This window comes from Dendrobates tinctorius, unplaced genomic scaffold, assembly GCF_039654945.1.
Source record: "Dendrobates tinctorius isolate UK_male_01 unplaced genomic scaffold, ASM3965494v1 ptg000275l, whole genome shotgun sequence".
NCBI lineage: Eukaryota > Metazoa > Chordata > Amphibia > Anura > Dendrobatidae > Dendrobates > Dendrobates tinctorius.
The window spans coordinates 968624-1040712 of NW_027361942.1; the positions used below are offsets into that span (position 1 = coordinate 968624).

General features: G+C 51.3%; 1 protein-coding gene and 1 long non-coding RNA gene across 3 annotated transcripts; both read left to right on the top strand.

Moving 5' to 3' along the window:
- Nucleotides 1-3855: 3855 nt before the first annotated feature.
- TPP1 (tripeptidyl peptidase 1) lies at nucleotides 3856-55377 on the top strand. 2 transcript variants are annotated; one of them, XM_073559814.1, is made up of 13 exons: nucleotides 3856-3964; nucleotides 13836-13913; nucleotides 17922-18061; nucleotides 28361-28511; nucleotides 28905-29026; nucleotides 31184-31362; nucleotides 49031-49229; nucleotides 49316-49504; nucleotides 51115-51187; nucleotides 51266-51386; nucleotides 51466-51624; nucleotides 53953-54087; nucleotides 54413-55377. In XM_073559814.1, the coding sequence occupies exons 1-13, from the start codon at nucleotides 3954-3956 to the stop codon at nucleotides 54545-54547; spliced, it is 1692 nt and encodes a 563-aa protein (XP_073415915.1). In that variant the 5' UTR covers nucleotides 3856-3953; the 3' UTR covers nucleotides 54548-55377. The 2 variants fall into 2 exon arrangements, with proteins under 2 accessions (XP_073415915.1, XP_073415916.1); XM_073559815.1 differs by lacking the exons at nucleotides 17922-18061; nucleotides 28361-28511.
- Nucleotides 46080-48152, top strand: LOC141072550 (uncharacterized). Its single transcript, XR_012226699.1, has 3 exons — nucleotides 46080-46431; nucleotides 46532-47722; nucleotides 48087-48152. It is a non-coding gene; the product is annotated as an uncharacterized lncRNA (long non-coding RNA).
- Nucleotides 55378-72089: the final 16712 nt, after the last annotated feature.

The following is a 72089-nucleotide window of genomic DNA, read 5'->3' on the forward strand; positions in this document are numbered from 1 at the left end:
TCACTTATAGGGGGAGCTACCATATATAGGGGATCTACCATATATAGAGGATCCATCACTTATAGGGGATCTACCATATATAGGGGATCCATCACTTATAGGGGATCTACCATATACATGGGATCCATCACTTATAGGGGGACCTACCATATATAGGGGATCCATCACTTATAGGGGATCTACCATATACAGGGGATCCATCACTTAAAGGGGATCTACCATATATAGGGGATTCATCACTTATAGGGGGAGCTACCATATACAGGGGATCTACCATATATAGAGGATCCATCACTTATAGGGGATCTACCATATATAGGGGATCCATCACTTATAGGGGATGTACCATATACATGGGATCCATCACTTATAGGGGGACCTACCATATATAGGGGATCCATCACTTATAGGGGATCTACCATATACAGGGGATCCATCACTTAAAGGGGATCTACCATATATAGGGGATCCATCACTTATAGGGGATCTACCATATATAGGGGATCCATCACTTATAGGGGATCTACCATATACATGGGATCCATCACTTATAGGGGGAGCTACCATATATAGGGGATCCATCACTTATAGGGGATCTACCATATACAGGGGATCCATCACTTATAGGGGATCTACCATATATAGGGGATTCATCACTTATAGGGGGAGCTACCATAAATAGGGGATCTACCATATATAGGAGATCCATCACTTATAGGGGATCTACCATATATAGGGATCTACCATATATAGGGGATCCATCACTTATAGGGGATCTACCATATATAGGGGATCCATCACTTATAGGGGGACCTACCATATATAGGGGATCCATCACTTAAAGGGGATCTACCATATATAGGGGATTCATCACTTATAGGGGATCTACCATATACATGGGATCCATCACTTATAGGGGGAGCTACCATATATAGGGGATCTACCATATATAGGGGATCCATCACTTATAGGGGATCTACCATATACAGGGGATCCATCACTTAAAGGTGATCTACCATATATAGGGGATCCATCACTTATAGGGGATCTACCATATACATGGGATCCATCACTTATAGGGGGATCTACCATATACAGGGGATCCATCACTTATAGGGGATCTACCATATACATGGGATCCATCACTTATAGGGGGAGCTACCATATATAGGGGATCCATCACTTATAGGGGATCTACCATATATAGGGGATCCATCACTTAAAGGGGATCTACCATATATAGTGGATTCATCACTTATAGGGGATCTACCATATACATGGGATCCATCACTTATAGGGGGAGCTACCATATATAGGGGATCTACCATATATAGGGGATCCATCACTTATAGGGGATCTACCATATACAGGGGATCCATCACTTAAAGGGGATCTACCATATATAGGGGATTCATCACTTATAGGGGGAGCTACCATATACAGGGGATCTACCATATATAGAGGATCCATCACTTATAGGGGATCTACCATATATAGGGGATCCATCACTTATAGGGGATGTACCATATACATGGGATCCATCACTTATAGGGGGACCTACCATATATAGGGGATCCATCACTTATAGGGGATCTACCATATACAGGGGATCCATCACTTAAAGGGGATCTACCATATATAGGGGATCCATCACTTATAGGGGATCTACCATATATAGGGGATCCATCACTTATAGGGGATCTACCATATACATGGGATCCATCACTTATAGGGGGAGCTACCATATATAGGGGATCCATCACTTATAGGGGATCTACCATATACAGGGGATCCATCACTTATAGGGGATCTACCATATATAGGGGATTCATCACTTATAGGGGGAGCTACCATAAATAGGGGATCTACCATATATAGGAGATCCATCACTTATAGGGGATCTACCATATATAGGGATCTACCATATATAGGGGATCCATCACTTATAGGGGATCTACCATATATAGGGGATCCATCACTTATAGGGGGATCTACCATATATAGGGGATCCATCACTTAAAGGGGATCTACCATATATAGGGGATTCATCACTTATAGGGGATCTACCATATACATGGGATCCATCACTTATAGGGGAGCTACCATATATAGGGGATCTACCATATATAGAGGATCCATCACTTATAGGGGATCTACCATATATAGGGGATCCATCACTTATAGGGGATCTACCATATACAGGGGATCCATCACTTAAAGGTGATCTACCATATATAGGGGATCCATCACTTATAGGGGATCTACCATATACATGGGATCCATCACTTATAGGGGGATCTACCATATACAGGGGATCCATCACTTATAGGGGATCTACCATATACATGGGATCCATCACTTATAGGGGGAGCTACCATATATAGGGGATCCATCACTTATAGGGGATCTACCATATATAGGGGATCCATCACTTAAAGGGGATCTACCATATATAGTGGATTCATCACTTATAGGGGATCTACCATATACATGGGATCCATCACTTATAGGGGGAGCTACCATATATAGGGGATCTACCATATATAGAGGATCCATCACTTATAGGGGATCTACCATATATAGGGGATCCATCACTTATAGGGGATCTACCATATACAGGGGATCCATCACTTAAAGGTGATCTACCATATATAGGGGATCCATCACTTATAGGGGATCTACCATATACATGGGATCCATCACTTATAGGGGGATCTACCATATATAGGGGATCCATCACTTATAGGGGATCTACCATATACATGGGATCCATCACTTATAGGGGGAGCTACCATATATAGGGGATCCATCACTTATAGGGGATCTACCATATACAGGGGATCCATCACTTATAGGGGATCTACCATATATAGGGGATTCATCACTTATAGGGGGAGCTACCATAAATAGGGGATCTACCATATATAGGAGATCCATCACTTATAGGGGATCTACCATATATAGGGATCTACCATATATAGGGGATCCATCACTTATAGGGGATCTACCATATATAGGGGATCCATCACTTATAGGGGGACCTACCATATATAGGGGATCCATCACTTAAAGGGGATCTACCATATATAGGGGATTCATCACTTATAGGGGATCTACCATATACATGGGATCCATCACTTATAGGGGGAGCTACCATATATAGGGGATCCATCACTTATAGGGGATCTACCATATATAGGGGATCTACCATATATAGAGGATCTACCATATATAGAGGATCCATCACTTATAGGGGATCTACCATATATAGGGGATTCATCACTTATAGGGGATCTACCATATACATGGGATCCATCACTTATAGGGGGAGCTACCATATATAGGGGATCCATCACTTATAGGGGATCTACCATATATAGGGGATCTACCATATATAGAGGATCTACCATATATAGGGGATCCATCACTTATAGGGGATCTACCATATATAGGGGATCTACCATATATAGGGGATCTACCATATATAGAGGATCCATCACTTATAGGGGATCTACCATATATAGGGGATCCATCACTTATAGGGGATCTACCATATACAGGGGATCCATCACTTAAAGGTGATCTACCATATATAGGGGATCCATCACTTATAGGGGATCTACCATATACATGGGATCCATCACTTATAGGGGGATCTACCATATACATGGGATCCATCACTTATAGGGGGATCTACCATATACAGGGGATCCATCTTTACGTTTCGGGCAGCCGCTGCGGACTGGATGAGGCGCCGGTGACTCATCCCTGGCACGTTGGGGGTTAACATAAGCACGAGGAGAAGACACCACGTGGTCTCCGGCTATTAATATCCCGTCACATGCACGCTGGGAGCGGGGCCACATGTGACAGTCACATGATTCCACCCAGGAGGGAGGAGACAGCGCAGGACACGCCCCCGACACCAGGTGACACTCACTGAGCGCAGCGACATGGAGCGGAGGTGACAGCGGGGACCGGGGGAGAGAGGAGGAGGAGAGGGACCGGGGGAGAGGAGGAGGAGAGGGACCGGGGGAGAGGAGGAGGAGAGGGACCGGGGGAGAGGAGGAGGAGAGGGACCGGGGGAGAGGAGGAGGAGGAGAGGGACCGGGGGAGAGGAGGAGGAGAGGGACCGGGGGAGAGGAGGAGGAGGAGAGGGACCGGGGGAGAGGAGGAGGAGGAGAGGGACCGGGGGAGAGGAGGAGGAGGAGAGGGACCGGGGGAGAGAGGAGAGGGACCGGGGGAGAGGAGGAGGAGAGGGACCGGGGGAGAGGAGGAGGAGGAGAGGGACCGGGGGAGAGGAGGAGGAGGAGAGGGACCGGGGGAGAGGAGGAGGAGAGGGACCGGGGGAGAGGAGGAGGAGGAGAGGGACCGGGGGAGAGAGGAGAGGGACCGGGGGAGAGGAGGAGGAGGAGAGGGACCGGGGGAGAGAGGAGAGGACCGGGGGAGAGAGGAGGAGGAGAGGGACCGGGGGAGAGGAGGAGGAGGAGAGGGACCGGGGGAGAGGAGGAGGAGGAGAGGGACCGGGGGAGAGAGGAGAGGACCGGGGGAGAGAGGAGGAGGAGAGGGACCGGGGGAGAGGAGGAGGAGGAGAGGGACCGGGGGAGAGGAGGAGGAGGAGAGGGACCGGGGGAGAGGAGGAGGAGGAGAGGGACCGGGGGAGAGAGGAGAGGACCAGGGGAGAGAGGAGGAGGAGAGGGACCGGGGGAGAGAGGAGAGGACCGGGGGAGAGAGGAGGAGGAGAGGGACCGGGGGAGAGAGGAGAGGACCGGGGGAGAGAGGAGGAGGAGAGGGACCGGGGGAGAGGAGGAGGAGAGGGACCGGGGGAGAGGAGGAGGAGGAGAGGACCGGGGGAGAGAGGAGGGGGAGAGGGACCGGGGGAGAGAGGAGAGGGACCGGGGGAGAGAGGAGAGGACCGGGGGAGAGAGGAGGAGGAGAGGGACCGGGGGAGAGGAGGAGGAGAGGGACCGGGGGAGAGGAGGAGAGGGACCGGGGGAGAGGAGGAGGAGGAGAGGGACCGGGGGAGAGAGGAGAGGACCGGGGGAGAGAGGAGGAGGAGAGGGACCGGGGGAGAGGAGGAGGAGGAGAGGGACCGGGGGAGAGGAGGAGGAGGAGAGGGACCGGGGGAGAGAGGAGAGGACCGGGGGAGAGAGGAGGAGGAGAGGGACCGGGGGAGAGGAGGAGGAGGAGAGGGACCGGGGGAGAGGAGGAGGAGAGGGACCGGGGGAGAGGAGGAGGAGGAGAGGGACCGGGGGAGAGGAGGAGGAGAGGGACCGGGGGAGAGGAGGAGGAGGAGAGGGACCGGGGGAGAGAGGAGAGGACCGGGGGAGAGAGGAGGAGGAGAGGGACCGGGGGAGAGAGGAGGAGGAGAGGGACCGGGGGAGAGGAGGAGGAGGAGAGGGACCGGGGGAGAGGAGGAGGAGGAGAGGGACCGGGGGAGAGGAGGAGAGGGACCGGGGGAGAGGAGGAGGAGGAGAGGGACCGGGGGAGAGGAGGAGGAGGAGAGGGACCGGGGGAGAGGAGGAGGAGGAGAGGGACCGGGGGAGAGGAGGAGGAGGAGAGGGACCGGGGGAGAGGAGGAGGAGAGGGACCGGGGGAGAGAGGAGAGGACCAGGGGAGAGGAGGAGGAGAGGGACCGGGGGAGAGGAGGAGGAGGAGAGGGACCGGGGGAGAGAGGAGGGGGAGAGAGGAGAGGACCAGGGGAGAGAGGAGGAGGAGAGGGACCAGGGGAGAGGAGGAGGAGAGGGACCGGGGGAGAGAGGAGAGGGACCGGGGGAGAGAGGAGAGGACCGGGGGAGAGAGAAGAGGACCGGGGGAGAGAGGAGGAGGAGAGGACCGGGGGAGAGAGGAGGAGGAGAGGGACCGGGGGAGAGAGGAGAGGACCGGGGGAGAGAGGAGGAGGAGAGGACCGGGGGAGAGAGGAGGAGGAGAGGGACCGGGGGAGAGAGGAGGAGGAGAGGGACCAGGGGAGAGGAGGAGGAGAGGGACCGGGGGAGAGAGGAGAGGACCGGGGGAGAGAGGAGAGGACCGGGGGAGAGAGGAGGAGGAGAGGGACCAGGGGAGAGAGGAGGAGGAGAGGACCGGGGGAGAGAGGAGGAGGAGAGGACCGGGGGAGAGAGGAGGGGGAGAGAGGAGGAGGAGGAGAGGGACCGGGGGAGAGAGGAGAGGACCAGGGGAGAGAGGAGGAGGAGAGGGGGAGCGGGAGAGAGGAGGAGGAGGAGAGGACCGGGGGAGAGAGGAGGGGGGGAGAGAGGAGGAGGAGGAGAGGGACCGGGGGAGAGAGGAGAGGACCGGGGGAGAGAGGAGGAGGAGGAGGAGGAGAGGGACCGGGGGGGGGAGAGGAGGAGGAGAGGGACCGGGGGGGAGAGAGGAGGAGGAGAGGGACCGGGGGAGAGGAGGAGGAGGAGAGGGACCGGGGGAGAGGAGGAGGAGGAGGAGAGGGACCGGGGGAGAGGAGGAGGAGGAGGAGAGGGACCGGGGGAGAGAGGAGAGGACCGGGGGAGAGAGGAGGAGGAGAGGGACCGGGGGAGAGGAGGAGGAGGAGAGGGACCGGGGGAGAGGAGGAGGAGAGGGACCGGGGGAGAGGAGGAGGAGGAGAGGGACCGGGGGAGAGAGGAGAGGACCGGGGGAGAGAGGAGGAGGAGAGGGACCGGGGGAGAGGAGGAGGAGGAGAGGGACCGGGGGAGAGGAGGAGAGGGACCGGGGGAGAGGAGGAGAGGGACCGGGGGAGAGGAGGAGGAGGAGAGGGACCGGGGGAGAGGAGGAGGAGAGGGACCGGGGGAGAGGAGGAGGAGAGGGACCGGGGGAGAGAGGAGAGGACCAGGGGAGAGGAGGAGGAGAGGGACCGGGGGAGAGGAGGAGGAGGAGAGGGACCGGGGGAGAGAGGAGGGGGAGAGAGGAGAGGACCAGGGGAGAGAGGAGGAGGAGAGGGACCAGGGGAGAGGAGGAGGAGAGGGACCGGGGGAGAGAGGAGAGGGACCGGGGGAGAGAGGAGAGGACCGGGGGAGAGAGAAGAGGACCGGGGGAGAGAGGAGGAGGAGAGGACCGGGGGAGAGAGGAGGAGGAGAGGGACCGGGGGAGAGAGGAGAGGACAGGGGGAGAGAGGAGGAGGAGAGGACCGGGGGAGAGAGGAGGAGGAGAGGGACCAGGGGAGAGAGGAGGAGGAGAGGGACCAGGGGAGAGAGGAGGAGGAGAGGGACCAGGGGAGAGGAGGAGGAGAGGGACCGGGGGAGAGAGGAGAGGACCGGGGGAGAGAGGAGAGGACCGGGGGAGAGAGGAGAGGACCGGGGGAGAGAGGAGAGGACCGGGGGAGAGAGGAGGAGGAGAGGGACCAGGGGAGAGAGGAGGAGGAGAGGGACCAGGGGAGAGAGGAGGAGGAGAGGGACCAGGGGAGAGAGGAGGAGGAGAGGACCGGGGGAGAGAGGAGGAGGAGAGGACCGGGGGAGAGAGGAGGGGGAGAGAGGAGGAGGAGGAGAGGGACCGGGGGAGAGAGGAGAGGACCAGGGGAGAGAGGAGGAGGAGAGGGGGAGCGGGAGAGAGGAGGAGGAGGAGAGGACCGGGGGAGAGAGGAGGGGGAGAGAGGAGGAGGAGGAGAGGGACCGGGGGAGAGAGGAGAGGACCGGGGGAGAGAGGAGGAGGAGGAGGAGGAGGAGAGGGACCGGGGGGGAGAGAGGAGGAGGAGAGGGACCGGGGGGGAGAGAGGAGGAGGAGAGGGACCGGGGGGGAGAGAGGAGGAGGAGAGGGACCGGGGGGAGAGAGGAGGAGAGGGGGACAGGGGGAGAGAGGACACTGGGGGAGAGAGGAGGAGGAGGAGGAGAGGGACCGGGGGAGAGAGGAGGAGGAGAGGACCGGGGGAGAGAGGAGAGGACCAGGGGAGAGAGGAGGAGGAGAGGGACCGGGGGAGAGAGGAGAGGACCGGGGGAGAGAGGAGGAGGAGAGGGACCGGGGGAGAGAGGAGAGGGACCGGGGGAGAGAGGAGAGGACCGGGGGAGAGAGGAGGGGACCGGGGGAGAGAGGAGGAGGAGAGGGACCGGGGGGGAGAGGAGAGGACCGGGGGAGGAGGAGAGAGGACACTGGGGGAGAGAGGAGGAGGAGGAGAGGGACCGGGGGAGAGAGGAGGAGGAGAGGGACCGGGGGAGAGAGGAGGAGGAGAGGGACCGGGGGAGAGAGGAGGAGGAGAGGACAGGGGGAGAGAGGAGGAGGAGGAGAGGACCGGGGGAGAGAGGAGGAGGAGGAGAGGGACCGGGGGAGAGAGGAGAGGACCAGGGGAGAGAGGAGGAGGAGAGGGGGAGCGGGAGAGAGGAGGAGGAGAGGACCGGGGGGGAGAGGACCGGGGGAGAGAGGAGGGGGAGAGAGGAGGAGGAGGAGAGGGACCGGGGGGAGAGAGGAGAGAGGAGGGGGAGAGAGGAGGAGGAGGAGAGGGACCGGGGGGAGAGAGGAGAGGACCGGGGGAGAGAGGAGAAGGAGAGGACCGGGGGAGAGAGGAGGAGGAGAGGGACCAGGGGAGAGAGGAGGAGGAGAGGGACCAGGGGAGAGGAGGAGGAGAGGGACCGGGGGAGAGAGGAGAGGGACCGGGGGAGAGAGGAGGAGGAGAGGGACCGGGGGAGAGAGGAGGAGGAGAGGACAGGGGGAGAGAGGAGGAGGAGGAGAGGACCGGGGGAGAGAGGAGGAGGAGGAGAGGGACCGGGGGAGAGAGGAGAGGACCAGGGGAGAGAGGAGGAGGAGAGGGGGAGCGGGAGAGAGGAGGAGGAGAGGACCGGGGGGGAGAGGACCGGGGGAGAGAGGAGGGGGAGAGAGGAGGAGGAGGAGAGGGACCGGGGGGAGAGAGGAGAGGACAGGGGGAGAGAGGAGGAGGAGAGGACCGGGGGAGAGAGGAGGAGGAGAGGGACCAGGGGAGAGAGGAGGAGGAGAGGGACCAGGGGAGAGAGGAGGAGGAGAGGGACCAGGGGAGAGGAGGAGGAGAGGGACCAGGGGAGAGGAGGAGGAGAGGGACCGGGGGAGAGAGGAGAGGGACCGGGGGAGAGAGGAGAGGGACCGGGGGAGAGAGGAGAGGACCGGGGGAGAGAGGAGAGGACCGGGGGAGAGAGAAGAGGACCGGGGGAGAGAGGAGGAGGAGAGGACCGGGGGAGAGAGGAGGAGGAGGAGAGGGACCGGGGGAGAGGAGGAGGAGGAGAGGGACCGGGGGAGAGAGGAGAGGACCGGGGGAGAGAGGAGAGGACCGGGGGAGAGAGGAGGAGGAGAGGACCGGGGGAGAGAGGAGGGGGAGAGAGGAGGAGGAGGAGGAGAGGGACCGGGGGAGAGGACCAGGGGAGAGAGGAGGAGGAGAGGGGGAGCGGGAGAGAGGAGGAGGAGGAGAGGACCGGGGGAGAGAGGAGGGGGAGAGAGGAGGAGGAGGAGAGGGACCGGGGGAGAGAGGAGAGGACCGGGGGAGAGAGGAGGAGGAGGAGGAGAGGGACCGGGGGGGAGAGAGGAGGAGGAGAGGGACCGGGGGGGAGAGAGGAGGAGGAGAGGGACCGGGGGGGAGAGAGGAGGAGGAGAGGGACCGGGGGGAGAGAGGAGGAGAGGGGGACAGGGGGAGAGAGGACACTGGGGGAGAGAGGAGGAGGAGGAGGAGAGGGACCGGGGGAGAGAGGAGGAGGAGAGGACCGGGGGAGAGAGGAGAGGACCAGGGGAGAGAGGAGGAGGAGAGGGACCGGGGGAGAGAGGAGAGGACCGGGGGAGAGAGGAGGAGGAGAGGGACCGGGGGAGAGAGGAGAGGACCGGGGGAGAGAGGAGGGGACCGGGGGAGAGAGGAGGGGACCGGGGGAGAGAGGAGGAGGAGAGGGACCGGGGGGGAGAGGAGAGGACCGGGGGAGGAGGAGAGAGGACACTGGGGGAGAGAGGAGGAGGAGGAGAGGGACCGGGGGAGAGAGGAGGAGGAGAGGGACCGGGGGAGAGAGGAGGAGGAGAGGACAGGGGGAGAGAGGAGGAGGAGAGGACCGGGGGAGAGAGGAGGAGGAGGAGAGGGACCGGGGGAGAGAGGAGAGGACCAGGGGAGAGAGGAGGAGGAGAGGGGGAGCGGGAGAGAGGAGGAGGAGAGGACCGGGGGGGAGAGGACCGGGGGAGAGAGGAGGGGGAGAGAGGAGGAGGAGGAGAGGGACCGGGGGGAGAGAGGAGAGGACCGGGGGAGGGAGGAGGAGGAGGAGAGGGACCGGGGGGGAGAGAGGAGGAGGAGAGGGACCGGGGGGAGAGAGGAGAGGACCGGGGGAGGAGGAGAGAGGACACTGGGGGAGAGAGGAGGAGGAGGAGAGGGACCGGGGGAGAGAGGAGGAGGAGAGGACCGGGGGAGAGAGGAGAGGACCAGGGGAGAGAGGAGGAGGAGAGGGACCGGGGGAGAGAGGAGGAGGAGAGGGACCGGGGGAGAGAGGAGAGGACCGGGGGAGAGAGGAGGAGGAGAGGGACCGGGGGAGAGAGGAGAGGACCAGGGGAGAGAGGAGGAGGAGAGGGACCGGGGGAGAGAGGAGGAGGAGAGGGACCGGGGGAGAGAGGAGAGGACCGGGGGAGAGAGGAGGAGGAGAGGGACCGGGGGAGAGAGGAGAGGACCGGGGGAGAGAGGAGGAGGAGAGGGACCGGGGGAGAGAGGAGAGGACCGGGGGAGAGAGTAGGAGGAGAGGGACCGGGGGAGAGAGGAGGAGGAGAGGACCGGGGGAGAGAGGAGGGGGAGAGAGGAGGGGGAGAGAGGAGGAGGAGGAGAGGGACCGGGGGAGGGGGAGGGGGGGGGGAGAGGAGGGGGAGGGGGGGGGGAGAGGAGGAGGAGGGGGAGGAGGAGGGGAAGGGGGAGGGGGGGAGAGGAGGGGGGGAGGGGAGGGGGGGAGAGGAGGGGGGGAGGGGAGGGGAAGAGGGGGAGGGGGGGAGGGGAGGGGAAGAGGGGGAGGGGGGGAGAGGAGGGGAAGAGGGGGAGGGGGGAGAGGAGGGGGAGGGGGAGAGGAGGAGGAGAGGGACCGGGGGGGAGGGGGAGAGGAGGAGGAGGGGGACCGGGGGAGAGAGGAGGGGGGGGAGGAGGAGGGGAAGGGGGAGAGGAGGGGGAGAGGAGGAGGAGAGGGACCGGGGGGGAGAGGAGGAGGAGGAGAGGGACCGGGGGAGAGAGGAGAGGAGGAGAGGGACCGGGGGAGAGAGGAGAGGACCGGGGGAGAGAGGAGGGGGAGGGGGAGAGAGGAGGGGGAGGGGGAGAGGGGAGGGGGAGAGAGGAGGGGGAGGGGGAGAGAGGAGGGGGAGGGGGGGAGAGGAGGGGGAGGGGGAGAGAGGAGGAGGAGAGGGACCGGGGGAGAGAGGAGGGGGAGGAGGGGGAGGGGGAGGAGGGGGAGGGGGAGAGAGGAGGAGGAGAGGGACCGGGGGAGAGAGGAGGAGGAGAGGGACCGGGGGAGAGAGGAGGGGGAGAGAGGAGGGGGAGAGGGAGGAGGAGGGGGAGAGAGGAGGGGGAGAGGAGGGGGAGAGGGAGGAGGAGGGGGAGAGAGGAGGGGGAGAGAGGAGGGGGAGAGAGGAGGGGGAGAGGGAGGAGGAGGGGGAGAGAGGAGGGGGAGAGGGAGGAGGAGGGGGAGTGGGAGGGGGGGATAGAGGAGAGGGACCGGGGGAGAGAGGAGGAGGAGAGGGACCTGGGGAGAGAGGAGGGGACAGGGGGAGAGAGGAGGAGGAGAGGGACCTGGGGAGAGAGGAGGGGACCGGGGGAGAGAGGAGGAGGAGAGGGACCTGGGGAGAGAGGAGGAGGAGAGGGACCGGGGGAGAGAGGAGAGGACCGGGGGAGAGGGGAGAGAGGAGAGGACCGGGGGAGAGAGGAGGAGGAGAGGGACCTGGGGAGAGAGGAGGAGGAGAGGGACCGGGGGAGAGAGGAGAGGACCGGGGGAGAGGGGAGAGAGGAGATGACCGGGGGAGAGAGGAGGAGGAGGGGGAGAGGGAGGGGGAGAGGAGGGGGAGAGGGAGAGGAGGGGGAGAGGGAGAGGAGGGGGAGAGGGATCGGGGGAGAGAGGAGAGGGACCGGGGGAGAGAGGAGGAGGAGAGGGACCTGGGGAGAGAGGAGGGGACAGGGGGAGAGAGGAGGAGGAGAGGGACCTGGGGAGAGAGGAGGGGACCGGGGGAGAGAGGAGGAGGAGAGGGACCTGGGGAGAGAGGAGGAGGAGAGGGACCGGGGGAGAGAGGAGAGGACCGGGGGAGAGAGGAGGAGGAGGAGAGGGACCGGGGGAGAGAGGAGGAGGAGGAGAGGGACCGGGGGAGAGAGGAGAGGACCGGGGGAGAGAGGAGGAGGAGGAGGAGGATAGGGACCGGGGGAGAGAGGAGGAGGAGAGGGACTGGGGGAGAGAGGAGGGGATCGGGGGAGAGAGGAGGAGGAGGAGAGGGACCGGGGGAGAGAGGAGAGGACCGGGGGAGAGAGGAGGAGGAGAGGGACCGGGGGAGAGAGGAGGAGGAGAGGGACCGGGAGAGAGAGGAGGAGGAGAGGGACCGGGGGAGAGAGGAGGAGGAGAGGGACCGGGGGAGAGAGGAGGAGGAGGAGAGGGACCGGGGGAGAGAGGAGGAGAGGGGGACAGGGGGAGAGAGGAGGAGAGGGGGACAGGGGGAGAGAGGAGGAGGAAAGGGGACGCCAGGGGAGAGAGGAGGAGAGGGGGACAGGGGGAGAGAGGAGGAGGAGAGGGGACGGCGGGGGGAGAGAGGAGGAGGAGAGGGGACGGCGGGGGAGAGAGGGGGACAGGGGGAGAGAGGAGGAGGAGAGGGGACGCCGGGGGAGAGAGGAGGAGAGGGGACGGCGGGGGAGAGAGAGGGAGAGAGGAGGAGAGGGGGACAGGGGGAGAGAGGAGGGGGGACAGGGGGAGAGAGGAGGAGAGGGGGACAGGGGGAGAGAGGAGGGGGACAGGGGGAGAGAGGAGGAGAGGGGGACCGGGGGAAAGTGGAGGAGGAGGAGAGGGGGGAGAGGGGGACCGGGGGAGAGTGGAGGAGGAGGAGAGGGGGACAGGGGGGGAGAGGGGGACCGGGGGAGAGTGGAGGAGGAGGAGAGGGGGACAGGGGGGGAGAGGGGGACCGGGGGAGAGTGGAGGAGGAGGAGAGGGGGAGAGGGGGACCGGGGGAGAGTGGAGGAGGAGGGGGAGAGGGGGACCGGGGGAGAGTGGAGGAGGAGGAGGAGAGGGGGACCTGGGGAGAGTGGAGGAGGAGGAGAGGGGGACCGGGGGAGAGTGGAGGAGGAGAGGGGGACCGGGGGAGAGTGGAGGAGGAGGAGGAGAGGGGGACCGGGGGAGAGTGGAGGAGGAGGAGGAGAGGGGGACCGGGGGAAAGTGGAGGAGGAGGAGAGGGGGACCGGGGGAGAGTGGAGGAGGAGGAGAGTGGAGGAGGAGGAGGGGGACCGGGGGAGAGTGGAGGAGGGGGACCGGCAGGAGAGAGGGGGAGGAGAGGGGACCGGCGGGAGAGAGGACACCGGGGGAGAGAGGAGGGGGACAGGCGGGAGAGAGGGGGAGGAGAGGGGACCGGCGGGAGAGAGGACACCGGGGGAGAGAGGAGGGGGACAGGGGGAGAGAGGAGGGGAGGGGGACAGGGATAGATAGGAGGAGAGGGGGACCGGGGGTAGAGTGGAGGAGGAGGAGGAGAGGGGGACTGGGGGAGAGAGGAGGAGGAGGGGGACCTGGAGAGAGAGGAGGAGGAGGGAGGACACCGGGGTAGACAGGAGGAGGAGAGCGGGGATCGAGAGGGAGGAAGGAGGAGAGCGGGGGAGGGAGTGGATGATGTGTCCCCCGGGAGGAGGAGGATGTCTGACCCCGGTATCAGTGTCCCGGGCTGTCGGGGGGAGCGGTGTTGACTCCTGTGTTTCTCTTCTGCAGGTTCTTCTTCGTTCTTCTCTGCATCCAACTGAAGATCAGCGACTGTAGAGTCTACCCCGAACCAGAGCAGAGTGTGAGGTCAGTGCCCCCCACAGGGTCCGACACTGGGGGTCCACAGCCAGGAGATACACGTCCTGTACACCTGGCTATCCTCCAGATATCAGCACATAATAGTATATTATATACACTGCTCAAAAACATAAAGAGAACACTAAAATCCCACATCCTCGATATCGCTGAATGAAATATTCCAGTTGCAGATTTTTCTTCATTGCATCGTGGAATGTGTTCAGAACAATAAAACATAACAATTATCAATGTGAATCAAAATGAATATCCCATGGAGGTCTGGATTTGGAATGATACTTAAAATCAAAGTGGAAAATCAAATTACAGGCTGATCCAACTTCAGTGGAGATGCCTCAAGACATGGAAATGATGCTCAGTAGTGTGTGTGGCCTCCACGTGCCTGTTTGACCTCCCTACAACACCTGGGCATGCTCCTGATGAGTCTCCTGAGGGATCTCCTCCTAGACCTGGACTAAAGCATCCGCCAACTCCTGGACAGTCTGTGGTGCAACGTGACGTTGGTGGATGGAGCGAGACATGATGTCCCAGATGTGCTCAATCGGATTCAGGTCTGGGGAACGGGCGGGCCAGTCCATAGCTTCAGTGCCTTCATCTCGCAGGAACTGCTGACACACTCCAGCCACATGAGGTCTGGCATTGTCCTGCATTAGGAGGAACCCAAGGCCAACAGCACCAGCATATGGTCTCACAAGGGGTCTGAAGATCTCATCTCGGTACCTAATGGCAGTCAGGCTACCTCTGGCGAGCACATGGAGGGCTGTGCGGCCCTCCAAAGGAATGCCATCCCACACCATTACTGACCCACTGCCAAACCGGTCATGCTGAAGGATGTTGCAGGCAGCAGATCGCTCTCCACGGCGTCTCCAGACTCTGTCACGTCTGTCACATGTGCTCAGTGTGAACCTGCTTTCATCTGTGAAGAGCACAGGGCACCAGTGGCGAATCTGCCTATCCTGGTGTTCTGTGGCAAATGACAAGCGCCCTGCACGGTGTTGGGCTGTGAGCACAACTCCCATCTGTGGACATCGGGCCCTCAGACCATCCTCATGGAGTCGGTTTCTAACCGTTTGTGCAGACCCATGCACATTTGTGGCCTGCAGGAGGTCATTTTGCAGGGCTCTGGCAGTGCTCCTCCTGTTCCTCCTTGCACAAAGGCTGAGGTAGCGGTCCTGCTGCTGGGTTGTTGCCCTCCTACGGCTCCCTTCACATCTCCTGGTGTCCTGGCCCAGCCCCTGGTAGCGCCTCCAGCCTCTGGACACTATGCTGACAGACAGCAAACCTTCTTGCCACAGCTCACATTGATGTGCCATCCTGGATGAGCTGCGCTACCTGAGCCACTTGTGTGGGTTGTAGAGTCCGTCTCATGCTACCTGGAGTGTGAAAGCACAGCCAACATTCAAAAGTGACCGAAACATCAGCCAGAAAGCATTGGTACTGAGATGTGGTCTGTGGTCCCCACCTTCAGAACCACTCCTTTATTGAGTATGTCTTGATATTTGCCAATAATTTCCATTTGTTATTTATTCCATTTGCACAGCAGCATATGAAATTGATTGTCAATCAGTGTTGCCTCCTAAGGGGACGGTTTCATTTCACAGAAGTTTGATCTACTTGGAGTTATGTTCTGTTGTTTGAGTGTTCCCTTTATTCTTGTGAGCAGTGTAAATACACATCCAGGACTATCCTGCAGGAGATACACCTCCTCCACACCTGGTTTTGCTCTTTCCTTTGATCATTTGTCATTCTCTTCGATTGGTCGGTGGACCCTCATCTCGAGCACTTTTTGCTCCTCCATTAATAGTACAGCTTGTCTCCTTCCTTCTCATCTTGTAATCCCAGCACAGACTGTCATTTGCAACCTGGAAATGAGTGTAGAGCGCTTTGTGTGGCGGTGGAAAGATGCCAGCCCCTGTCAGATGGTGTGGGGATGCCCCTGTCGGGTGGGTGTATGTTGCCCTCTGCCGGCCCCTGTCGGGTTTTGAGGGTATGTCTCCCTCCGCCGGCCCCTGTCGGGTTTTGAGGATGTCTCCCTCCGCCGGCCCCTGTCGGGTTTTGAGGATATGTCTCCCTCCGCCGGCCCCTGTCGGGTTTTGAGGATATGTCTCCCTCCGCCGGCCCCTGTCGGGTTTTTGGGGTATTTCTCACTCCGCCGGCCCCTGTCTGGTGGGTGTATGCTGCCCTCCGCCGGCCCCTGTCGGGTTTTGAGGGTATGTCTCCCTCCGCCGGCCCCTGTCGGGTTTTGAGGATGTCTCCCTCCGTCGGCCCCTGTCGGGTTTTGAGGATATGTCTCCCTCTGCCGGCCCCTGTCGGGTTTTGAGGATATGTCTCCCTCCGCCGGCCCCTGTCGGGTTTTTGGGGTATTTCTCACTCCGCCGGCCCCTGTCGGGTTTTGAGGGTATGCCTCCCTCCGTCGGCCCCTGTCGGGTTTTGAGGATATGTCTCCCTCCGTCGGCCCCTGTCGGGTTTTGAGGGTATGCCTCCCTCCGTCGGCCCCTGTCGGGTTTTGAGGGTATGCCTCCCTCCGTCGGCCCCTGTCGGGTTTTGAGGGTATGCCTCCCTCCGTCGGCCCCTGTCGGGTTTTGAGGGTATGCCTCCCTCCGTCGGCCCCTGTCGGGTTTTGAGGGTATGCCTCCCTCCGTCGGCCCCTGTCGGGTTTTGAGGGTATGCCTCCCTCCGTCGGCCCCTGTCGGGTTTTGAGGGTATGCCTCCCTCCGTCGGCCCCTGTCGGGTTTTGAGGGTATGCCTCCCTCCGTCGGCCCCTGTCAGGTTTTGAGGGTATGCCTCCCTCCGTCGGCCCCTGTCGGGTTTTGAGGATATGTTTCCCTCCACCGGCTCCTGTCGGGTTTTGGGGGTATTTCTCACTCTGCCGGCCCCTGTTGGGTGGGTGTATGCTGCCCTCCGTCGGCCCCTGTCGGGTTGCGGGGGTATGCCGCCCTCCGTCGGCCCCTGTCAGGTTTTGAGGGTATGCCTCCCTCCGTCGGCCCCTGTCGGGTTTTGAGGATATGTCTCCCTCCACTGGCTCCTGTCGGGTTTTGGGGGTATTTCTCACTCTGCCGGCCCCTGTTGGGTGGGTGTATGCTGCCCTCCGTCGGCCCCTGTCGGGTGGGTGTATGCCTCCCTCCGTCGGCCCCTGTCGGGTTGCGGGGGTATGCCTCCCTCCGTCGGCCCCTGTCGGGTTTTGAGGGTACTTCTCACTCCGCCGGCCGCTGTTGGGTTTTGGGGATATTTCTCCCTCTGACGGCCCCTGTCGGGTTTTGAGGGTATTTCTCACTCCGCCAGCCCCTGTCGGGTTTTGGGGGTATTTCTCCCTCCGCCGGCCCCTGTCGGGTTTTGAGGGTATTTCTCCCTCCGCCGGCCCCTGTCGGGTTTTGAGGGTACTTCTCACTCCGCCGGCCCCTGTCGGGTTTTGAGGGTACTTCTCACTCCGCCGGCCCCTGTCGGGTTTTGAGGGTACTTCTCACTCCGCCGGCCCCTGTCGGGTTTTGAGGGTACTTCTCACTCCGCCGGCCCCTGTCGGGTTTTGAGGGTACTTCTCACTCCGCCGGCCCCTGTCGGGTTTTGAGGGTACTTCTCACTCCGCCGGCCCCTGTCGGGTTTTGAGGGTATTTCTCCCTCCGTCGGCCCCTGTCGGGTTTTGAGGATATGTCTCCCTCCGCCGGCCCCTGTCGGGTTTTGAGGATATGTCTCCCTCCGCCGGCCCCTGTCGGGTTTTGAGGATACGTCTCCCTCCGCCGGCCCCTGTCGGGTTTTGAGGATACGTCTCCCTCCGCCGGCCCCTGTCGGGTGGGTGTATGCTGCACTCCGTCGGCCCATGTCGGGTTTTGAGGGTACTTCTCACTCCTTCGGCCGCTGTTGGGTTTTGGGGATATTTCTCACTCCCCTGTCGGGTGGCGGGTTGCCGGCCTCCCTCCTCCAGAAGGTTCTGCCGTACTGCTTGGATAATGGTTGTTCTATCTGCCTGTGGGCTGAGTGTGATAATCTGCGTCTTCTCTCCAGTGTTCCCCAGGGTTGGCTTCCTGCAGGGCGTCTTTCCGACAATGACTCGGTCGTGCTGACTTTCGCTCTGAAGCAGCAGAATGTGGAGAAGTTGGAAGCGCTGGTGAGACGCGTGTCTGACCCCAACGCCCCAGATTATGGTAAATATTTCATTTCTGTATTACTGTCATCACGTAAGATCGGCCTCGGTGTGTCCCAGAGACCAATCGTGGAAGGCGAAGTATGTCCATGAGGAGCAATGTGGCTCCATCGTTAATGCAGCGGGGGAGCACGGTGTACGTGTGGGTATGTGTGACTGTACTCGCGGCCATTACACTGAGATTACAGCACCAAGAAGGAGATGTCGCCAATCTGCAGGTGATGGAATCGGCAAAATCACAACCGCTGGATTCCCCAGTCCGGAATCTGAGCCTCGTGCAGAAATCCCGGCACCTCCGGCCTCGGCTGCTGTCACTGAGGTCAGTATTGGTCGTCTGAGGAAGGATTGGCCGCTCAGTGTACAAATCGTCAGGATCCTCTTCCGGCAGATCCTGTGTAATCACCAAGCAGTGACGTCCCCGATGGAGACGTTGCCGGCAGCTGCTGTGTGATCACCGACCAATGACGTCCCCGATGGAGACAAGTCCGGAGACGCTGCCGGCAGCTCCTGTGTGATCACCGACCAATGACGTCCCCGATGGAGACAAATCCGGAGATGCTGCCAACAGCTCCTGTGTAATCACCGACCAGTGACGTCCCCGATGGAGACAAGTCCAGAGATGCTGCCAACAGCTCCTGTGTGCTCACCGACCAATGACGTCCCCGATGGAGACAAGTCCAGAGATGCTGCCAACAGCTCCTGTGTAATCACCGACTAGTGACGTCCCCGATGGAGACAAATCCGGAGACGCTGCCGGCAGCTCCTGTGTAATCACCGACCAGTGACGTCCCCGATGTGCTATATGGAGATAAGTCTGGAGACGCCGCGGGAGCAGGTTTTGGCCATGCCGGCGCTCACAGTAGTGTGAGGAACATGCAGTCTGGAGGGGCGTTGTATATTTGTCTCCATCCTGTGGTGTCCGTAATTCCATGACTTACACTTTTTGGTGTCACAGTGTGTGTGTGGGCGGCTTCCTCTGCGCTGCGGCCAGTTTCTGGACCTCACCTTTTGCCTCTTCTGTGATTTGCTCTTTCAGTCGGACGCTTCTATGGTTACTGAGAGACCATTCTAAAGATTCCATGACGTTTCTGTGACTCCTCAGTATGTAATTCTTCCATATGTGAGGATCACTAATAAAGGCGTTGCACAAGAGACGGGTGAATCCAGAAGTTTCCATCCACTATTTAGAAAGACACATCTGCAGGTTTTTCCCAATATCTGACATGAAATCAGAATAAATCTTTCCCGGTTTAGGTCAATCAGGATTACCATAATTATTAATATTTGCCAAATGCCAGAATAATGACAGAGCGAGAATGTTTTAAGGCATTTTTTATTACTTACTGCAAAGTCAAAAGTTTCTATCCACTAAGATTATTATGCCTTTAAACGGTTCTGAACGGCCCATATGATGATGTCGGGTTTGGAAGCTTCTGGGTTTTGGCAACATCTGAGTTACTGAGACATACCTGTGGATGTATTTTAATGCACACCTGAAACACACTGCTTCTTTGTGTAGCATCATGGGAAAGTCTCAGCCAAGATATCAGGAAGATAATTGTGGACTTTCAAGTCTGGCTCATCCTTGGGTACAATTACAAGATACCTGAAGGTGCCTCGTTCATCTGTACAAACAATTATACACAAGTACAAACAAGATGGGAATGCCCAGCCATCACACCGCTCAGGAAGGAGACAGGTTCTGTGTCCCAGAGATGAACGTGCTTTGGTTGAAAATGTGCATATCAACCCAAAGACAAAAGTAAAAGACCTTGTGAAGATGATGGCGGAAGCTGGTAAGATTGTGTCAATAGCCACAGTGAAGCGAGTACTGTATCAACATGGGCTGAAAGGCCACTCTGCCAGGAAGAAGCCATTGCTCCAACAGAAACATAAAAAAGCCAGATTAATGTTTGCAAATTCACACAGGAGCAAAGACCTTAGTTTTTGGAGACATGTCCTGTGGTCTGAGGAAACTAATATTGAACTTTTTGGGCATAATGATCATCGTTACGTTTGGAGGAAAAAGGGAGAAACTTGGATGCCTAAGAACACCATCCCCACTGTGAAGCACTGTGGAGGCAGCATCATGTTGTGGAGTTGTTTTGCTGCAGGAGGGACTGGTGCACTTCACAAAATAGATGGCATCATGTGGCAATACTGAAGAGACATATCAAGACAATCAACCAGGAAGTTTCATCTTGGGCTGAAATAGGTCTTCCAAATGGACAATGACCCGAAGCATACTGCAAAAATGGTAGCAACGTGGCTTCAGGATAACATAGTCAATGTTTTGGAGCCGCCATCAGAAAGCTCTGATCTCAATCCTATTGAAAATTTATGGGCAAAGCTGAAAAGGTCGGTGCGAGCATTGCGATATACAAACCTGGATCAGTTATACCAGTATTGTCAGGAGGAATGGGCCCAAATTCTGACCAAGTATTGTGAAAAGCTTGTGGAAGGAGATCCCAAACCTCTAACCCAAGTCATTCAGGTTAAGGGCAATGGTAACAAATGCTAATGAAATGGATGGAAACTTCTGACTTTGCAGCAAAACTTTCTCATTATTCTGGCATTTAGCAAATATTAATAACTAGCTGAAGAGCCCGGCGTTGCCTGGGCATGGTAACTGTGGTTAGTTATAACAAATGATGATGATTATCCTCCATCCCATAGTTCCATGCCCATATACCCATATACCCATCACACATCCTCCATCCCATAGTCCAGTGCCCATATACCCATCACACATCCTCCATCCCATAGTCCAGTGCCCATATACCCGTCATACATATCCTCCATCCCATAGTCCAGTGCCCATATACCCGTCATACATATCCTCCATCCCATAGTCCTCTGCCCATATACCCATCATACATATCCTCCATCCCATAGTCCTCTGCCCATATACCCATCATACATATCCTCCATCCCATAGTCCAGTGCCCATATACCCATCACACATCCTCCATCCCATAGTCCCGTGCACATATACCCATCACACATCCACCATCCCATAGTCCCATGCACATATACCCATCATACATATCCTCCATCCCATAGTCCAGTGCCCATATACCCATCACACATCCTCCATCCCATAGTCCAGTGCCCATATACCCATCACACATCCTCCATCCCATAGTCCAGTGCCCATATACCCGTCATACATATCCTCCATCCCATAGTCCAGTGCCCATATACCCATCATACATATCCTCCATCCCATAGTCCAGTGCCCATATACCCGTCATACATATCCTCCATCCCATAGTCCAGTGCCCATATACCCATCACACATCCTCCATCCCATAGTCCCGTGCACATATACCCATCACACATCCACCATCCCATAGTCCCATGCACATATACCCATCATACATATCCTCCATCCCATAGTCCAGTGCCCATATACCCGTCATACATATCCTCCATCCCATAGTCCTCTGCCCATATACCCATCATACATATCCTCCATCCCATAGTCCAGTGCCCATATACCCATCACACATCCTCCATCCCATAGTCCCGTGCACATATACCCATCACACATCCACCATCCCATAGTCCTGTGCCCATATGCCCATCACACATATCCTCCATCCCATAGGCCCATACCCATCAAACATCCTCCATCCCATAGTCCCATGCACATATACCCATCATACATCCTCCATCCCATAGTCCAGTGCCCATATACCCATCATACATCCTCCATCCCATAGTCCTCTGCCCATATACCCATCATACATCCTCCATCCCATAGTCCCGTGCCCATATGCCCATCACACATCCTCCATCCCATAGTCCCGTGCCCATATACCCATCACACATCCTCCATCCCATAGTCCAGTGCCCATATACCCATCACACATCCTCCATCCCATAGTCCCGTGCCCATATACCCATCACACATCCTCCATCCCATAGTCCAGTGCCCATATACCCATCACACATCCTCCATTCCATAGTCCCGTGCCCATATACCCATCACACATCCTCCATCCCATAGTCCCGTGCCCATATACCCATCATACACATCCTCCATCCCATAGTCCCGTGCCCATATACCCATCATACATATCCTCCATCCCATAGTCCCGTGCCCATATATCCATCATACACATCCTCCATCCCATAGTCCAGTGCCCATATACCCATCATACATATCCTCCATCCCATAGTCCCATGCCCATATATCCATCATACATATTCTCCATCCCATAGTCCCGTGCCCATATACCCATCATACATATCCTCCATCCCATAGTCCCGTGCCCATATATCCATCATACACATCCTCCATCCCATAGTCCCGTGCCCATATACCCATCATACATATCCTCCATCCCATAGTCCCGTGCCCATATATCCATCATACACATCCTCCATCCCATAGTCCAGTGCCCATATACCCATCATACATATCCTCCATCCCATAGTCCCATGCCCATATATCCATCATACATATTCTCCATCCCATAGTCCCGTGCCCATATACCCATCATACATATCCTCCATCCCATAGTCCCGTGCCCATATATCCATCATACACATCCTCCATCCCATAGTCCAGTGCCCATATACCCATCATACATATCCTCCATCCCATAGTCCCGTGCCCATATAACCATCACACATCCTCCATCCCATAGTCCCGTGCCCATATACCCATCATACATATCCACCATCCCATAGTCTCATGCCCATATACCCATCATACATATCCTCCATCCCATAGTCCCGTGCCCATATACCCATCATACATATCCTCCATCCCATAGACCCGTGCCCATATACCCATCATACATATCCTCCATCCTATAGTCCCGTGCTCATATACCCATCATACATATCCTCCATCCCATAGTCCCGTGCCCATATACCCATCATACATATCCTCCATCCCATAGACCCGTGCCCATATACCCATCATACATATCCTCCATCCCATAGTCCCGTGCCCATATACCCATCATACATATCCTCCATCCCATAGTCCCATGCCCATATACCCATCATACATATCCTCCATCCCATAGTCCCGTGCCCATATACCCATCATACATATCCTCCATCCCATAGACCCGTGCCCATATACCCATCATACATATCCTCCATCCTATAGTCCCGTGCTCATATACCCATCATACATATCCTCCATCCCATAGTCCCGTGCCCATATACCCATCATACATATCCTCCATCCCATAGACCCGTGCCCATATACCCATCATACATATCCTCCATCCTATAGTCCCGTGCCCATATACCCATCATACATATTCTCCATCCCATAGTCCCGTGCCCATATACCCATCACACTCTCCATCCCATAGTCCCGTGCCCATATACCCGTCATACATATCCTCCATCCCATAGTCCCGTGCCCATATACCCATCATACATATTCTCCATCCCATAGTCCCGTGCCCATATACCCATCACACTCTCCATCCCATAGTCCCGTGCCCATATACCCGTCATACATATCCTCCATCCCATAGACCCGTGCCCATATACCCATCATACATATCCTCCATCCTATAGTCCCGTGCTCATATACCCATCATACATATTCTCCATCCCATAGTCCCGTGCCCATATACCCATCACACTCTCCATCCCATAGTCCCGTGCCCATATACCCGTCATACATATCCTCCATCCCATAGTCCCGTGCCCATATACCCATCATACATATCCTCCATCCCATAGTCGAGTGCCCATATACCCATCATACTTATCCTCCATCCCATAGTCCAGTGCCCATATACCCATCACACACCCTCCATCCCATAGTCCAGTGCCCATATACCCATCATACATATCCTCCATCCCATAGTCCCGTGCCCATATACCCATCAGACATCCTCCATCCCATAGTCCAGTGCCCATATACCCATCATACATATCCTCCATCCCATAGTCGAGTGCCCATATACCCATCATACATATCCGCCATCTCATAGTCCAGTGCCCATATACCCATCATACATATCCTCCATCCCATAGTCCCGTGCCCATATACCCATCATACATATCCTCCATCCCATAGTCCCGTGCCCATATACCCATCATACATATCCTCCATCCCATAGTCGAGTGCCCATATACCAATCATACATATCCGCCATCTCATAGTCCCGTGCCCATATACCCATCATACATATCCTCCATCCCATAGTCCCGTGCCCATATACCCATCATACATATCCTCCATCCCATAGTCCAGTGCCCATATACCCATCATACATATCCGCCATCTCATAGTCCAGTGCCCATATACCCATCATACATATCCTCCATCCCATAGTCCCGTGCCCATATACCCATCATACATATCCTCCATCCCATAGTCCAGTGCCCATATACCCATCACACACCCTCCATCCCATAGTCCAGTGCCCATATACCCATCATACATATCCTCCATCCCATAGTCCCGTGCCCATATACCCATCACACATCCTCCATCCCATAGTCCCGTGCCCATATACCCATCATACATATCCTCCATCCCATAGTCGAGTGCCCATATACCCATCATACATATCCGCCATCTCATAGTCCAGTGCCCATATACCCATCATACATATCCTCCATCCCATAGTCCCGTGCCCATATACCCATCATACATATCCTCCATCCCATAGTCGAGTGCCCATATACCCATCATACATATCCTCCATCCCATAGTCCCGTGCCCATATACCCATCATACATATCCTCCATCCCATAATCCAGTGCCCATATACCCATCACACCCTCCATCCCATAGTCCCGTGCCCATATACCCGTCATACATATCCTCCATCCCATAGTCCCGTGCCCATATACCCATCATACATATCCTCCATCCCATAGTCCAGTGCCCATATACCCATCATACATATTCGCCATCCCATAGTCCCGTGCCCATATACCCGTCATACATATCCTCCATCCCATAGTCCCGTGCCCATATACCCATCATACATATCCTCCATCCCATAGTCCCGTGCCCATATACCCATCATACATATCCTCCATCCCATAGTCCCGTGCCCATATACCCATCATACATATCCTCCATCCCATAGTCCCGTGCCCATATACCCATCATACATATTCGCCATCCCATAGTCCCGTGCCCATATACCCATCATACATATCCTCCATCCCATAGTCCAGTCCCCATATACCCATCATACATATCCTCCATCCCATAGTCCAGTGCCCATATACCCATCATACATATCCTCTATCCCATAGTCCCGTGCCCATATACCCATCATACATATCCTCCATCCCATAGTCCAGTGCCCATATACCCATCATACATATCCTCCATCCCATAGTCCCGTGCCCATATACCCATCATACATATCCTCCATCCCATAGTCCAGTGCCCATATACCCATCATACATATCCTCCATCCCATAGTCCAGTGCCCATATACCCATCATACATATCCTCCATCCTATAGTCCAGTGCCCATATACCCATCATACATATCCTCGATCCCATAGTCCCGTGCCCATATACCCATCATACATATTCTCCATCCCATAGTCCCGTGCCCATATACCCATCATACATATCCTCCATCCCATAGTCCCGTGCCCATATACCCATCATACATATTCTCCATCCCATAGTCCAGTGCCCATATACCCATCATACATATCCTCCATCCCATAGTCCAGTGCCCATATACCCATCACACATCCTCCATCCCATAGTCCTGAGCTGGGTGGCGCTGAGCAGGGAGTTCCTGGAGATGTGCTGTTATGTGACCTGGCAGTGCGGCCGCTGATGATGCCATTTTCTACGCCGGTAACAATAGAGCGCGGCAGTAATAGAGGAGGGGGGATTCATTTCTGTCATGTGCTCTCTGCTCCTTTCTGGGGGGCAGACAGTGGCTGGAGCTTATGTTCCCGGGGATGCTAGATTTCTCCCACCATGTCAGTGTCTGCTGAGGTGTTGTTGAATTGGGAAAACTGTTGCTCATAGCAGCCAATCACAGCTCAGCTTTCATCTTTTAAACAGCTTTGGTGAAATGAAAGCTGCTTAGTGTTTGGTTGCTATGGGCAACACCGGCAGTGTAGCCTGTTGGAAATACCACAGAACAAGGAGTTTGCGGTAAAAAATTTACTGAAAGATATTTAAGGACACGATCCATTATAAGAGCAGACGGCTATTACAAGGGCCTGATACAAAGTGCGGGGTGTTCCTGGAAACTTGTAATAGCCGTCTGCTCTTATAATGGATCGTGTCCTTAAATATCTTTCAGTAAATTTTTTACCGCAAACTCCTTGTTCTGTGGTGTTTTCAGCTGCATTGGGAGGAGGTAGCGGTGTCTGGGCGGTCTTTACTGTAATGCCAGCTGTGCAGCGGGGTCGTCCGACACCGAGTGTCGCCTGCTGTGGTCAGGAAGATCAAGTCTATACAGCAGATAGTATACGGGGCTCTGCGTGTGGAGTGGGTGGGGCTCTGCGTGTGGAGTGGGTGGGGCTCTGCGTGTGGAGTGGGTGGGGCTCTGCGTGTGGAGTGGGTGGGGCTATGTGGAGTGGGTGGGGCTCTGCGTGTGGAGTGGGTGGGGCTATGTGGAGTGGGTGGGGCTCTGCGTGTGGAGTGGGTGGGGCTATGTGGAGTGGGTGGGGGCTTGATACGCGCACAATTATGGTAATTGTCCTATAATGGGAAGGTTTATTCTGATTTCTTATCTGCATGTTTTTCTCACTCTCTGACGTCTCTTTACTGTATATAATGGATGGAAACTTCTGGTTTCACCTGTATATCCCTAAAAACAGTACGTATCTGCACACAGAAGAAATTGCCGGGCTTCCAGGATCTGACTGGTAATGTTAGTGACCATTTCTCCATCCCGGAGAAGAACACGGACTTCTGGCATCAGCAGAGAGAGGAACTGGCCAGGAGCCATGAAACATACTCGGAAAACCGGATCTGCCCTCGGCCTTTACCTACCTAAACGTCAGAGGGTGGCCCCGCTATAGATAAGACGCAAAATGGCGCCCCCACTCACTGGTGGCCATCCCTATTATACCCAACCGACAGACGGTCAGGAATGTGTAGGTGTCTAATCCCACTCTAGATCCGATATACTGAAGTGATGGGAAGGGACAGTTACCTCTTTTCTTACCCAGTTTTCGCGGTGGCTCATGGCTGGTTCCTCTATCTGCCGGTCCCAGGACCTATGTGAGAAGTCCGTGTCCTTCTCCGGGATGGAGGAATTGTCAATAATATTACCAGTCAGATCCTGGAACCCCAGGGGTTTCCACTTTCTACTTTGTGTATGGGGGCATATAGCAAATAAGGATTGTTTTTATTGGATATATCCTCTGTGATGCTCCCGCCCCTTGGCCTCCAGGCTCCCGCCCCTTGGCCTCCAGGCTCCCGCCCCTTGGCCTCCAGGCTCCCGCCCCTTGGCCTCCAGGCTCCCACGCCTTGGCCTCCAGGCTCCCGCCCCTTGGCCTCCAGGCTCCCGCCCCTTGGCCTCCAGGCTCCCGCCTCTTGAGCTCCAGGCTCCCGCCCCTTGGCCTCCAGGCTCCCGCCCCTTGGCCTCCAGGCTCCCACGCCTTGGCCTCCAGGCTCCCGCCCCTTGGCCTCCAGGCTCCCACCCCTTGGCCTCCAGGCTCCCGCCCCTTGGCCTCCAGGCTCCCGCCCCTTGGCCTCCAGGCTCCCACGCCTTGGCCTCCAGGCTCCCGCCCCTTGGCCTCCAGGCTCCCGCCTCTTGAGCTCCAGGCTCCCACCCCTTGGCCTCCAGGCTCCTGGGCAGATCCTGACTGATGGCTGCCGTTTTTGTATCAGAGCTCACAGTTATCCCAGTTTCTGGGTTTTGTCACTTTTTGAGGACCGATTGCAGGGTCTCAATTAGAGTTAGATCTGGGTAGTTTGCTGCCGTGGACCCGAACTGTTAATGATTTCATTCCCGATCACTTAGTTCTCACTTTACCCTGGTGACCTGGTCTCCATCGGGGGGGGGGGGAAGCATCATCCCCACATTGTTCTGGATGATGTAAGAAGTTGTTCTTGGAAAAGGATTGGATGCCGCTGTTCCTGGCCCTGGTCTTTTTGTTTCCCAGGCCACCTCCATTTTTTGGGCTCTGTGCAGTCTCCATCATGACTGTTACCGGGGGCAGATAGTCACCGTGGGGCCGCAGCCTGAGTGGGTTCCATCTTCTGCTGGAGCCCCTAGGCTCATCTCATTCCCCCAGGCCCCACTGCGGGATGGAGGGTCGTAGGTTGGTCTGCTGACCGGTTGCCCGGTGATGTCTTCTCTGGTGTCTCATGCAGGTCGGTTCCTGTCCCTGGAGGAGCTCCGGGCCCTCGTGCAGCCATCTGATGACACCCTGAGGACAGTGAGGAACTGGCTGCAGAAACATGGGGTCCTGAGTTGTGATACTGTCGTGACTGGAGACTTCTTACAGTGCCAGATGTACACCAGGTCAGCCGCGTGCCGGGGTCACCAGCCTATGGGCAGGACATCACAGAAGAAGCCCAGGGGTCAATCCGTCCAGTGGTTGTCAGTGGTGGACAGTAGGCGACCGGGGTGGGATGAGCCAATCACAGGAAAGGGGAGGAGCCAGAGCAGGTCAGCTGCTCGCAGACATGCATGGCCGTGATCGGCAGAATGGGGAGGGACGTGTGGGGCTTTTTGCTGTGACCTTTCTCTGTGCCCCCCACGTACAGCACAGGATTTGTGTGCTGGAGTTAGAGGGGAAATTCTGAGACTGTTACTATGCTTCTGAATATGGTGTAATCTGTCCCCGAATGGCGCTTCCCCTGGCTGTGGCCTGCCGCACCGCGAGGATCCTCCTAATCCCCCCTCATGTTACAGGACGGCAGAGGAGCTGCTGCCCGGAGCCCACTTCGTTCGCTACGTGAAGGGAGATGAACACGTCATCAGATCTAGTTCCCCGTACTCCCTGGATCCAGACATCACACTGCACATCAACTTTGGTGAGCTGCAAATGAGAATGAGGGTAGGCTGTCGCCAGCCACAGCGCAGGAGCATCGCAGGGCTAGACCGTCGCCAGCCGCATCGTGGGGCTATGCTGTCAACAGCCGCAGTGCAGGAGCATCGCAGGGGTGGGCTGTCATCAGCCGCTGTGCAGGAGCATCGCAGGGGTGGGCTGTCCGGTAGCCGCTGTGCAGGAGCATCGCAGGGGTGGGCTGTCCGGTAGCCGCAGTGCAGGAGCATCGCAGGGGTGGGCTGTCGGTAGCCGCTGTGCAGGAGCATCGCAGGGGGTAGGCTCTCGGTAGCCGCAGTGCAGGAGCATCGCAGGGGTGGGCTGTCGGTAGCCGCAGTGCAGGAGCATCGCAGGGGTGGGCTGTCATCTGCCGCTGTGCAGGAGCATCGCAGGGGTGGGCTGTCCGGTAGCCGCAGTGCAGGAGCATCGCAGGGGTGGGCTGTCATCTGCCGCTGTGCAGGAGCATCGCAGGGGTGGGCTGTCCGGTAGCCGCAGTGCAGGAGCATCGCAGGGGTGGGCTGTCGGTAGCCGCAGTGCAGGAGCATCGCAGGGGTGGGCTGTCATCTGCCGCTGTGCAGGAGCATTGCAGGGGTGGGCTGTCCGGTAGCCGCAGTGCAGGAGCATCGCAGGGGTGGGCTGTCATCTGCCGCTGTGCAGGAGCATCGCAGGGGTGGGCTGTCCGGTAGCCGCAGTGCAGGAGCATCGCAGGGGTGGGCTGTCATCAGCCGCTGTGCAGGGGCATCGCAGGGGTGGGCTGTCCGGTAGCCGCAGTGCAGGAGCATCGCAGGGGTGGGCTGTCATCAGCCGCTGTGCAGGGGCATCGCAGGGGTGGGCTCTCGGTAGCCGCAGTGCAGGATCATCGCAGGGGTGGGCTGTCATCAGCCGCTGTGCAGGAGCATCGCAGGGGTGGGCTGTCGGTAGCCGCAGTGCAGGAGCATCGCAGGGGTGGGCTGTCATCAGCCGCTGTGCAGGAGCATCGCAGGGGTGGGCTGTCGGTAGCCGCAGTGCAGGAGCATCGCAGGGGTGGGCTGTCGGTAGCCGCAGTGCAGGAGCATCGCAGGGGTGGGCTGTCCGGTAGCCGCAGTGCAGGAGCATCGCAAGGGTGGGCTGTCGGTAGCCGCTGTGCAGGAGCATCGCAGGGGTGGGCTGTCATCAGCCGCTGTGCAGGAGCATCGCAGGGGTGGGCTGTCAGCCGCAGTGCAGGAGCATCGCAGGGGTGGGCTGTCCGGTAGCCGCAGTGCAGGAGCATCGCAGGGGTGGGCTGTCATCAGCCGCTGTGCAGGAGCATCGCAGGGGTGGGCTGTCCGGTAGCCGCAGTGCAGGAGCATCGCAGGGGTGGGCTGTCATCAGCCGCTGTGCAGGAGCATCGCAGGGGTGGGCTGTCGGTAGCCGCAGTGCAGGAGCATCGCAGGGGTGGGCTGTCGGTAGCCGCAGTGCAGGAGCATCGCAGGGGTGGGCTGTCGGTAGCCGCTGTGCAGGAGCATCGCAGGGGGGGGCTGTCGGTAGCCGCAGTGCAGGAGCATCGTAGGGGTGGGCTGTCGGTAGCCGCAGTGCAGGAGCATCGCAGGGGTGGGCTGTCCGGTAGCCGCAGTGCAGGAGCATCGCAGGGGTGGGCTCTCGGTAGCCGCAGTGCAGGAGCATCGCAGGGGTGGGCTGTCGGTAGCCGCAGTGCAGGAGCATCGCAGGGGTGGGCTGTCCGGTAGCCGCTGTGCAGGAGCATCGCAGGGGTGGGCTGTCGGTAGCCGCTGTGCAGGAGCATCGCAGGGGTGGGCTGTCGGTAGCCGCAGTGCAGGAGCATCGCAGGGGTGGGCTGTCGGTAGCCGCTGTGCAGGAGCATCGCAGGGGTGGGCTGTCGGTAGCCGCAGTGCAGGAGCATCGCAGGGGTGGGCTGTCGGTAGCCGCTGTGCAGGAGCATCGCAGGGGTGGGCTGTCGGTAGCCGCAGTGCAGGAGCATCGCAGGGGTAGACTTTCTCCAGACAAGGCACAAGAGCAGTGCAGGGGTAGACTGTCACCAGCCAAGGCGCAGGGGTAGGCCGTCACCCGCTTCAGTGCAGGAGTGGGGGTATGCAGATTTCTGCACACTACATCCACGTGCTTGCCAATATCCCCATCTTTCTCACACCCCGGGGTCTCTTTCTCTCTTCAGTTGGAGGACTGCATCGGTTTCCAAAAGAACGGAAAGTACTGAGACGTGGAAAAGGGGCAGAAGATAACGTGGCTGCGGAGTTCCACCTGGGCGTCACCCCGTCCATCCTACGACAAAGATACAATCTGTCCGCCAGTGATGTGGGGACACATCCAAATAACAGCCAGGCCTGTGCTCAGGTAGAGACCCCACCCCCCGGACTCCCCGCCACAGGTCCAGCTATAGCCGTCAGTCTGCAGCGCTCCCACCGTGTGCATCAATCATTCTGTATACCCCACTGCTCCCGATAGGACCAGATATATACACCCCCTCCGCTCCCAGGAGAAGGGGCCAGATATATACACCCCCTCTGCTCCCGGGAGAGAGGGCCGCACGGTCTGGATATTTACCCCTCCGCTCCCGGGAGAGAGGGCCACACAGTCTGGGTATTTACCCCTCCGCTCCCGGGAGAGAGAGCCACACGGTCTGGATATTTACCCCTCCGCTCCCGGGAGAGAGAGGGCCGCACAGTCTGGGTATTTACCCCTCCGCTCCCGGGAGAGAGGGCCGCACAGTCTGGATATTTACCCCTGTGCTCCCAGGAGAGAGGGCCACACAGTCTGGGTATTTACCCCTCCGCTCCCGGGAGAGAGAGCCACACGGTCTGGATATTTACCCCTCCGCTCCCGGGAGAGAGGGCCGCACAGTCTGGATATTTACCCCTGTGCTCCCGGGAGAGAGGGCCGCACAGTCTGGGTATTTACCCCTCCGCTCCCGGGAGAGAGAGCCACACGGTCTGGATATTTACCCCTCCGCTCCCGGGAGAGAGGGCCGCACGGTCTGGATATTTACCCCTCCGCTCCCGGGAGAGAGGGCCGCACAGTCTGGATATTTACCCCTGTGCTCCCGGGAGAGAGGGCCGCACAGTCTGGGTATTTACCCCTCCGCTCCCGGGAGAGAGAGCCACACGGTCTGGATATTTACCCCTCCGCTCCCGGGAGAGAGGGCCGCACAGTCTGGGTATTTACCCCTCTGCTCCCGGGAGAGAGAGCCACACGGTCTGGATATTTACCCCTCCGCTCCCGGGAGAGAGGGCCGCACGGTCTGGATATTTACCCCTCCGCTCCCGGGAGAGAGGGCCGCACGGTCTGGGTATTTACCCCTCTGCTCCCGGGAGAGAGGGCCGCACAGTCTGGGTATTTACCCCTCCGCTCCCGGGAGAGAGAGCCACACGGTCTGGATATTTACCCCTCCGCTCCCGGGAGAGAGGGCCGCACAGTCTGGGTATTTACCCCTCTGCTCCCAGGAGAGAGAGCCACACGGTCTGGATATTTACCCCTCCGCTCCCGGGAGAGAGGGCCGCACGGTCTGGATATTTACCCCTCCGCTCCCGGGAGAGAGGGCCGCACAGTCTGGGTATTTACCCCTCCGCTCCCAGGAGAGAGAGGGCCGCACAGTCTGGGTATTTACCCCTCCGCTCCCGGGAGAGAGGGCCGCACGGTCTGGATATTTACCCCATCGCTCCCGGGAGAGAGGGCCGCACAGTCCGGGTATTTACCCCTCCGCTCCCGGGAGAGAGAGGGCCGCACAGTCTGGGTATTTACCCCTTCGCTCCCGGGAGAGAGGGCTGCACGGTCTGGGTATTTACCCCTCCCCTCCTGGGAGAGCAGGCCGGATATATACCCCTGTGCTCCCAGGAGAGAGAGGGCCGCACAGTCTGGATATTTACCCCTCCGCTCCCGGGAGAGAGGGCCGCACAGCTGGGTATTTACCCCTCCGCTCCCAGGAGAGAGAGGGCTGCACAGTCTGGATATTTACCCCTCCGCTCCCAGGAGAGAGAGGGCCGCACAGTCTGGATATTTACCCCTCCCCTCCCGGGAGAGAGGGCTGCACGGTCTGGGTATTTACCCCTCCCCTCCCGGGAGAGCAGGCCGGATATATACCCCTGTGCTCCCAGGAGAGAGGGCCGCACGGTCTGGATATTTACCCCTCCACTCCCAGGAGAGAGAGGGCCGCACAGTCTGGGTATTTACCCCTCCGCTCCCGGGAGAGCAGGCCGGATATATACCCCTGTGCTCCCAGGAGAGAGGGCCGCACGGTCTGGATATTTACCCCTCCACTCCCAGGAGAGAGAGGGCCGCACAGTCTGGGTATTTACCCCTCCGCTCCCGGGAGAGCAGGCCGGATATATACCCCTGTGCTCCCAGGAGAGAGGGCCGCACGGTCTGGATATTTACCCCTCCACTCCCAGGAGAGAGAGGGCCGCACAGTCTGGGTATTTACCCCTCCCCTCCCGGGAGAGCAGGCCGGATATATACCCCTGTGCTCCCAGGAGAGAGGGCCGCACGGTCTGGATATTTACCCCTCCGCTCATGGGAGAGAGGGCCGCACGGTCTGGATATTTACCCCTCCGCTCATGGGAGAGAGGGCCGCACGGTCTGGATATTTACCCCTCCGCTCATGGGAGAGAGGGCCGCACGGTCTGGATATTTACCCCTCTGCTCCCGGGAGACAGGGCTGCACGGGCCGGATATTTACCCCTCCGCTCCCGGGAGACAGGGCCGCACAGCTGGATATTTACCCTTCCGCTCCCTTGAGAGAAGGCCACATGGGCCAGATATATACCCCTCTGGGAAGATCTAAGGAGGTGGCTTGTAATAATCATCTAGGCCGGTTAACAATGTTATTACTTTTATTCCTTAGGTCCATGGTCTTACAGTAATTCTGGGTGGATGGTCACAATGAGAACCCCAGTCTACAAGATCCCAACTGGGGTCTGTATTTCCGCTGCCCTCGCCCCAGGCAATACCCACTGTCTCCCAACTTTTGGTTGGCCACAGCTATTGTTTCTCCTTCCAGTATAATCTCTAGTCAAAGTCCATGCTCCATACCATGACCGTATAGTACAGTCCCAACCAGGATTCTCCAAATGTCTTTTTGGGTTCAGTGAGAGGGGCAGAGGAGCAGACCTGTACTCAGCCAGATGGAGCCATGGGTCCTTGGGCTGTCCCTGAAGAGGGTCTCTCTACAGCGGGAGCCAGAGACTTTTTATATCCACAGATACCAGTCAGGTTATTCTTCCACAGGATTGGAGGAGGGTGTGTGGGAAGGGTTTCTCATTGTTCGATAGCTTAGATAATTTCTAAACTGTTCAGGTTAGTAAACAGCAGGGGGCTGGTGCAATACGTAATCAGCAGGCATTCACAAATTAACATAGAACAAGAGTCAACCTACAGTCTCATGAAACAATGGCCTAATTGAGGCCTCTGAGTCACTAACGAGTAATGGAATGATTGCTTTTACCTTTATCTTATGTATACATGAGCTCCAGCCTGCATGCCTTCCTCTGCCTACTGTCACTGAATGGAAACATTGATTCCTGAAGCTGAACACTTTCCAGGTGAAATTAATGCAGTTAGACTGATGAGCAAGCAAATTTCAAATAAAACATAACCGGAGCTCCGTGGTGTAAGAAATCTGCATCCTTTAGAACCATGGACTCCATACTACGTGCATTGGTTCCATAGAATCGTAGAGTTGGCAGGGACCTCCTGGGCCATCTGGTCCAACCCCCTGCTCAAAGCAGGATTCGCTAAATCATCCCAGACAGATGTCTGTCCAGCCTCTGTTTGAAGACTTCCATTGAAGGAGAACTCACCACTTCTCGTGGCAGCCTGTTCCACTCATTGATCACTCTAACTGTCAAAAAGTTTTTTCTAATATCTAATCTGTGTCTCTTCCCATTCAGTTTCATCCCATTGCTTCTAGTCTTTTCTTGTGCAAATGAGAATAAAGTTGATCCTTCTACAATGTGACAGCCCTTTAGATATTTGTAGACAGCTATTAAGTCTCCTCTCAGTCTTCTCTTCTGCAAACTAAACATTCCCAAATCCTGCAACCTTTCCTCATAAGACAGGGTTTGCAGACCGGTCACCATTCTGGTGCTCTTTTCTGAACTTGCTCCAGTTTGTTGATGTCTTTTTTAAAATGTGGTGCCCAAAACTGGACACAATATTCCAGATGAGGTCTGACCAAAGAGGAGTAGAGGGAAATAATGACTTCACGTGATCTAGACTGTATGCTTCTGTTAATATATCCTAGAATTGCATTCACCTTTTTTGCTGCTGCATCACACTGTTGACTCATATTCAGTCTGTGATCTATTAGTATACCCAAGTCTTTTTCACATGTGCTGTCACTTAGCCCTATTCCTCCCATTCTGTAAATGCTTTTTTCATTTTTATTGCCCAGATGTAGTACTTTGCATTTTTCCCTGTTAAAAACCATTCTGTTAGTTGCTGCCCACTTCTCCAGTTTATTTAAATCTTTTTGAATCCTCTCTCTCTCTTCTCTAGTATTAGCTATCCCTCCTAGCTTTGTGTCATCAGCAAATTTAATCAGTTTACCCTCAATTCCTTCATCTAAATCGTTGATAAAGATGTTGAACAATACAGGGCCCAGGACAGAGCCCTGTGGTACCCCACTTGAGACATTCTTCCAACTGGATGTGCAGCCATTTACGACCACTCTTTGTGTCCGATCACTAAGCCAGTTATGAATCCACCTAACAGTTGCCTTGTCCATTCCATACTTAGTCATTTTTTCAATAAGGATTGTATGAGATACTTTGTCAAATGCTTTGCTGAAGTCAAGATATACTATACAGCATTTCCTTGATCCACCCAATCAGTGATTCCATCATAGAAGGAAATTAAGTTAGTCTGACATGACTTATTAGTTACAAACCCATGCTGACTCTGTTTAATCACTTCATTCTTATCCAGATACTGACATACATGTTGTTTAATAATTTGTTCAAAGATCTTTCCTGGTATAGAAGTCAGACTCACCGGCCTATAGTTGCCTGGGTCCACCTTCTTCCCCTTTTTGAAGATAGGAGCAACATTTGCTCTTCTCCAGTCTTCTGGGACTTCTCCTGTTCTCCAAGAATTTTCAAAGATTATGGAGAGGGGTTCAAAAATTTCTTCTGCTATCTCCTTCAGTACTCTGGGGTGTAATTCATCTGGACCTGGAGACTTGAATTCATTTAGGTTAGCTAAGTGTTTGTTTCCTCACTATCTTTCTGTTTATAGATATCCTGGATTCTTCTATTCCCTTAATAGGACAATGAAGAACAGTTGATGTTACATTTCCTTTCTGAGAGAAAACAGATGCAAAATAGGAATTTAAAAGTTCGGCCTTCTCAACATCCTGTCTTACCGTTTCATCATTTTCACCCTGTAAAAATCCTATAGCATCTTTGACTTTTCTTTTACTTTTGACATATCCCCAAAATCCTTTATTATTGCTTTTGACATCTCTTGCAAGCCTCAACTCATTGTCAGCTTTAGCTAATCTGATTTGTGCCCTGCAGGTTCTGCAGACAGCATTATATTCTTCTTTAGATATGCCTCCCTCTTTCCATTTTATAAACATTTTTTTCTTCCTTTTTAGCATGTGCTTAAGTTCTGTGTTCATCCATTTCCTTAAATGCTTCCTATTCTTCCCTTTTTTCGGAATTGTTAACAATTGTGCTTTGAGAATTTCATTTTTCAAGATTTCCCATCCTTCCTGGACATTTTTGTCTTTAAGGATATCCAGCCATTGGATCCCTCCAATTCTCTTTCTGAATCCCTTAAAATCTGCCTTTCTGAAATCTAACCTCTTTTCAGCTGCAACGGCCAAAACCCAGTGATCGTTGAGCTCGCGGAGACTTCACTTATCCCAGAAGGCACTGGGAATATGCAAATGATCTCCTCAAGACTCTTCCCCTGGTTTTCCGATCTCCTCTTTTCAGCTGCAACGGCCAAAACCCTGTGCCCCCTCCCTGATGTCATTTACCTCCCCCAGGTCACATTCTTCATAGTAACAGTCATTTCGTTTTGTGCATTACTCACCACTGGCAGGGGAGTAGTCGGCATGTTGAGATTGCTCTGCTCCCTCTCGGCTGACGTGGTGTTAACCGATCCTTGGCTTTGTGTTACGACATTGGCCCAGTGGCACACCAGCCCTGCTCCTAGGTTGTCTCCCAGCAACAAATGTACTGGTAGGTGTCGCACTATCCTACATCCACCATTCCATGACTGTGACCCCAGTTTAAATGTAGTCGGGCCCTCTGAATGTTCAGAGATTCTCCTCCGGCTACATTGACTAACATGTCGGGAACAATACACTGATCCGGTCTTAGATGTTCTTTGATCAATGTAACAGAGGTTCCGGAGTCACGGAGCCACGCAGCCTCCACGCCCTATACCCAGACCGGCTGCAGATGCTGGTTCATGGTCGCTGAGGTGTCCCATCTAGTCTGGAAAACACTTGTCTTTGTACCACATATGCCTCTTCCTTTTCCGGTCGGGGTAGTAGGGTCATTTTTCCCTCAGGATTCCAGCCTCATCGTAGCCCAGTGTTGACTGTTTGGGGATGTGGATGATGTGGGCTAGGAAGTTCTCGGCATTCCCTGGCAAAGTGTTCCATGCGCCCGCAGTTATGGCAGCTTAACCCCGCCCTACATGGGCCGCACTGGGGGGATTGGGAATCCCCCCCTCTTTGTGAAGTCTGAAATCCCCTCCGTTACTCCTCTTCCCAGTCCATAGGTCTCTCCGGCCTCCATGTAAGCTCCTGTTCGCGACTCGCTGGGGCTGAACTTTCACGTAGCCCTGGTCGATTAGTAGACCTATCATCCGCCAGTCTTGCAGCCTCATCCAGGCTGAGTGGTTTTCTATCCGCCACACATTCTTTTAAGTCACATGGGAACTTGGACTAAAAATGTTCCAGCATGAAAATATCTAAGACATGTTCTGCTTCCCGAGCCCCCAGTCCTTCACCGAGTGCATGCTGTATGTAATATGTTAGCAAACTCCCGATGCGTGTGTGCACCCGGCTTGTCAGACTCCCGAAACTTCCTCCGATGGGTTTCAGGTGTGACAGCATACCTTTCTAGTAATGCCCTGCGAATGGTGGAGTAACATCTCTGATCTTCAGAAGACAAGTTATTAAAAGCTTATTTTGCTTTTCCGGTCAGGCCAACGCTCAAAAATCTGGGCCAGTCCCTGACTAACACCTCATGCAGCAGGCAGAGGTTCTCAAATAACTGGAAATATTCATCAATATCCGAGGTGTCCTCATTGAACTGTGGTCTATCCCGGTACCTTAAAGATGGGAGCCCATCTCTCCTGTAATCCACTGTTCTCTGCACTGGGGCTGGTGGAGGTACTGTTACATACATACCCAGATACAGTCATATGTAAAAGTTTGGGCACCCCTATTAATGTTAACCTTTTTTCTTTCTAACAATTTTGGTTTTTGCAACAGCTATTTCAGTTTCATTTATCTAATAACTGATGGACTCAGTTATATTTCTGGATTCAAATGAGGTTTATTGTACTAACAGAAAATGTGCAATCTGCATTTAAACAAAATTTGACCGGTGCAAAAGTATGGGCACCCTTATCATTTTCTTGATTTGAACACTCCTAACTACTTTTTACTGACTTCCTGAAGCACTAAATTGGTTTTGTAACCTCATTGAGCTTTGAACTTCATAGCCAGGTGTATCAAATCATGAGAAAAGGTATTTAAGGTGGCCACTTGCAAGTAGTTCTCCTATTTGATTCTCCGATGAAGAGTGGCATCATGGGCTCCTCAAAACAACTCTCAAATGATCTGAAAATAGCTTTTCAGGGGAAGGATACAGAACTGGGAGCGCAGGTGGTCTTCTCTTCCATCCTCCCAGTGGATGGCCATGGAACAAGGAGGTGGAATAAGATTCTGCAGGTGAACAACTGGCTACGTCGATGGTGCCGTCAGCAACGATTTGGATTTCTGGATCACGGAGTGAATTACTTATACGATGGACTACTTGCTAGAGATGGGGTGCACCTTACGAAGACTGGAAAACATGTATTTGGAAGTCGCCTTGCTACACTTGTAAGGAGAGCTTTAAACTAGAACAACATGGGAAGGGAAGCAAAAGACCAGAAAAAGCCATACACCTGACAAATGCTACTGAGAACTCTGCTATTAGAAGTGGAAAGGAAGAACAAAGACGAAAGAATCTAATTAATAAAAATATTGGAGAAAGAGAAACCAATCACAAACTAAAATGTTTCTATACTAATGCACAAAGCATGGGCAACAAACAAGGAGAATTGGAACTACTAACACAGGAAAAGAAATATGATGTAATTGGAATCACTGAAACTTGGTGGGACAATACACATGATTGGAATACAAGACTAGAAGGATACAACTTATTTGCAAGAAACAGACTTGATAAACGAGGAGGGGGTGTCGCATTGTATGTTCGAAACGCGTATATCTGCACAGAGATTGAAGCTTCAGAGACTGGGAGTTCTGTGGAAACTGTTTGGGTAAGAATACAAGGACAGAACAATGGAAAGGACACCATTGTAGGCATTTACTACAGGCCGCCTGTGCAAGCTGAAGATATGGATGAACTCTTTATGCATCAGATGGCCAAGTTCTCCAAAAAATATGACATAGTTGTCATGGGAGATTTCAACTCTCCAGACATTTGTTGGGAATCTCTCTCAGGCAAAACTAACAGGTCAAGGAAATTCTTATCCTCTCTTGCTGACAACTTTATCTTCCAAAAGGTAAGGGAGAAAACAAGGGGAACTGCTACCTTGGATCTAATCCTTATAAACAGGGAGGAAATGGTTGAGGAGGTAAAAGTGGCTGGGACCCTAGAAGGTAGAGACCATGCTATTTTAGAATTTTGGATAACTAGAGGCGGAAGACCTGTGAAGACTCAGACGTCAAGGTTAGATTTCAGAAAGGCAGATTTTAAGGGATTCAGAAAGAGAATTGGAGGGATCCAATGGCTGGATATCCTTAAAGACAAAAATGTCCAGGAAGGATGGGAAATCTTGAAAAATGAAATTCTCAAAGCACAGTTGTTAACAATTCCGAAAAGAGGGAAGAATAGGAAGCATTTAAGGAAACCAGGATGGGTGAACACAGAACTTAAGCACATGCTAAAAAGGAAGAAAAAAATGTTTATAAAATGGAAAGAGGGAGGCATATCTAAAGAAGAATATAATGCTGTCTGCAGAATCTGCAGGGCACAAATCAGATTAGCTAAAGCTGAAAATGAATTGAGGCTTGCAAGAGATGTCAAAAGCAATAATAAAGGATTTTGGGGATATGTCAAAAGTAAAAGAAAAGTCAAAGATGCTATAGGATTTTTACAGGATGAAAATGATGAAATGGTAAGACAGGATGTTGAGAAGGCTGAACTTTTAAATTCCTATTTTGCATCTGTTTTCTCTCAGAAAGGAAATGTAACACCAACTGTTATTCACTGTCCTATTAAGGGAATAGAAGAATCCAGGATATCTATAAACAGAAAGATAGTGAGGAAACACTTAGCTAACCTAAATGAATTCAAGTCTCCAGGTCCAGATGAATTACACCCCAGAGTACTGAAGGAGATAGCAGAAGAAATTTCTGAACCACTCTCCATAATCTTTGAAAATTCTTGGAGAACAGGAGAAGTGCCAGAAGACTGGAGAAGAGCAAATGTTGTTCCTATCTTCAAAAAGGGGAAGAAGGTGGACCCAGGCAACTATATGCCGGTGAGTCTGACTTCTATACCAGGAAAGATCTTTGAACAAATTATTAAACAACATGTATGTCAATACCTGGATAAGAATGAAGTGATCAAACAGAGTCAGCATGGGTTTGTAACTAATAAGTCATGTCAGACTAACTTAATTTCCTTCTATGACGGTATCACTGATTGGGTGGATCAAGGAAATGCTGTAGATATAGTATATCTTGACTTCAGCAAAGCATTTGACAAAGTCTCTCATACAATCCTTATTGAAAAAATGACTAAGTATGGAATGGACAAGGCAACTGTTAGGTGGATTCATAGCTGGCTTAGTGATCGGACCCAAAGAGTGGTCGTAAATGGCTGCACATCCAGTAGGAAGAATGTCTCAAGTGGGGTACCACAGGGCTCTGTCCTGGGCCCTGTATTGTTCAACATCTTTATCAACGATTTAGATGAAGGAATTGAGGGTAAACTGATTAAATTTGCTGATGACACAAAGCTAGGAGGGATAGCTAACACTAGAGAAGAGAGAGAGAGGATTCAAAAAGATTTAAATAAACTGGAGAAGTGGGCAGTAACTAACAGAATGGTTTTTAACAGGGAGAAATGCAAAGTACTACATCTGGGCAATAAAAATGAAAAAAGCATATATAGAATGGGAGGAATAGGGCTAAGTGACAGCACATGTGAAAAAGACTTGGGTATACTAATAGATCACAGACTGAATATGAGTCAACAGTGTGATGCAGCAGCAAAAAAGGCAAATGCAGTTCTAGGATGTATTAACAGAAGCATACAGTCTAGATCACGTGAAGTCATTATTTCCCTCTACTCCTCTTTGGTCAGACCTCATCTGGAATATTGTGTCCAGTTTTGGGCACCACATTTTAAAAAAGACATCAACAAACTGGAGCAAGTTCAGAAAAGAGCGACCAGAATGGTGACCGGTCTGCAAACCCTGTCTTATGAGGAAAGGTTGCAGGATTTGGGAATGTTTAGTTTGCAAAAGAGAAGACTGAGAGGAGACTTAATTGCTGTCTACAAATATCTAAAGGGCTGTCACATTGTAGAAGGATCAACTTTATTCTCATTTGCACAAGGAAAGACTAGAAGCAATGGGATGAAACTGAATGGGAGGAGACACAGATTAGATATTAGAAAAAACTTTTTGACAGTTAGAGTGATCAATGAGTGGAACAGGCTGCCACGAGAAGTGGTGAGTTCTCCTTCAATGGAAGTCTTCAAACAGAGGCTGGACAGACATCTGACTGGGATGATTTAGCGAATCCTGCTTTGAGCAGGGGGTTGGACCAGATGGCCCATGAGGTCCCTTCCAACTCTACGATTCTATGATTCTATGATTCTAAGTTGTCTCAGAGATTTAACCTGTCAGTTTCCACTGTGAGGAACATAGTAAGGAAATGGAAGAACACAGGTACAGTTCTTGTTAAGCCCAGAAGTGGCAGGCCAAGAAAAATATCAGAAAGGCAGAGAAGAAGAATGGTGAGAACAGTCAAGGACAATCCACAGACCACCTCCAAAGACCGGCAGCATCATCTTGCTGCAGATGGTGTCACTGTGCATCGGTCAACAATACAGCGCACTTTGCACAAGGAGAAGCTGTATGGGAGAGTGATGCGAAAGAAGCCGATTCTGCAGGCACGCCACAAACAGAGTCGCCTGAGGTCTGCAAAAGCACATTTGGACAAGCCAGTTACATTTTGGAAGAAGGTCCTGTGGACTGATGAAACAAAGATTGAGTTGTTTGGTCATACAAAAAGGCGTTATGCATGCGCTGTATTGTTGACCGATGCACAGTGACACCATCTGCAGCAAGATGATGCTGCCGGTCTTTGGAGGTGGTCTGTGGATTGTCCTTGACTGTTCTCACCATTCTTCTTCTCTGCCTTTCTGATATTTTTCTTGGCCACTTCTGGGCTTAACAAGAACTGTACCTGTGTTCTTCCATTTCCTTACTATGTTCCTCACAGTGGAAACTGACAGGTTAAATCTCTGAGACAACTTTTTGTATCCTTCCCCTGAAAAGCTATGTTGAATATTCTTTGTTTTCAGATCATTTGAGAGTTGTTTTGAGGAGCCCATGATGCCACTCTTCATAGGAGAATCAAATAGGAGAACTACTTGCAAGTGGCCACCTTAAATACCTTTTTTCATGATTGGATACACCTGGCTATGAAGTTCAAAGCTCAATGAGGTTACAAAACCAATTTAGTGCTTCAGGAAGTCAGTAAAAGTAGTTAGGAGTGTTCAAATCAAGAAAATGATAAGGGTGCCCATACTTTTGCACCGGTCAAATTTTGTTTAAATGCAGATTGCACATTTTCTGTTAGTACAAAAAACCTCATTTGACTCCAGAAATATAACTGAGTCCATCAGTTATTAGATATATGAAACTGAAATAGCTGTTACCAAAACCAAAATTGTTATAAAGAAAAAAGGTTAACATTAATAGGGGTGCCCAAACTTTTACATATGACTGTATTCGCTTAACACTGCCACCCACTCTATCTCCGTGGCTCTCCTAGCATGTCCAGCATCCGCCTCAACTCAGTCGGTCGATCCTCCGCCATCTGGATGTCGGCCCTAAGCTGTGGTTCCTCCTCATGTGGTTTTTCACGGTCCCAATCGTCCAAGCGTTGTATTGGGGTTGCCCAGTTGTCCTCTGACAACCACTCTAGTGCTCTCTCAGAGAGAGCACTCTCAGCTCCTCCTTCTTGAGCCTCTTGTAGATGAAGTCTGCCATCTCTTCTGCCAAGTCACCTCTCAGTAGCTTTCCCTGGTATGCTGTCCAGAGATAGGTTATCCCACCTGCTGCCACCACTTGTGAGGTTGTGGGTTATAAAAAAAAATTACCTAGGCTGGTTAACGATCAAACTATTTTTTTTTACTCCTTACGTCCATGGTCTTTCAGCAGTTCTGAGTAGATTGTCACAATGAGATACTCACAGTCCTCAAGATCCCAACAGGCATCTGTAGTTCCACTGCCCCCCATACCAGGCAATACAGACTGTCTCCCAACCTTTGGTTGGCCACAGCTTTTATATCTCCCGCCATTATAGTCTGTAGTCCCAGTACATGCTCCATACCATGACCATAGCACATGTCTCCCGCTCCAGTTGGCAACAACAGTCCTTAAGTTCCTTACATCCAGACTATAGATATCACGACCATAGCACGTGTATCAAACTCCAGCCATCAATAACATATAGTACAGTCTCAACTGGGGTTCTCCAAACGTTCTGTGGGTCCAGTGATGGGCAGAGTGGTAGACCTATATTCCATCAGTAACCTACTCAAAAAATGAATACACCAAATGGAGTCCAAAACATTAAGACTCAAATAAATTTATTACATAATTACAAATGAATATACAGAACAAGACATAGTAAAATACATTAATATATAATTACAGCAAAATACATATAATAAAGACATAGTGACCACTATAAATGGATAATCATACAAAAATGATAAGGATAATAATACTAATAAAGTGCATAATATATATGGGCTGAAAAATCAGCTACTCATAAAGTGCATAGAAAATATATAGTATATAAATCCAAATCATATATACCTGTAATGTGTGGCTCAATGTGTCCAGGCTCCCTCCAACGTACGTTTCGCCCACTGTGGCTTTTTCAAGGAGTGTAGTGTAAATGAGATAAGGGAAGTATTTATATGTAACCCCAACCAATGAAAACCATAGTTCCTAGGTTTAATATCAATAAACAAAACCCATATAAAAAATACAAAACAATAATCATGAGTGAAAAAATAATATCCAAAATATGACATATTGATATATAAGTGATAAAAAAAGTGATTATATAATTCAAATTCAAATGGGCTTTATTGGCAGGACCAAAATACAATTAGTGTTGCCAAAGCAAGAAAAGAAGTGTGGCAGGGGAGTGGATTAGGGTAGTGGGGATGGGGAGTGATTGTCCATTTGGAGGTCTTTAGTTCCTCTCATCTTATGACATGTGGTGACATATTGGGCGGCGACCTCCACCATATCTTACAAAAAGTATATAGTGCGTCACCGCTGTCATCCCGAAACCGGAAGCACATGGTGAAGATAAACAGAGGGGAATGTCCGTGTGATCACATGCGTTCCAGCTTGGAACGTACGTTACCGCCGCCATCACTAAACCGGAAGATGAAAGGGAGGCATAATATGAAACACTGGTCACTGCCGATGCCTACGTAACCGGACATGACGCGGCCAGGGGCGGGTGCTTAACAGATGGAGGCGCGTCATCCGATTCTCCTCCCCTATAAACCAACATGACCTGTCCCTGCTGTGCGCGCGCTAATAGAATGTGAGCAGAACGTCATCACCGTAGCATCCTAATGACGCAGCAATTAACAGAAAATATATTTATATATATGGATCCACAGCATTCTCCTCCCTGATATACAGATATCACCTGTCCCTGTTCTGTGCTCACTAATAGAATGTAAACAGAGCGTCAGCACAGCAGCTCTCTGATGGCGATAGACAAAAAGTGTATATATAGAGAGATCAACATTGGCAACATCTCCTCCCCAATACTAATACAGAAGACATCACCATACAGAAATAACACATCATTACAGAATAAAATCCATTATGGCAAATGTAGGCACAAAAAGCACTTAAATACCAATATAGATACAAACAAATAAACATAGATATCCAAAAGTATACATGGCGTGAATATACAATAAAAACAATTATCCTATATCACAAAATACACATATAAATAAAGTGCAAGAAAAAAAGTGAAGTGCAACACGCGTGCGATCGAGTGAAGGTGAAAAATAAACATATATATATATATATGCATGTATGTATACGAACTCACAGAATATATAATTTATTACCAATAAATACATTATTCTTCAATATATATATAGTGCTGTGCAGCAGGAGTATACTGTGGATAACGAGGTTTCCAAGGCCAGGACCTAAACTAAAAACAAAAGAAAGAAAGGAAACTAAAATCATAAGAAATCATTAAAAGAAAGCTGCTCAGCAGCAGGGCCCAATCTAACAATCCACGTGGCTCCTACCTGTGCCAGACGTTTCTTAATATCGCCACCCCTGGATCCATCACATTGATGAAAGCGTTGGAGATGCCGGGGCGGTGTCTTCAGAGAGTCCACATCAGAGACGCCTTGGGCTGCTCTGATATCAAGGACATGTTCCCTCACTCTGCGTCTGAGCTCTCTAGATCTCAAACCCCCGTACTTGAGATTACGTGGGCAGCTCGCACAGTAGATCATTGCAGTGCGAGTAATCTGATGCAAGATCTTAACAATCTTATCCTGAGAATTGGAGAAATCTGCGCACCTTTCAATATTGGGGCATGCTACACATGATCCACACGGACCACAACCCCACTGAGGACCCCGTGTGCCAAAGAGATTAACTACCTTTTTCTTATAATGGCTATGTATCAAAGTATCACGAAGACTCTCAGACCTCCTATATGTAACAGATGGCTAGGAGGCAGATACTGAGTAAGAATTGGGTCTAATGGAAGGACTTAATGCCTGCTCAATACTCATCTCTCGCCATTTACAATTAAAGGTTTGAATATAACGTACGGGCGTTGGACATCTCCAACACTTTCTTCAATGTGATGGATCCAGGGGTGGCGATATTAAGAAACGTCTGGCACAGGTAGGAGCCACGTGGATTGTTAGATTGGGCCCTGCTGCTGAGCAGCTTTCTTTTAATGATTTCTTATGATTTTAGTTTCCTTTCTTTCTTTTGTTTTTAGTTTAGGTCCTGGCCTTGGAAACCTCGTTATCCACAGTATACTCCTGCTGCACAGCACTATATATATTGAAGAATAATGTATTTATTGGTAATAAATTATATATTCTGTGAGTTCGTATATATACATGCATATATATATATATGTTTATTTTTCACCTTCACTCGATCGCACGCGTGTTGCACTTCACTTTTTTTCTTGCACTTTATTTATATGTGTATTTTGTGATATAGGATAATTGTTTTTATTGTATATTCACGCCATGTATACTTTTGGATATCTATGTTTATTTGTTTGTATCTATATTGGTATTTAAGTGCTTTTTGTGCCTACATTTGCCATAATGGATTTTATTCTGTAATGATGTGTTATTTCTGTATGGTGATGTCTTCTGTATTAGTATTGGGGAGGAGATGCTGCCAATGTTGATCTCTCTATATATACACTTTTTGTCTATCGCCATCAGAGAGCTGCTGTGCTGACGCTCTGTTTACATTCTATTAGTGAGCACAGAACAGGGACAGGTTATATCTGTATATCAGGGAGGAGAATGCTGTGGATCCATATATATAAATATATTTTCTGTTAATTGCTGCGTCATTAGGATGCTACGGTGATGACGTTCTGCTCACATTCTATTAGCGCGCGCACAGCAGGGACAGGTCATGTTGGTTTATAGGGGAGGAGAATCGGATGACGCGCCTCCATCTGTTAAGCACCCGCCCCTGGCCGCGTCATGTCCGGTTACGTAGGCATCGGCAGTGACCAGTGTTTCATATTATGCCTCCCTTTCATCTTCCGGTTTAGTGATGGCGGCGGTAACGTACGTTCCAAGCTGGAACGCATGTGATCACACGGACATTCCCCTCTGTTTATCTTCACCATGTGCTTCCGGTTTCGGGATGACAGCGGTGACGCACTATATACTTTTTGTAAGATATATAATCACTTTTTTTATCACTTATATATCAATATGTCATATTTTGGATATTATTTTTTCACTCATGATTATTGTTTTGTATTTTTTATATGGGTTTTGTTTATTGATATTAAACCTAGGAACTATGGTTTTCATTGGTTGGGGTTACATATAAATACTTCCCTTATCTCATTTACACTACACTCCTTGAAAAAGCCACAGTGGGCGAAACGTACGTTGGAGGGAGCCTGGACACATTGAACCACACATTACAGGTATATATGATTTGGATTTATATACTATATATTTTCTATGCACTTTATGAGTAGCTGATTTTTCAGCCCATATATATTATGCACTTTATTAGTATGATCCTTATTTTTGTACGATTATCCATTTATAGTGGTCACTATGTCTTTATTATATGTATTTTGCTGTAATTATATATTATGGTATTTTACTATGTCTTGTTCTGTATATTCATTTGTAATTATGTAATTTATTTGAGTCTTTATGTTTTGGACTCCATTTGGTGTATTCATTTTTTGAGTAGGTTATTGTATTGATTATGAATATCCATTTATGCTTTATTATTTTGTGAATTCTCTTTCACTTAGTTGTTGGCTTATATTCCAACAGATGGAGCCTTGGTTCCTTGGCCTGTTCCTGAAGAGAGTCTCTTTGCACGGGGTGTCAGATACTTTGTATATCCACTGCTCCCCTACCAACTCTAACATTCTATGATTCAGCCAATCCTTTTTTTGTATTAGTCTTTGCCTGATGGAGACCTGAGGAGTCTGGAAAGCTGCAATGTGTCACCATCTTTTCCGTTAGCTATTAAAAGGTATCAACCACTGAGGACTCTCAACTCTGAATATTTTTCTATCTACTGGCTAACACGGTACAAAGATATACATCTGTCCTGTATCCAGTCCTGTGGAAGAATGTCCACACGATTGGAGGAAGGTGGGGGAGGTGTTCCGCCATTGTTTGATTGTTCAAATTGAGAGTCATTGAGAGGTGCTCACGATGGCTCACGGCAGTGGATGTGCCACAGTCATTGAGAGGTGCCCACACTTCCTCCAGATATTTTGTGTAAACTGAGGAGTAGGACCACGCGTTTTCTTCTGTGACGCGTGGTTCCCACGTGCATCGGCTGCACCTTTCACGTGTTGATTAGAGCCTGACGTGGATGTTTCTATGGTGTCTGGACACCTGTGTGGTAGCATAAGGTTCGGGCTCCATGCACCCTGGACTAGAGGAACACATGTCAGTCATATGTCTCTGTGAGGAACAGGACCAGATGGTTTCCCAGGATCTGGAGTGCATCCTACCCGGGTTCAGGCATATGTCCCCTGGATAATCCTCTGTCAGGAATCTTGAGCTTCCTATGTGAGTAGAAGATGATCTTCTCGTGTCACAGAGTCAGGACTGACCTCTGCACATGGTGAAGAGGTTTGGTCAGATCAATATATCACTGCGAGGAGACCCTCGTCTGATGTACCCTATTAATGTCCTGGAGGTGATGAACAGAGCGAGAGGATTGGCGGATGCTTTCTTACACATCTGTGATTTCTTCTCAGTTTCTGGAGCAGTACTTCAGTCCTGCTGACCTCTCTGAGTTTATGAGCCTCTTTGGAAAAAGTTTTGAGCACCGCCGTGAGGTGGATCAGGTGGTCGGGCAGCAGGGCGGAGGCCGGGCCGGAATAGAGGCCAGCTTGGATGTGGAGTACATCATGAGTATGGGCGCCAACATATCCACCTGGGTGTTCAGTAACCCCGGTAAGTTTTAGGTTTGGGTGCCTCTCTCGAGGTTTTGTGCCTCCCTGCACTGTACGTGGGCTCACCAGTGTGACTCCTTTCCTCAGGTCGCCACGAGTCCCAGGAGCCATTCCTAGACTGGATATTACTGCTGAGTAACATGACCTCTCTCCCCTGGGTCCACACCATCAGCTACGGTGATGATGAAGATAGTCTTTCCCTGGCTTTCATGCAGAGAATCAACGTGGAGTTCATGAAGGCGGCTGCCCGGGGCCTCACCATCCTGTTTGCATCAGGTAACTAGATTCAAGTAGGGTTCACAACTCTCCTCATCTGTGGGGCCTCACGGATTGTCCTGGACAGTGGACCGTCCATAGTCACGGACAGAGATCGATAGCGAGCCCTGATGTAAGGACTTGTGCTTGTACCCTGCTGTAATCGGGGCTCCTCCTTGTGATTCATTCCTCACATCCCCTATACGCTGACACCAATTTATGGGGCGACAAATTATAACCTTCACGTCATCAATAGGACGTTGATCCAGGGAACTTGCCTGATGCTTCCCCTACTTTGGGGTAGTTGGCTCCTGCCCCCCATAGTTTGTGCTATCTTCTGGGGACGCACATTAGGGTGAGAGGCTGAACTCAAGTTGAAGAAAATATTGAAAATCCAAACAATGAGCGAAGTATCGATCAATCTGAAGACGTGGCCATGGGTGAATGTGACGCAGAGGCAGGTGGAGCCCCATCTGTCATATTGCAGCAGCCCCCCACTCCCGTCTGATGGAGCAGGAACCCAGAGTGTAGCAAGGAGCGGCTGCGCTCAGGCCCCCCCTACGATCCACCATGAGAAGCTTGCACCCCAGCACAGACTAGACTCCATTCCCCCATAACTAGACCTTCAGAAGACGTTCTCCAGAAAACACAGAGCATGAGATGGTAATATCCACCCTTCACCAAGAGTCGGGGGTCCGGATGGCCGCACGTTTTTACCGTTCCTGCAGAGATCGTTGGGTGCGTGCCCGCAGTGCGCTCCCTGCCTGATTGGCACGTGTTAGATTTCACCTGACTGATGAGTGGATCTTTCCAGGAAAGGTCTCATTTTTATTGGGGGATAGTGTCTACACAGCCGTGCCACTGCTGCCATGGAAACGCGCTGACGATCCCTCAGGAAATGTCTTCCCTCTATTTTGTCAAGACATAAGATTGTACATAGCTGCGATCACCACTGGGTTTTTATTGCGGTGACATGTGCGAATCCAGAAAGTGGAGGAACCGAGGCGAGCGACAGCTGTACGTGAAACGCCTTCCTCCAGCTTCACAAGGAAACACAACTCCTAATTATCAGACGTCCCATCAAGCCACGAGTCTACGTAAGAATGGACTGAGGTCACGTCACTCATTTACTTCCAAGGGTCCATAAGCCTCGGTCACCACCGGGTCCCCGCACTGACTCCAGAAACACTGGCTCCAGAAATCTGCCCCCAAAACGCAGACCATTGGGGTCACTGCTATGTGCCGGTCTCATACGAGCCATCAATCTTGGTGAACCTTTACCCAGAGAACATGAAGGCGCATGTTCACCTATGCGATTCTGTCAGGATGGAATGGTCGTCCCTATAGAATCCCCCACATGTGATGGCATATACCAAACGCTGCCCTTGCCGGTAACAGTGTCCTGTATGATGTGCGCTTAGCTGCCGGATCGATCATCACAGGACATATATGTGCAATGTCTGCACTGCATCTTCGAGTTCTCCTGTGCAGCCAGTCTGGTTCTTACATTGTATACATCCACATTTCACCAGAATACCTGTGGATTTTTTGATTCTTCTGAAGGACTTTATTTTGCCTCTCTTGTGCCCAACAACTCTCCTTCAGTGACTGTTTGCTGCTGATTTTTGCAGGTGATGATGGCGCCGGATGCCGACAAGTGTCTAAAGACAAAAACGTGTTCCGCCCGAGTTTCCCGGCCTCCAGGTGAGAGGCCACGTGTACCATGAACCCGGGGGTCCATGCACTGGACATTGGGAGCCTCACACCTGTGTCTTTCCACAGCCCCTATGTGACCACTGTGGGAGGAACGTCTTTTAAGAACCCATTCCAGGTCACTTTTGAGGTGACAGATTACATCAGCGGGGGAGGGTTCAGCAATATCTTCTCGATGCCCGACTACCAGGTAAGGTGCCATGATGTCCTAGTACCTGCTGGACAGGACAAAGGAGCTCTGTGGGTCACCCTCCTCGTGTATCCCAAAGGTCTCTGCAGTGTCAAAGTATTTCACGTCCTCAGTGAAGATGCCACCGGAGAGTTACTACAACCGCAGCGGCCGGGCATATCCCGACGTGGCAGCTCTGTCTGACAACTACTGGGTAGTGATGAATCGTGTCCCAGTCCCCTGGGTGTCGGGAACCTCTGTGAGTATCCAAAAACAATCCTCCTGTGCATGTTTGACTACATTTGTGACTAGAAAATATAGTCTAGAAATAAACAGCTAATTTGTGCCCACCATCCTTCGACAACCCACCCAGACCTCCGGCCTTCCTGGTCTAATTCTGTCTTCTCTCCTACCTTGGTCTCTTCTTTCACCAGCCTGTTCCCTCGTCTTCCATGGCCTTTTCTCCCTCTCCCCTCGGCCTTTTCTCCCTTCCTCTCCCCTCGGCCTTTTCTCCCTTCCTCTCCCCTCGGCCTTTTCTCCCTTCCTCTTCCCTCGGCCTTTTCTCCCTTCCTCTCCCCTCGGCCTTTTCTCCCTTCCTCTCCCCTCGGCCTTTTCTCCCTTCCTCTCCCCTCGGCCTTTTCTCCCTTCCTCTCCCCTCGGCCTTTTCTCCCTTCCTCTCCCCTCGGCCTTTTCTCCCTTCCTCTCCCCTCGGCCTTTTCTCCCTTCCTCTCCCCTCGGCCTTTTCTCCCTTCCTCTCCCCTCGGCCTTTTCTCCCTTCCTCTTCCCTCGGCCTTTTCTCCCTTCCTCTCCCCTCGGCCTTTTCTCCCTTCCTCTCCCCTCGGCCTTTTCTCCCTTCCTCTCCCCTCGGCCTTTTCTCCCTTCCTCTTCCCTCGGCCTTTTCTCCCTTCCTCTTCCCTCGGCCTTTTCTCCCTTCCTCTCCCCTCGGCCTTTTCTCCCTTCCTCTCCCCTCGGCCTTTTCTCCCTTCCTCTTCCCCGGCCTTTTCTCCCTTCCTCTCTGCTCGGCCTTTTCTCCTCTCTTCTCCTCTGGTCTCTCCTCTCCACTGGTCTTTTCTATCCTCCCGGCATTTTCCCTCCTCTCCTCTTGTCTCTTCTCCCGGCTTCTTCCCTGGCTTTTTCCCTTCTTTCCTCTGGTCTCTCCCCCGATCCCTTCCCCCTCCCCCTGGCCTCCTCCACCCCGGGCCTCTTTCACCCCCTCTCCCAGTCTCCTTTTCCCTCATCTCTTCTCTCCTTCCTCCCTCCCTTCTCATGGTCTCATCCCAGCCTTTCTTCCTCTCATCTGGTCTCTTCTCCCGGCCTCTTCCCTTGTCTTTTCCCTGCCCCTTCCCTTTTTCTCTCCCGTGGACCCCTTTCCCTTTTCTTTCCCGTTGACCCCTTCCCTTTTTCTCTCTCCTGGACGCCTTCCCTTTTTCTCTCATCTCCCCTGGCCTCTCCCTCGTCCTCTTCCCTCCTCTCCTCTGGCCTCTACCTCCTCTCCCCTGGTCTCCTTCTCAGTATCCTCCATCATGCCCCCTCTTCTCACTCTTGTCCCAGTTTCTCCTCTTTCCGGAAAGTTCCTGAATTACATGGTTGGTGTAGATGTGAGTACAACCCATCACAGCATTCCGAGCGTGGCCTCCTCCCCTGGCCTTTTCCCTCCTCTCCTTTGGTCTCTTCTCCCCCGGCCTTTTCCCTCCTCTCCCCGGCCTCTTCCCCCTCCTCCTGGTCTCCTTACCCCTGGGCCTCCTTCACCCACTCTCCCGGTCTCCTCTTCCCTCATCTCTCCTCCCTCCCTCCCTCCTCATGGTCTCATCCCCGGCCTCTTCCCTCCTCTCCTCTTATCTCTCCCGCCTCTTCCCTCCTCTCCCCCGCTCTCCTCCTTAGTATCCTCTATCATGCCCCCTCTTCTCACTCTTGTCCCAGTTTCTCCTCATTCCGGAAAGTTCCTGAATGACATGGTTGGTGTAGATGTGAGTACAACCCATCACAGCATTCTGAGCATGGTCTCCTCCTCTGGTCCCTTCTTCCCCAGCCTTTTCACTTCTCCCTTGATCTCTTCCCCCTCCCCCTGGTCTTCTTACCCCTGGGCCTCATTCACCCACTCTCCCGGACTCCTCCTCTTCCCTCATCTCTACTCTCCTCCCTCCTCATGGTCTCACCCCTGGCCTCTTCCCTCCTCTCCTCTGGTCACTTTTCCCGCTCTTTTCCCTTCTCTTCTCCCGGCCTCTTACCTTCTCCTCTCCCATGGTCTATTGCCTTCTCTCCTGTGGCCTCTTCCCTTCTTCTCTCCTCTGACCTCATCTGGCTTCTTATCTCCTATCCCCTGGCCTGTTCCCTCCTCTCTCATTCCTCTACCCCTGCCTCTTCCCTCCTCTCCTCTGGTCTCTCCCTCCTCTTCCCTCCTCTTCTCCCAGCCTCCTTCTTAGTATCCTCCATCATGCCCCCTCTTCTCACTCGTGTCCCAGTTTCTCCTCTTTCCGGAAAGTTCCTGAATGACGTGCGGTGGGTGTAGATGGGTTGTACTCACATCACCGCATTCAGAGCGTGGTCTCTTGATAGTCATCCCTGTCCCCGCATTGTCACGTTGCAGGCCTCCACCCCGGTGTTCGGTGGGATTCTCGCCCTAATTAATGACCAGCGGATACAGAGAGGTCTCTCCCCTTTGGGTTTTGTGAATCCAGCGCTGTACCGTGTACGTGGGAACGGCAACGATGCCCTATATGATGTAAGTTGTATTCATGGACCATGTGGTGCCGGTGTTTCATCCAGCACAGAATTGCCTTTCATGAGGCATGGAGGATTGTGGTGGCGATGACTGCAGCCTGGACACGACCAGCAAGATCAGATATATACGGACATATTCACTGTGCACAGGTGACACTCCAAGACTCACATGTGGCAGCAATCCCAGCTGTCCTAGTCTACCTCCGACCACCTCCGCACCCCCTTGTCTAATGATCCCAGGTGACCTAAGCTACCGGCCACCTGCCATCCTGACCTTCCAGCACCCATCCGAATGATCCCCTGACACTTTCTCCTCTCACCCACAGGTCACAGAAGGATGTCACCTCTCTTGTTTTGATGACCAGGTTCTCGCACAAGGATTTTGTGCTGCTCCCAGTTGGGACCCAGTTACTGGTTGGGGGACACCAAACTACCCCGCTCTTCTGAAGTCATTACTGTAAAGATCACTTCCACAGCTGAATCCTCCAGGTGAATCCTCAAGGTAAAGAGGATCAAGAAAACTAAAAAATGAAGTCAGAAATTATGATTGATGCTGGTGAGGGTGGCAATGCGTCTGGATCCTTCCTCGGGAGATAACAGAAGCCACCAAAACAAGGATCTGTAGATGCAAGAAGAGTAGAAACTGCCCCAGTCACCTTGGAGTCCGAACAAGCCCCGTTAGGTTAGCCCCATCAGATTAGCCCCATCTTCCTCCACTCTCTGGGCTTTATGGTTCTCTACGACTCCCGACCTTCACCCCGGTGACGTTATCGCCTTCCCTTTTCCGATTCGTTCAGACGAATGTCAGGAGCGGGTCCATGTCGCATATTGGCTGTCACCAGTGTGTGCGCTGTGTCTGGTCCGTTGGTCTGAACGAGGCCTGATAACAGATCCACCACTCCGCTCTGGTGACCCCCGTGTACAGACCGCACCTCATTGATCTGGATTTTCTGGAGAGTTCAGCATTGGAGCTGACGCTTCTCTTTGCTCTCAGGGAGTGCAGATTTGCACATTATTATTGGAGTCTTTTATGTCTGATGATTGTAATTTAGAGTCTTTCTTTTCCCCGTGTTCATCCTTGGCTGATCAGGTTCCTGAGGGCCAAGGTGCTGACATAGGTAGGAGCCACGAGTAGGACCTGGCCAGCCGGGCTGCATTACTCCGGATCTGTAGATATGGCCCCCAGTATGCCCCTGGCCTCAGTGCCGCCGCCGTCCTCTCACAAATGTTCTGGCTGATGTGACTTTTCTTTTGCTGTTTGGTTTGATTCTAATAAATGATTGATTTCTTACATGGTGCGGCCGATTCTCCTGTAGATAATGTGTCATCAACGAGGGGCCTACGAGGTGGGAGAGGGAGGGGCCGACAAGGCGGGAGGGGCTTACGAGGCGAGGGAGGGTCCGTCGAGGCAGGAGAGGGAGGGGCCAACAAGGCGGGAGGGGCTTACGAGGAGAGGGAGGGGCCTACGAGGTGGGAGAGGGAAGGGCCGACAAGGCAGGAGAGGGAGGGACCGATGAGGCGGGAGAGGGAGGGGCTTACGAGGAGAGGGAGGGGCTGTCGAGGCAGGAGAGGGAGGGACCGATGAGGCGGGAGAGGGAGGGGCTTACGAGGTGGGAGAGGGAGGGGCCGACAAGGCAGGAGGGGCCGTCGAGGCAGGAGAGGGAGGGGCTTACGAGGCGGGATAGGGAGGGGCTTACAAGGTGGGTAAGTGAGGTGCCCCCTCCACGGTGGGAGAGCAAGTGCTGCGTCCGCCTTCATTATGTGTCGTCAGGGCTGTGCCGTGAGGTCTCTTACAACTACCAGCAGATAAGTCGCAGCCCGGCCCAGTGGTTGTCATGGAGATGATGGTCGCTTTTACTTAAAGGGAATCTGTCAGCAGAATTTTTTCCCTGCCATCGGAGAGCATCAAGATGGTTGGGCGGAGACATGTCACTGCGCTGCTCGCTGCAATTTTATCAGCAGGAGATTATTAGTGAGCATTGTGTGACCTCGCCACCAACACTGGCAGCTTTCTGGCTATTCACAGTGTACACGAGAGCCAATCAGAGGTGTGGACGGGGCTGTGCAGAGCTCAACATTCAGAGCACTGCTAGATCTGCAGCAGAGAAAACAGAGCAGCTCAGTAAGTGCCACATTGCAGGAATCAGGGTCTCTGCCCCGACACCATGCTGCTGTCATATTACAGACAAATACCTGCTGCCAGATTCCATTTAATACCTCGCCTTTTCCCCAGCAGCAGTCCTGTATGTCACCCAGAAGGACCACCATAGTGGGACCGTTTCACCTAGTCTGGGGGTCTATGTATGTGATATTCACATTGATGGCGAGAGGACATCACAACGTCCTGGCACCGTCCTCCGCAGCGGCTGCAGATTGGCATCCATTATAGAGTCATGGGCAGCACGGTGGCTCAGTGGTTAGCGCTGCAGCCTTGCAGCGCTGGGGTCCTGGGTTCGAGTCCCACCAAGGACAACATCTGCAAGGAGTTTGTATGTTCTCCCTGTGTTTGCGTGGGTTTCCTCCGGGCACTCCAAAAAAACATACTGATAGGGAATTTAGATTGTAAGCCCCATCAGGGACAGTGATGAAAATATGTGCAAACTGTAAAGCGCTGCGGAATATGTTAGCGCTATATAAAAAATAAAGTTTTTGTTTTTTTTTTGTTTTTTTTGTTTTTTTTAGAGTCTGCCGGCAGCGATCTGAACGATCACATCCGCTGCCTCCTACTGGCTGCACCCTGGAGTCCAGGACAGACAGAGACCTGCGCTGTGGCCTCATTCCTATACGGACTAGTAGGGGTCCAGGTACAGACCCCGGGGCCGGCAGATGCCCCCGTTTGTCATGTCAGTAAGGGGTTAACTTTTCTCCTGCTTCGTCCTGATTGTGTTTTTTATCTTCACCGTCGTGAATGGAGTTTTCCAGATATTTGCACAAATGTCCTCCAGCTCCAAAGGTCTATGGATGTCTGAATATTTGGCATCATTAGAAAAAGGTTATAAAACCTTGTAAGATAAACCTTTATTTCCAGTTCACCACCTGACCGCATCATGGAGGACGTCCTTCTTACCCTCAGTGGGACAGGAACAACGAGCGGTTAAAAGGACCCTCCCCTTACCACCCATCAGTGTATTCCTGTCCCACTGGGGATAGGAACGGTGAAGAATTTGGGCCAACATTGCAGCAACTTCTGTGGCCTGGTCCATCCATTTCTGGGTGGACGACCTGGAGGAACATCTCAAAGCCAAAACTCCCAGAGAAGTCATACTCAAATCTCTGGCTTTGCTAAAACTCACAACAGGGTTTATGGCAGACGCATCAGCAGAGTCAGTGTGGTTCGCTGCCAGGAGCGAGTCATTGTCTAATGCGGCCAGAAGAGCAATCTGGCTAAAGACTTGGTCAGGCGATACCCAGTCAAAAAATAATCTCTGCCTTTCCATTTTCAGGGGGTAAGGCTGGTTTCACATTTGCGTTTTTTAGCGCTGGAAAAAAACGCACACCTGCGCATGCGGTTTTTCCCCTATATTTAACATGGGTGCGCATACCTGCGCGCTGGTAAGCGCATGTATGCGATTTTCATGCGCTGCGTTTTTTTGGGGTGTGCGTTGGGATTTTCCAGACGCAGCATGTTGCATTTTTTGGCCCTGCAAAAAAGCGCATGCGCACATATGCGCACGTTTTGCGCTAAAAATGGCCATTATAGCCTATGGATGCGCATATGTGCGCACTGGCATGCTCATGTATGCGTTTTTTTGCATATACGTTTTTTTTTTTAAACCATGGAATTTAGGGGTTTGGGTTAGAGTTAGGGTTAGTTAAGGGGGTTTAGGGTTAGGGTTATGGTCAGGGTCAGGGTTAGGGTTGGGGTTTGGGTCAGGGTTAGGGTTAAGTATGGTTTTGTTAAGGATTAGGGTCATGGTTAGGGTCAGGATTAGGGTTAAGTATGGTTTTGTTAAGGGTTAGGGTTAAGGTCAGGGTTAGGGTCAGGGTTAGGGTTAAGTATGGTTTTGTTAAGGATTAGGGTCAGGGTTAGGGTCAGGATTAGGGTTAAGTATGGTTTTGTTAAGGGTTAGGGTCAGGGTTAGGGTCAGGGTTAGGGTTAGGGTCAGGGTTAGGGTTAAGTATGGTTTTGTTAAGGATTAGGGTCAGGGTTAGGGTCAGGATTAGGGTTAAGTATGGTTTTGTTAAGGGTTAGGGTCAGGGTTAGGGTTAGGGTCAGGGTTAGGGTCAGGGTTAGGGTTAAGTATGGTTTTGTTAAGGATTAGGGTCAGGGTTAGGGTCAGGATTAGGGTTAAGTATGGTTTTGTTAAGGGTTAGGGTCAGGGTCAGGGTTAGGGTCAGGGTTAGGGTCAGGATTAGGGTTAAGTATGGTTTGGTTAAGGGTTAGGGTCAGGGTTAGGGTCAGGGTTAGGGTCAGGATTAGGGTTAAGTATGGTTTGGTTAAGGGTTAGGGTCAGGGTCAGGGTTAGGGTTAAGTATGGTTTTGTTAAGGGTTAGGGTCAGGGTTAGGGTCAGGGTCAGGGTTAGGGTTAGTTAGGGTTTAGGGTTTGGGTTAGGGTTAAGTATGATTTGGTTAAGGGTTAGGGTCAGGGTCAGGGTTAGGGTCAGGGTTAGGGTTAGTAAAGTCATGGTTTGGGTAGTGTGAGGGGCCACCTAAAAATGTTGGAAAAAAACGCAAACGCGGTAAAAACGCGCTAAAAACGCATACAAACGCATAAAAACGCTGCGTTTTTTTCATGCATGCTCATAAAAATGCTTGAAAAAAACGCAGCAGTTGTATGCTTATGTATGCGTTTTTTCAATGCGTTTTTTTGCGGGAAAAACGCGCTGCAAAAAAAAGCAAGTGTGAAACTAGCCTAAAGTGTTTGGGCCAATTTTAGATGACATACTAGAAAAGGACTCCGATAAGAAAAAGGGGTTTCCCGAAGAAAAAACAAAAAAGTACCAGCCCTTTCGTAGGTCCCGTCCTAATCAAAAGACGGACTACAGGGGCAAAGGGAAGACTGGGAGATGGAGCTATCCCAAAGGGGGTAAGGGGAGAGACTCCATCTTCTCTAGCTCTGAGTCACACACACACAAAAAATAACGCCGTCAGAGTGGGAGGTCGGTTGAAGGGAGTTTCTAGGGGGTTGGCAGAAAATATCACAGAATCCTTGGATTCTGCAGACAATTGGCCAAGGTTACAGGTCAGACTTCACCAACCCACCTGCAGAGAGGTTTGTAGCCTCCCCTATGTGGACAGATATCCAGGAGCTACTGAAACTAGACGCAGTCATCCCGGTTCCCACGCCAGAAAGAGGCAGGGATCATTACACGAGTCTCCCGAACAGTCAAAAATCTCAAGCCCCTGAACAAATGGATAAAATACAAGAGATTCAAAATGGAATCCATAAGATCCACGATACCCCTGATAGACAAGGACATGGTAATGTGCACTTTAGACTTGAAAAGTACATACTACCATGTCCCAATTCACGCTTCCTACCAGAAGTATTTAAGATTCGCCCTGAAGAACCAGGGGTTAATCCATCATTTTCAGTTCCGGTGCCTTCCTTTTGGCCTTGCATCAGCCCCCAGGATTTTTACCAAACTAATGATAGAGGTGGTTGCTTATTTAAGAAACCATGGCATAACCATAATACCATATTTGGATGACTTTTTAGTAGTAGCCGGTTCCGAAGAACAGCTCAAGATCGATTTGACACCTTACGATCTCCAAGCTACAGGAGCTAGGGTGGATCATAAATTGGGAAAAGTTGAAATTGGTCCCACGGTCCAGAATAAAATTTCTGGGAGTCATGTTAGACTCTCACGTCAGAACATCTTTTCTGCCAGAAGAAAAACAGGTCTCACTAATCGAGAAGATCTGCCGGTTCGGGAAGAACCCCTGCTCTATAAGGGAAGCAATGAAGGTACTGGGTCTGATGACGGCATGTATCCCGCCGCTTCAACAACTAGCAAACCAGATATTCAGATGGGCGGAGAACTCAGTCGAATCCATCTCAGCAGTTCACCTGGAAGGAGCCAAGAACCAGGTGGCAGAATACCTGAGCAGGACAAAAATGAATCCCACAGAATGGGAATTGAATTCGGAGGTTTTCAACATACTGTTCCAACGGTTGGGAACACCACAGGTGGACCTCTTTGCCTCCAGAACAAATGCAAAGGTCACAACCTTCTCTCTGAATCCTCTAGATGGGGGCAGCGGGGGTTGACGCTCTGTCTCAGCCTTGGGGAGAAGGGCTCCTGTACGCCTTTCCACCCCTCCTGCTGATTCCAAGGACGCTCAGGAAGATTCTGGACGACGAAGCGACAGTGATCTTGGTGGTACCTTTTTGGCCAAAAAGAAGCTGGTTTCGTCTTCTAAACAGAATAGCAGTAGAAAGACCCATCCTTTTACCGAAGAGACAGGACCTTCTGCACCAAGGCTCGCTCCTCCACACCAACCCAGATTCACTCCAACTGTCAGCTTGGATCCTGAACGCCAAACCCTGAGGTCCAGAGGCCTGTTGGAAGATGTGATCACCACACTCCAAGCAAGCAGAACGCCAGTAACTTTGGCAATTTACAATAAAATATGGAAGCGATTCTGTACCTTCTCAGGAGAAGCCCCGATAGATACCACAAGTCCGGACATTTTCAGAATCCTCGACTTTCTCCAATTGGGCTTTAAAAAAGGCCTACGGCCTAGTACTTTAAAAGTACAGAACTCGGCTCTTAGCATTTTCTTTGAATTTTCTCTAGCCGCACATCCCTGGATAGTGAGATTTTCTAGAGCCAATCAGAGGTTGAGACCCCTCGTAAGGAAGTCATCTCCACCTTGGGAACTTAACCTGGTCCTTAATGTCCTGTGTAAAACCCCGTATCTACTATCGGAGGAGATGGACATAGCCAATCTCCATTTTAAGATGGCCTTCCTCATGGCTATCACGTCAGCAAAGAGGTTGGGGGAAATGCAGGCCCTGTCTATACAGGATCCGTACCTACAGATTTTGGATGACAGGTTAGTCTTGAGGCTCGACCCATCTTTTCTCCCCAAAGCAGTGTCACCTACAAATGTGAACCAGGAAATGATCTTTCCCTCATTCTGCCAGCACCCTAAAAATCCAAAGGAAGGGGTCTATCATAATTTAGACATGCAAAACACAAGTCGCGGAGACACCCATCACATGTTTCTCAACGCAAGCAATGACTAGCCCGTTCTTTCCCCGGGAAGGAGCAACCACGGGAAGGGCAGTCTCCAATGAAGGAAACCACCTATGCCAAAACATGGTATCCATTCACAGACAGCTGTTTCGGGGTATTGCCCCTCATCAGTGTGGAGTAGGAAACTGGCCAGTAGGAGCACTGCCTAGTAGAAGACTGTGAAAAATGAGGATGAATGAACTCATGGAGATCAACATCCAACACTGCGGAGACACCATCACATGTTTCTCAACACTGATTCTAGAGCAATGCCCCCATCCCTTATGGGAAATATGCAAAAACATGCAAAACACAAACCACACTGATGAGGGGCAATACCCCGAAACAGCTGTCTGTGAATTGATACCATGTTTTCGCATAGGTGGTTTCCGTCATTGGAGACTGCCCTTCCCGTGGTTGTTCCTTCCCAGTAAAAGACCTGGCTAGTCATTGCTTGCGTTGAGAAACATGTGATGGTGTCTCCGCAGCTTGTGTTTTGCGTGTTTTTGCATATTTCCCATAAGGGATGGGGGCATTGCTCTAGCATCACTGCATTGAGAAACGTGATGGTGTCTCCGCAGTGTTGGATGTTGATCTCCATGAGTTCATTCATCCTCATTTTTCACTATCATAATTTAGACATCAGAGACACAGCTCTAAAATATCTTAAAGCAACCGAGGGTTGGAGACGAGATAAGAATCTGTTTATACAGTACGGGGGGGCAAATAGGGGCTGTAAAGTGGCAAAGGCAACAGTTGCAAGGTGGATAAAAACCATGATAAGCTTAGCTTATAAAACACAAGGGAAAGATTCCCCAGATATTCTTAGAGCCCTTTCCACCCAAGCTATGGCTGCATCATGGGCAGAAAGAGGGGGGTCTCAACAGAACAAATTTGCAGGGCCACAACTTGGGCTAATCTTAGCACTCTCGCTAGGTATTACAAACTAGATATTGTTTCAGAACAATTAGCCTTCGGCAGGAAGGTCTTACATGCAGTAGTCCCGCCCTCTTTGGTACTTCTCCATGGTACTGTCAGGTGGTGAATGGGAAAACGGTAATTAGACCTACCGGTAGTTGTGTTTCCAGGAATCCATCCTGTCGGCACTACTAGTTACCTCCCTACTGCAAGGTTATTGATATACATACTAATGTGACGTAACATTTGTATAAGAATTGTTAATAAAGTTCTTTTAGCATCCATCCAGATGTGGTACTTTGGAAAATCACTGATGGGTGGTAAGGGGAGGGTCCTTTTAACTGCTCGTTGTTCCTGTGCCACTGAGGGTAAGAAGGACGTCCTCCGTGGTGCTGTCAGGATGGATTCCTGGAAACACAATTACCGGTAGGTCTAATTACCGTTTTCCTGCAAAACTCATGAACCACGGGCGCCATCTTGAAGTTTAAGAAAAAACATCAATGAATACAAAAGAGACACAAGAGAAATGTGCTGTCTTCCAGGTGCAAAAATTAAAGATGTGTCTGACAGGATATCAGGACTCTTCAGGCCTACAGATGACTTCCCATTCCTGCTACTACATGTGGGGACAAATGACACCGCAAGAAACGACCTGGAAACCATCTGCAGAGACTTTGAAGACTTAGGTAAGAAAGTGAAACAACTGGGAGCGCAGGTGGTCTTCTCTTCCATCCTCCCAGTGGATGGCCATGGAACAAGGAGGTGGAATAAGATTCTGCAGGTGAACAACTGGCTACATCGATGGTGCCGTCAGCAACGATTTGGATTTATGGATCACGGAGTGAATTACTTATACGATGGACTACTTGCTAGAGATGGAGTGCACCTTACGAAGACTGGAAAGCATGTATTTGGAAGTCGCCTTGCTACACTCATCAGGAGAGCTTTAAAGTAGAACAACATGGGAAGGGAAGCAAAAGACCAGAAAAAGCCATACACCTGACAAATGCTATTGAGAACTCTGCTATTAGAAGTGGAAAGGAAGAACAAAGACGAAAGAATCTAATTAATAAAAATATTGGAGAAAGAGAAACCAATCACAAACTAAAATGTTTCTATACTAATGCACAAAGCATGGGCAACAAACAAGGAGAATTGGAACTACTAACACAGGAAAAGAAATATGATGTCATTGCAATCACTGAAACTTGGTGGGACAATACACATGATTGGAATACAAGACTAGAAGGATACAACTTATTTGCAAGAAACAGACTTGATAAACGAGGAGGAGGTGACGCATTGTATGTTAGAAACGCGTATATCTGCACAGAGATCCAAGCTTCAGAGACTGGGAGTTCTGTGGAATCTGTTTGGGTAAGAATACAAGGACAGAACAATGGAAAGGACACCATTGTAGGCATTTACTACAGGCCGCCTGTGCAAGCTGAAGATATGGATGAACTCTTTATGCATCAAATGGCCAAGTTCTCCAAAAAATATGACATAGTTGTCATGGGAGATTTCAACTATCCAGACATTTGTTGGGAATCTCTCTCAGGAAAAACTAACAGGTCAAGGAAATTCTTATCCTCTCTTGCTGACAACTTTATCTTCCAAAAGGTAAGGGAGAAAACAAGGGGAACTGCTACCTTGGATCTAATCCTTATAAACAGGGAGGAAATGGTTGAGGAGGTAAAAGTGGCTGGGACCCTAGGAGGTAGCGACCATGCTATTTTAGAATTTTGGATAACTAGAGGAGGAAGACCTGTGAAGACTCAGACGTCAAGGTTAGATTTCAGAAAGGCAGATTTTAAGGGATTCAGAAAGAGAATTGGAAGGATCCAATGGCTGGATATCCTTAAAGGCAAAAATGTCCAGGAAGGATGGGAAATCTTGAAAAATGAAATTCTCAAAGCACAATTGTTAATTCCAAAAAGAGGGAAGAATAGGAAGCATTTAAGAAAGCCAGGATGGATGAACACAGAACTTAAGCACATGCTAAAAAGGAAGAAAAAATTTTTTATAAAATGGAAAGAGGGAGGCATAGCTAAAGAAAAATATAATGCTGGCTGCAGAACCTGCAGGGCACGAATCAGATTACCTAAAGCTGACAATGAATTGAGGCTTGCAAGAGATGTCAAAAGCAATAATAAAGGATTTTGGGGATATGTCAAAAGTAAAAGAAAAGTCAAAGATGCTATAAGATTTTTACAGGATGAAAATGATGAAATGGTAAGACAGGATGTTGAGAAGGCCGAACTCTTAAATTCCTATTTTGCATCTGTTTTCTCTCAGAAAGGAAATGTAACATCAACTGTTCTTCACTGTCCTATTAAGGGAATAGAAGAATCCAGGATATCTATAAACAGAAAGATAGTGAGGAAACACTTAGCTAACCTAAGTGAATTCAAGTCTCCAGGTCCAGATGAATTACACCCCAGAGTACTGAAGGAGACAGCAGAAGAAGTTTTTGAACCCCTCTCCATAATCTTTGAAAATTCTTGGAGAACAGGAGAAGTCCCGGAAGACTGGAGAAGAGCAAATGTTGTTCCTATCTTCAAAAAGGGGAAGAACCGGTGGACCCAGGGAACTACAGGGTGGGCCCTTTATATGGCTACACCTTAATAAAATGGGAATGGTTGGTGGTATCAACTTCCTGTTTGTGGCAAATTAGTATATGGGAGGGGGAAAACTTTTCAAGATGGGTGGTGACCATGGTGGCCATTTTGAAGTCGGCCATTTTGGATCCAGCTTTATTTTTTCCAATGGGAAGAGGATCATGTGGGACATGAAACTTATTCAGAATTTCACAAGAAAAACAATGGTGTGCTTGGTTTTAACGTAACTTTATTCTTTCATGAGTTATTTACAAGTTTATGACCACTTATAAAATGTGTTCAAAGTGCTGCCCATTGTGTTCGATTGTCAATGCAACCCTCTTCTCCCACTCGTGACACACTGATAGCAAATAAAATACTATCAATACTTGAGTAATCATTTAGTTAATTTGTGTTGCAGATCTGTAGTGTTGAATACATAATGTGAAATGTTTTTATGTGCAATATGATCATTATAATTTATTACAACTAACCACAGTTGGTTACTATGTCCGGGCAACGCCGGGCTCTTCAGCTAGTATAAAATAAATGTAAGCTTGTGGGTGTAACGAGGGAAGGATCATAGGGTGTGAAGACTTCAAGGCACTGTAGATCCATGAGAGCAATCAGCACAACTATTGGTCTTCTGCCCGTCCACCATTGATCTGCGGGAAGAAAGAGCAGCCGCTGATTGCTGTGTCACGTGAGTCCTGCGGCCACTATCATGAGACACCAAGCACCGCCATTGTCAGATCAGTGGCAGTACAGGCTGAGAAGTATGTCTTTTTTAATTTGACAAGAGACGCACTATTTTAAGGGTTGTCCACATGGTCCACATTAAGTCTCTGGAATGATGTGCGCGTATATATGTAAGGCAGCACCGCTCCCAGTGACAACAACCAGGTGGTCCAAAATCCAAGATGGTGAGTGCACATGATGTCCGGTTTAGACCTAAAAGCCCCAAACTTGCACGATAGATAAAGATATGTTACCGCACCAAAGTCGGTGGAAAAAAGGTTTGTACTATGCCAGATTAGAAAGATCTGAATCCTGCATCACCCATGAGAAAAGGCTGGATGAGTATTCACAAGCCTCCTCATACTGGGCCATGGAGACTCTGGAAAGGGAAAAGGAGTGAGGAGAAACAGATGGCGCCATGTAGGCGGAGTGAGTGTGAACGGGTACCAGGGAGACTGTAAATTCACTGCAGATAGGCACAACACCGAACATCACGTGGGTAACCCATGGAGTCGCAGCACGCTGCCATGCCAGGGGACCGTGGAGGAAAGATTTCCTTTCCCAAGTATTTTCTTGCCACGTGGAAAGAATGTGTGAATGGAGAATCCTGGAAGGCGCTCCTGTTTGAGTAGAAGGAAATAAAGGAATCAACAGGATGTTATATATAGATATACAGATATAGATATATATATATAATTTTTAATATAACTTTGTATAGCAAAGTAAAAAAAAATATTTGGAGAATACCAAAGCTACCAACCATAAAACATAGCAAACACAACGTGTTTCGGCTAATGTAGCCTTTTTTTTTTTTTTACTCAATAATAAAAAAAAACCTTTACCTAAGGGCCACTGTGGAGACACCGGGGTCGGAGGGCACCCAGGTCCGCTAGCCGAAACCACATGGACCTGGGATCGTCCCACCTAATGCCCACTCTCTCTTTAACGTGGGTGTAATGCTACCCAGACAACACAAGGTGGGGGTAAAACAGGGTGGCAATGCTTTATTGAACCACAAAACAGGCAAATAACACATAGAACAGTCCCAGCAAAATATCCAAGATGGTACAAAATTACAGAGTCTCACAGTTCCGCTGAGCTGCCGGGATAATGGCAGATGTTACGTCAGAGCTCCCAGGGTCGCTATCCCACCTGTGATACACACACAAAGAGGAAGTAATGACAAGCGTAGGGAGATGATCGTCCATTGAGTCCATACAAGACCATACAAGATACAACACCAGTTGACCCGAGTGTCACCACCTGGCTTCTCCAAACATCTCCATAGAACCAGGCGACTAGCGGATCCCAATCCTGGCTTTCCCCAAACGTATCCATGGTTCAGCAATGGTCAGTGGACCAGCTCTGCATCCTTCCAACTGGAGCCAAAATCTCTTAGGTTGTTTCCTGTAGAATAGTAGATCCATGTCCTTCGTGTTGGTGTCATGATGAATTGGCTGCTGTCCTGTCTTGGCAGAATCTCTGGCTGTCTCTCTTGGTCTCTTTGTCTCTGAGTCTCTTTATACAGAGGCATGTAACCTATTTTTAGATTTAACAAGTGTCCTTCAGTCCAGCATCGAGATAAGGGGAACAATGGTGATGAGATCAAGTAACATTACTTGATTAATCTGTTTGCATAGTTTTTCCCTCTCTGCTTTCAGAGTCAACAAACTGGCTCCATAATACAATGCATAATTAGCATATCAGCAAACATCACTGGTCATAAAAGATAAGAGCATCCTATGTTATATGGAATATCAGCTTACAGGTCACTATTACAGGCTTACACAAGCAAATGTATAGATAACAGCATATTCTTCTGGGTTTGAAAAATAGTCATCTGGGTAATTAAGATACAATTCGGTTTCTTCACGGCCACATTAGACCCCATTGCGGTCCCCCACATTAAGGATCTATTTTATGTACAAACAACAAGTATTAAATCACAATCACTTCTAAAGACAATGAAATGAATTGATTCTTGTCAATATCCACATTAGAGTTCTGTAAAGTTCTACTTGCCGCCTCTTTGCCTTTCTCATGGTCTCTGGTATAAAGACTGCAACTGTCAAAGGACACAACTGTCCCACCATAAAGGCTAATGCCTGTAGCCTAATGATGGGATCCATGGGATCACTGACATGAGAACGTGTATTCACTGCATATTGGCTCAATGTCTTGTCCAAAAAAGTAGAAATCAGGATCCATTGATCTCACCCCGGAAACAAGAGGATGACCAGGGGGATTTCTTAGGTTTTGGGCAGCTTAGTCGAGATACACAATAAAGGAGCAGGGGCTTGGTTTCTAAAATAATGTAATTTTTACTGATCAGATCTTGTGTATATTCATGATCACTTAGTAATGAGGTTCCTCCTGATCCAGGATTGCACTAATCTCTATATATGACACTAGATTCGGCCATTCTCCGTGTCCATCAGGACGATGGCTCCGACTATCGGCTGCTTATTAATCATTTCCCAGTTGCAGAAACCATCAGGCTCACGTCTCGTATGTTACGTTTTAGACAATCTTACACATCTATTTCCCACTTTATTGGTGGAACCTGTTTCTGGGCATTATTAGTGGTGGGGGTTAGACGTCCTTCTGGACAGGTCAGGTAATGTTTGTGCCCCTTAGATCCGCTCTATAAATCTAAATAACACAAGGACGTCCGGCGCTAATCTGACAATTTCCCAGTCCGTCACTGATTATTCTCGTCGGCTGCCCAGGAGTGACGCCTTTAACAATATCACCACTTTCTGGAACGCGAGCTTTCAGGTCGTGAGCTTAATCCATCTTTTATATGGGATGCATCACGTTCTATTCCACATATTTCCATCTGTTCTTTCATGGCTGGATTAAGCTTTTTTTGTACCCCAGCTCATTTGCATAATGAATTGATCATGTGACTATTACGTCGCCGTGTTTCTCAGCTGGAGAAAGACCCGTTCAGAGTGGAAACGCCGTTTCTGAGATGAATAAAGAACTGTTTTCTACCAACCTTGGACCTGGGTGCTGCCATAACTTATGCCAACCATGGCCGGCCCCCTGCTGCCATCACAGAGCCGCGACGGCAAGGAAGCCCCAGAAGCCAGGCTTCATTCCCCAGAGCAAGAGGCAGCCATACTAGGAGATCTGCACTCCCCCATCATCAGAACCAGGGTGATGGCAGAATGGTCTGTACAGTTGATTGCGCTACGACCACATTGGCCAGGCCCATCGCTGCCCCCACGTCATCCACCATCGAGGCCATGGTCCCCCTATTCTTCCATTCTGACCACATTGCCCCTTACGGACACAGACAATTTTTATTTTTACATTTTATTTTTTTCTCCACTTTTATAAGCAGCCATAAAGTTTTTTCTCTCCTGTTATATCAGGTTGTTTTTTTGCAGAACGAGTTGTGTGAAAGGCCGTGTTCATTTTACCTTATTATGGACTGAAATCCAGGAAAAATCCTAAGTGTAATGGTGAAAATAACGCAGTTCTGCCAATTCTATGGCGATCTGGCCAGGCTGCCCCGGGCAGCGCCATCGCGGGGAGATCCGACTTCTGCAGGTCTTCCTCTTCCATTTTGGTGGGTTGCGTACAATTCTCAGCCTTCTACAGATAGAAATCATTTATAAACCTGATGCACAAGTATGGAAATATTAATATCGATCAAATCCTAAAAACCTGACGACAAATGAGGAAGAAACTCACCAGGCTAAAAACATAGAGAAGGTGCAGCTGTAAAATACTTCATAGCGTGGTATATAAATGTGAGAGCCACAGAAGGCCGGAGACGGGGAACATCCGCAGGACGTGGTTCTGTGCAATAATGCCGTAATAATAAACCATCCTGATAACAATGGCTGCGAAGTGGCGCCTAGATGTCAGGGACGCCCATATTCACAGGGGACATGTGACTAATATGTGACCATAAAAAAGATATACTATTGATGCTATGAATACAGTGACAGATATGTCACCAAAATTCCCATAGAGCTGATGGTAAAGAACATAAAGTGATATATGGTAATAAAGCGTCCAGTGCCCTAAATATTACAAGAGTAAAACATAAGACAGAAAACAGCTAGACCAAAGCAACAAAAAAGGGGAAGGAAGGGAAGAGGCTGAGAAGATCTACAAGCCACGCTCTCACTGTGCCGCCTTGTTAAGACTCTAACTTCTCCGCCTGGACGACCATTAGTGCCTGGGATTATTTACTATGCATGTACCTAAACAGTGACGTGTATACAGCTAGGACATGACAAGGACTCATATACATGCACATACACTAGACATATATACCTACAGAATTTAGTGCAGCGGTGTCCTCACTGTGCAGTGAAGAGGCAGTGACCCAGGAGAGTTCAAAGTAAACGCAGGTTTAATGTCCAAAACTTGCAAACAAAACAAACGGTATCCTCCGGATCGCAGCCGGGAAATAAGACAGTCCGTAAATACAGCCAGTTGCCGAGGGTGACTGCACCACCGTATAATGCTGCGGGGTGCCAGGAGTTCTCTCTGCTTCGTGCTGTGTTCCCTCACACAGGCTGAGCTTTTGCAGAGCCGTCTGCTCTGCACCTTGCAAACTCTACACTGACACACCCAACCCTGTACTGCAGGGTTAACTGGAATTTGTGGCCATGGGCCACATAGAAAACCCGAGCCGTGGGAGGAAACAGACCGCCCCACTACCTTCCTGTAGTCCATTTCAAAAATAAAAGCGCATGGCAGGTTTTCCTAAATCTACCGTGGACAAATCGCTTACCCCAAGATCAACACTTTTATTCTGCAATGCAATCACAGCTATGTGTAAGGATTCTGTACTTTCCTTTGTGCCTGTTCGCCCTTATCCAAGATGGAGTCTTGTATCTCGCCCTGTCATGGAACTTCCTGTCTGTCCTGATTATTTAAGTCCAGGTCGTCTGCTCCTCTTTGCCTGAGTATTTTGTGGCTGTTGTCTCCTGAGCTTCTGCTGGTGGACTCCCTGCTGCTGCTGCTGCTCGTTACTCGGTGCTCTGCCTCTCCTCGTTCTGCTGCCTACAGTCCTCTGGGCGTCTCCCTGATGCTGTCTGTGCTTAACTACTATCTGGACTTCTAGTTGGAGCTATTTCGCCCCCGGAACTGCTGTAACGTGTAAGGAATCCTGACATCATCTTCTCCTGTGTTTGTTGGGCTGCGGTGCTGGACTTGTGCGGGACTTTCAGCCCAAAAGGTACACAGAGCAACCTTCTCCTGTTAATGCAACTCCCGTATAATACTGGACTTCTACGTTTAAGTGCCGTGTGCATTTCCATCCATATGATTGCTGGACTTCTGCACTTTACTGCTGTGTGCGTGCTCCTTCATAATATAGCTGGACTTCCTTATTAAACATGGTGTACTCACATACTTACTGCTGGACTCCCACGTTTAGTGCCTTTTGCACACATGCGTCATATCACTGTTGGACTGGTTCATACTAGCGGTCTCGCCCCACTCTTCAGTTACACTGGACATTTCCATATTGTGCTGTGCATTCGTTACTGTTGCAGGAAGTGCTCTGTTAGTTTTGTTTCTCTTGCTAATATACTCATTTGCATCAGCTTTGGTCTGTTTTGTATTATCCCACTCAGATTCTGTAGTACCCATGAAGGGTTACCGTGACGAGGTGGAACAGCTTGGTATACATTTTTTGCAAAAAACGTATCGACTAAATACCCTGTATTTGTTATCCAGCACTTGCTGATTACTGTCCTATTTTTTACTGCAGAGTATTTTTGCAAATTTGTCATTTTGTGTTTTCTTGTTGTGTTTCAGTCAGTGGGTGGCGTGAGCACTGTCTGACCGACTTGTTCACATTTGTGCATGTCACATATGTTTTTAAATGTTACACTATGCCTGTGACTGCAATGCACTCCCGCGGCCTCAATATGCTTTTGTGCGCATCTTGGGTGACACGTAGTGACCCTCACATATAACACCTGTCACTGCCTCACATACCCCCCTCTATTCAAACTTGTGGGGTTAAACATTTGTCATCATACAGGGGGCCCGTGACAGGGCATGCGCATTTCCCTGTGACTTCCCCACCCAATGTTTCATGGTAAAATTGAAATTTTGCAAAGACAGGAACCATCAAATGACTCGGGCATTCCTCTCCTTGACATTCCTCATCCAGACCAAAGGCAAATGATCTGTCACCAACCAAAATGGTCGACCGAGCAAATAATAGCATAGGGTCTCCAAGGCCCACATAATAGTCAGGCACTCCCACTCCACTACGCTATAATTTTTCTCGGCCAGGGTGAGTTTCCTACTTAGGTGACCGGATACTCCTCTCTGTTCACCTGCGGAGGACCTCTCCTAGGCCCTTGTTAGAGGCATCTGCACAATAAAGCATTTCTGAAAGTTGAGGCTAATGAGGACAGGCTGTCCGCACAGCGCCACCTTCATGGATTGGTATGCTTCCGCCTGAGGGTTCCACCAAACCATGACCGACTTCTTTCCCTTTAGGAGATCGGTAAGGGTTGTTGTTCTCCCTGAAAAATTAGGTATAAACCTCTGGTAATACCCAATGATTCCGAGAAAGGCTCTC

Bases quoted from the DNA above. Each gene is read 5' to 3' on its own strand.
- TPP1 (XM_073559814.1), top strand. The intron at 13,914-17,921 runs GTCAGTGCCCCC...TCTTCTCTCCAG, and splicing joins GAACCAGAGCAGAGTGTGAG to TGTTCCCCAGGGTTGGCTTC. The intron at 49,505-51,114 runs GTAACTAGATTC...TGATTTTTGCAG, and splicing joins CACCATCCTGTTTGCATCAG to GTGATGATGGCGCCGGATGC.